Raw genomic sequence first — 56,562 nt, 5'->3', positions numbered from 1 at the left:
CGAAGAAGTCATCCACGGCCCTTGCTTTGGCCCCATGATCAGACACCAACACCCCATCAACCAAAAGTTGGTTGACGAAGTTCTTACGACGACGATGGCTAGCATGGAGGTGAAAAAACTTGGTGCAAGCATCACCCTCCTTAAGCCACAGCATCCGCGATCTTTGTCTAGCCATCGACCGCTCCAAGGAGGCGAGGCCCAGAAGCTTCCGCTTGAGGACCTTGTGCAAGGCCCTCTCCTCCGGAGATAAAGCCCGCATCTCCATGGCCACATCAAGATGGAGAATGACCTCCGCCGCCACCAAGATTTGCAATTTCGTGTTCCCCATGAAGTGGTCGCTCCAACTTTGGAGCCTCTTCGCCACCCGCCGAAGACCAGCGTCAAAACGCACAAAGGGGTTCCCATGCGTCGGCCCATCAAGCCATGCCGCCCGAACCACCTCCTGAAAACCATCCACTTTGGGCCATAAGCACTGGAAGATAAAACGACGTCCATGAAGGAGTTGGGCCTCCATTGCCAAGAGCAAGGGGCAATGATCGGAAGTAGCCGTGCTTAGCGCCGACAGGAATGAATCGGGGTAGCCCGTCTCCCAATCCACCGAGGCAAAAACACGGTCAAGCTTCTCAAGCGTCACGTTCTCCCGCTCGTTAGACCATGTGAACCTCCTCCCGTTCAAATAAAGCTCCTTGAGATCAAGATCCCGGAGCACCCGTCTAAACCGGCCCATCATCCTCCGATTGATGTTGGCATTGTTTTTGTCACTAGGATCCACAATCAAGTTAAAATCCCCTGCCGAGACCCACGGGCTCGCATGTAGATCTCGAACATCACGGAGCTCTTGGAGGAAGAGCACCTTGTCCACATCAAGTTGCGGTCCGTAGACCACCATGAGCCACCAACCCAAGCGCGTACCATCCTGGACGAACGCCGTGATCGTGTTGTGAGAGAGGTGAGGGTTAGAAAGAACAACCTCGCCACTCTTCCAAGCAATCACAATTCCGCCATGAGTGCCATCCGCCGGGAGAAAGAAAAAAGAGTCAAACCCCGGCCATAAGCACTCCTCCACGGTGTAACGGGTAACCACACTCAATTTAGATTCTTGAAGGCCTACAATGTTCGCCCCCGAAGAGACCACCACTTGTCTAACCGCCGTACGCTTCGCTCTCGAGTTTAAGCCGCGTACATTCCACACTAGCAAATTCAAAACATGTGAAGCCATAACAAAGCCCACCCGACAACGGCCTTGGGCCCAAAACCGGCCACGCAACTAGCTCACGGCCACCACATCGCCCTCCTCAAGGGGCAGCGCCTGAAACTCCCAGCCAAACAGAGCAAGAATGGCCCCCAAGTGGTCCGAGCTGAGAGGCTGGTCGAAGAGACGCAGGTGCGCCTGCAGCGCCTCCTCCCCAGTACGCTCCCCTTCACGCGCCAAGCCCAACCGCAGGATGAGAACACGCTGCTGCTGTTTGATCCCGGCCGACGGCGCGCGCTTCCCGGCAAGGCGTCGGCTGCGACACGGCGAAGACGGGGTCGCTAGCCTGCATCGAAGTCTCCTGGGTGGCGGGCGGGCGAGGATCTGAGACGTGGGGCGCCGTACCGAGTCACGGAAATTGGCAATCCCCCGCCCCTCATCCAACCGCAGCTCCTCCTCATGAGACGGAACCACCACCGGCTCCGCCCTGGCAGCAGTCGGAGTCGCCTGGTCCTCCTCTTGATCCAACGACAAGCAAATCTCAAAGGTGCTCAAAGCAGGCTGCTCATGACCTGGCGGATCATGAGCAGACAGCTCGTCGGCCAACTCGCGCACGCGACGCGAAGAGTTCGCCATAGAGACGTGCGAGGACATCTCCAGGTCCTGAAGCCGGAGATCCTCGGTCGGGCGTGGGGATGCGCCAACTCCCACTGGGCAGAAGGCCACCACCGGGGAGCTCGGGGACAGGGAAGCCTACAAACGCATCGGATCCCACTCCCCGGCAGAAACAACCTCCCGGCGCCCGGAAGGAAAGGCAAGAGGATCCTCGCCAGCCGCCCTCCTTCGGAGCACCAGGGTAAATGCCGGTGCCGCCGTCGAGAGACAGGACCAGCTCACCACCTTGTTTGCCCCCGCGTGGACTCGGCCGCCCACTTCGCTCCCAAAGCGGTCACCGTAGTCGTCGTAGTCGACCCTCCCGCGAGAGCAGGAGAACGAGTTCCTCCTCGGCCCACGCTCAGGTCGACCCGTGCCAGGGTAGTACCCCGGGTCGCCCCCCTCCCTGTCGTCGCCCGACAACCCACCAAGAGATGAGCGGTCGGTCGACTCGCCCACCTCCTCAACCTGGAGCAGGTGAACGAGCACCATGTACTCCAGGAGATCCACCTCCGTCAGAAGGAGCTGCTCCTGCGGCACCAACAGATCGTCCTCCTCGTCAACAGGGCTAGGAGGCTCGACAATCTGGAGGATCTTCTCCCGGGGAATGAGATTGGGGTTCGCTGTCCACGCAAAGACCCGGAAGCGGCCCATGTCCTCCCGATTCTCCGTACAAGACCCCAGCCGCTCGATTGAGCAAGCTAAGCCCAAGACTGCCACAGCAGTAACCACACTCCAGGCATGCGCCGGAATTCCTTCAAGCTCCAGGTGGACACGAAAGAGATGCGACCTCCCGACGGCCTACCGGAAGCGGTTCCACGGGGTGAAGCCGAGGTTAAACCCCGTGCCCCCAAAGACCTCTGCTGCCAACACCGCGTCCCTTCCCTCCCGAGAGCGAAAGACAACCAGAAAGTCATCCGGCCAGTAACGGTGGATGGAGAAGGAGCCTTCCAAAGCAGGGAAGCGAGAGCAGATTGCTGTGTTGATAGAAGAGAGCAAGATGCGGGGGCGATTCCCAATCACCCGCACCACCAAGCTCCATTGAAGGGCAGTCTCCTCCTCCTCAATGGCCCGCGAACGTGGGAAAATGCACGTCTCCACGCGAGGGCGCGACGAGGCCGTGCCCCATGGCAGGACCATCGACTCCGGCGCCGTCGCCACGGGCGGGGGCAGGCGCCGCAGCCGCGGTCGTCGCCACAGCCGGTATGGCAGCCTTTGGCGCCACCTTTGCACCAAAAGTCACCGGCCGAGGGGCCGCCACCACCGGACCAGGCCGAGGAGCCGCCACCACCGGAACAGGCGCGCGTAGCGCCGTCGCCCGCGCCGCACCTGTCGTGGGGGCAGGCCCCAGCCGCGCCAGGAGAGCGGCACCCGGCTTACGGCCACCCGGGATCTACGCCCGTTCACCAACGAGTGCAGGCCGGCGGCGCGCCAGACGAGCCCCGCTTCACCGGGCAGAGCCGCGCCATGTGCCCCGTTCCCTTGCACCGGAGGCACACAGTCGAATTGGGACACAAGGCAGCGACATGGTCCTCCTGAAGACAATTGAAGCAGCGGTCGGCGAGCTCCAAGGGAAGCTCCTCATGCACCACCGCCGCCGGCAACGGGCCGGCCAGCTCCTTTTCTTCTTCCGCATCCCCGCACGGTGCCACGCCCCACCAGCATCTTCCGAAACCATGCCCTCAGGCTCTACTTCCGGCTGCACAACCACCGACGCAATACGTCGAGCAGGTGGCGCGCGCTCCACCACAGAAGCCCCCATCGCCACGGAGGTCGCCACAGGGGGGCTCCCGCTTCTGAGAACCTCGCAGTATGACTGAGGAGAACCATCTTCATCCGACGTCGGGCTTGAGTCCGACCACCGCCGCTCCATGGTGGAGGGGCGCGGAGGGGACTCGGGGGAGGCCGCCATCCGGTTGGGGAAGACGACGAGAGAGGGGAAAGAGGGGAAGAGGGGATGGGGAGGAGAGAGGACCGAGGGAGGGAGGAGGTGGCCGGCGGCGGGAGGTGGACGCCGGCGCTGGAGTGGCGGCGGCGGAAAACCCTAGTCGCCCCTCGTTTACTGTAGAAATTAGAGGATGGGCAGATCAATGCTAATAATGGCTCTTTCAATCTTGATGATGTGTGTTTTCGGATTCGCCGCTCGGCTTCTGAGTTTGAGCTGTTTTTTCTAAGAACAGAGAAGCATGCTAACTCCCAGGAAATTGCTTGGACACCAGCAGATGAGAGCACGCTCAAGATCAACATAGATGGCAGTTTTGATGCTGCAACCAAAACGGTCGGTTGGGGCTTTATTGTTCGTGATCATTTGGGTGATACAATGGGATCTGGAGCTGGAAGAATGGACCATGTTATGGATTCGTTGCAAGCTGAAGCAATTGCATGCATCAATGCACTTGAAGCTGCCCAACTATGGGGAATGATGCACATTGTGATAGAAACTGATGCCCCGTTGCTTGTCCAGGCGCTCACCGGTTCGGACCATGATCTTGGCCCCAATGGAACACTGTTTCGGGAGATCCGAGCAAATGCTATTTTAAACTTTGTATCATGTCGGTTTACACATTGCAATCGTCGATGTAACCATGTGGCTGATGCCCTAGCGGTTTCAGGTGCGAAGATGGAGCATGTGCCCCAAGCCGTATGGCCGGGCCTTGTTCCTACCTTCGTGCAGTCTCACGTCGCCAACGGTTTGGTTGGCACGTCTAAGTAATGAAATATATTTTTTTCTCAAAAAAAAATAGTGGAGCTGGTCTCTCAACTCCAATGCCAATCTCTCATATACTCACATTCCCTCTAACCAAACAGATGATTTAACATCACATACCCCTTCAATTTCCTTTCCCTTTCCCTAATTCCCCCCAACCAAACAAGCTATGGAGGTACTTTCCGTGTGAGCTTCGCTATTTTCTGCTTGGATTGGATGACCAAATTGTCAAACCCGTAAGTGTGCATGTCCAGCCCATGGACTTTGGAAAATGTTTACGATAAGCATGGTTCTGAAGAAAGAGATCTCCTGAAGAAAAGGTTCTCCTTTTGGCACGATCGAAGCATTGACATGTCGTTCTGTAGGCTAGCAAGAAAAAAAAAAAGTGAGCTCGTGAGCGCCATAGCTAACTTGAACGCGAATCAAGCCTTGTTTGCTGCGCACATAGGACATTAGATCTAGATTTGTGTGCTGCACTGTTGCTTAGAATGAACAAAAACCATAGCAGATGGTGCTGGCCGTACCTTTGTGCAAAATTGGGGAAACCTTCTTCCTACTCTACAGTCTACACCCTCCCCGCACATACACGCAAACACCCGCAACCACTCCTCAGGGCCTCAAATTTATCGAAGTCAAGTATGATCCGGTCTCAATTGTGAAATCCCCTGGATCACAAATTCACAACCTCAACCATCAAACCTAGATCAAAGTTACCTTGTTGGGTTTCTCGGAAAAAGTAAGATCATCTATGGGGAGAGACCTTCAGACCTTTGCTAGAAGGTCATTGACCAACTAATCTTTCTGTACGGGAATATTTGAGCATCATATAGTTTCTTGTCTTATGTGGCCATTACGGACAGATAAAAGGGGCCAAATTGTGGTACTACTAACAAATTCCTTTAAAAGGGCACAGATTGTCTCAAGTGTCCTCTAACCCTTCTTGCTTTCTCTTGCCACTTATCAACATCAAACTTGCAAAGTTAGGACAATTTAGGAATAACAATTTCTCATGGGAGGTTATGGCAAATCTGGATTCCAGCAAGGTAGGTGACACACTTTGCTGGCCCAGCAAAAAAAATGATGTCATCTAGTGAAAGGGAACAACAAAGCTAAGTGTTTAAATTCTTGTCTATAACAGGGTGACAGAAATAGCACCCCAAGAATAAGAACATGAAGTGACTTGCAAGGAATGAAAAATTTATGAGTGACTGTGCAGAATCATCGGGGATACAAAATTCATGCCCAAATTACAAGTAAGATTACAGACATAGTATATGTAACCACAATCTAAAGGTTGAAAAATATCGATTTCTTTCATCTGAATGCCTTGCTTATGGAAACTCAGCTAGCACTATTAGAATGAGGAAATACCTGATGCTTGTCGCAGTTTTTCATAGGAAACCCAGAACACAAATTGCCATGGACCAAGCCTCGCCCATGTAGGTAAGAAACCCTTCCACAGTGCTGTCGCACCCTCATGTTTGACAGTCTTGACCAAACAATCATATGAATTCCTGTATAGAGCTTTCGCCTCCTGGCCCTGGTTCATCATCCTAGTTTTGATCACATCTGCTGGGCAGCTCAATGTAGTTGCAGACAGGCCAGAGGCAACAGAGGCCAATGTATGAGCATACAAATTATCATCACAAATCTGCTCGCGAATGATGAAATGCTTTGCCTGGTCATAGCAGGTCAATTCACCCATGTTGACAAGAAATGCTCGCTGGGCATTAGGAGCAACCCCCTTCCAAAGTCCTAAAAAGCCTTCGGCGCGTATGATTTTCGTGAAGGCATCTAAGACTCCTGTATAACGTGGCTGAATGCCTTGGCTCAACAATCTGCTATCGGCCTGCATCCTTATCTTTATGAGATCAGCAGGGCTTGCCAGCACCTGCACTGCAAAGCAACAGGAACATTAACTATTGTGTTAGCTTAGATAGCAATATATTGGGTAAGGAAATAGTTGCGACTATTAAGATATCATAATTCTACTGCTAGCAGTAATCATGCCATGCTGATCACTGGATCTCTTTTTTCCTTCTATAATTTTTTTCCCCGGGATATAATCATACAAGTACCATTTTATCGAAGTGATTTTACCACACATCGGAATGTGCTGAACTCCAACCATCAAAAGCACCTCATCCCAGGACCTATTCTGCGTTCGATTGTGATTCTGGATGCAAGTGATAGTCTGCCCAATTTTTGTCTATAGTTATAAAAGAATGACAATGCTTAGCAGTGTTTGCAACCAACAGCCTGCCAGGGGCTCAGGATATCCAAGCAATCCTATGGTAACAGCCATGCAAGGTTCAAATCAACATTTGTGAATATCCAAACAATCCTATGGACTAATTTTCACATCGCCTCTTGCACGCATCAGCAGTTCAGCACAAAGCACTTCAATTCTGATGTAACGAGACGGATCTGGTCATCACAGAGACACGTTACCTGCGCGGCAACGCCGGAGACTCCCCCGGCGATCGCCTTCTCGAGAAGGCCCACCTCCCGGCCGCCGCTGGCGAGCGAGGACCGGAGGTGCTCGTAGCCAACGATGCGGAGCGGGGTATAAAAGAGGTGCCGGAGGATAGCGGGGGAGAGACCCCGGTAGTGCCCCCCGTCGCGGACGAGCTCGCCGGCAACGCGTAAGACGCCGCCGCCAGCGGGGCCGCGGTGGAGCTGGAGGCGCGTCTTGAGGGCGTCGATGGGGAAGGTCGCGACCTCCGCCGTGGCGGCGGAGACTGACGAAAGGGATACCTTGGCTAGGGCCTCGCGGCGGCCGCCTTCGCCGGCGGCCGCGGCGCGGGGGGACATGGCTCACAAGGGCGGGCGGAGACCTTGCTAGCGGCGTATCGGTTGAGTATACACCCTACCCTGTGTAAATGTGGGCCGACCAAGGATGATCCAACGGCTGCAGAATTCGATTGTGCGTACCGGGTGGTTCCGCCGCCAAATCGCGCAACCTCCACGGCGATCACCGCGGCGGTGGAGCTTCACGGTTAGCTCAGTGGACGGCTCCCGGCGGGTGTTTCACGGCCACGGCGGAGACCATCGCGCGATTGCCATTTACTGTCATGACCCGAATGTACAATAGCTGACAATTATCTGTCTCTGTCTAAATTGCTTTCTCAGTTCAACATTTTCTCAAGCGCGGTTCCTCGCTCTTCCGAAGAATTCATTGCGCTGTTTTGTTCATGTTGTAACTGCATTCTACCTTGATGAAATATATTAACTTGTGTTAATAGCACAGCAATGTACTGTATTACAGCGGCAACAGCTAAAAATGCCTATTCCTATTGTACACCTCAGTTCTTTTTCGTAGAACTGCAAAAGTAGTTCTGTCAGAAGCTATACAAAATCCTGTTCGTGACATATGGACGAATGCAAGAATCACTTCTCTTTACTTCCTTTCACGGAGACTATCTCTCCTTTCTGTGATGCAATGTCGGCTGTTTACTGAATGCTGTACAGTAGCTGATGACAGGAATCATGGTTGAAGTCTCCACTCATGCTGCCTGTAGGACTTGGCCTCCGCTTCTTGCCGATTCGTATGGAAGCGTATTCAGCACCTTCACCCGGAACATGGCCTGTAAAGTTTGATGCTAACCAATCAGAGTTCTGAGTTCAGAAGTCAGCACTTTGCGACAATTCGCATTCAGTTGGACCATCAGACAGATATGAAGTACTTCGGGAGAAAAGGGGAGGAGGCAGTGACAACAGTAGAGATGGCTACCTTCTTATCTGAACCAAACTCAATGGCATCAGATGGGTGGAAACGAACTGGGAAGTTTGGAGGCAAGCGGAAGCGTCTACCTTCGTTGCTGGAAAGTCCACATGCAAGTGAATGAATTAGCATGTAATATCAGCTGCAGCAAGAGAACAGAATCAGTCTGATTTCAGCACTTACTCGGTAAACCATGTACCGTGCTCACTTCCGAGATCTGTCAAATAGAAGGCCTTGTTCTTGCATGTGATGGTAGCATGGGTTTCTGATATCTGCAAGGAATTTCAACAGATCAAAGGAAAGCCAACATGTTAATCGACAGAACGAAAATTCCAATTATTGTAAGGCCGAACAGAAATAATTTTCAGTTGTTGAGTGCAGCCATGTAGACACATCATGTTGTACGGTCTCAAGTACGAAGAATGCACTAAAAATTGGTGACATTATTTTGATTACTAACCTGTGGCAAGGGCAACGCCAGGGAAGAATCAGAATTATTGGGATCCGGTCGGCTTCTGCCAAAAAGAAACATGCATTTATTTAATTCTGGAAAGCCTTGGAGAAGAAAGTGCTCTAGAAAGAAAATGTTTTTTCTATGTACGCATACCCAATAGAGAGTGTCCTCTGTTCATCCCTAATTAAACGAATGGGCTGCGAGGCAGAGTCATTTCCAGAGCTCACAGGGAAGAGGTACCACCTGTAAATAGTGTTACTCAAATAAATGTTTTTTCAAAGGTGCCGAAAGTAATATCCAGAACATCGACTTAAAAGACCAGATGGCAAGTAAGGAACATACTCTCCACCCATAGCTTGTTCCAATGCATCATCATCCTGAAACCACTGACCAAGCTGGTCGTTCGCCTTCAATGGGATGCTAAATGTCAGAAATGATAATTAGCATAGACTTATATTTACATGCCTGTTAGAAACATACCTTATCAGAAAGCCGGCAACTTAATGGTCTTCCTTCTAGCTTTGAGCTGTACAAGGAAATTTTCATTTCCATATTATTGAGCAACATATGGAGATTAATAAGAGACAGTTGGAAAGGTCTTTTGTGTGTTGTGAGGCATCTGATAGACTAACAATAATGAAGATGTAGCATGGTGTTTACAAATTCCATTACAAAATACAGTAATATTTACACATTAGCTCGAAATGAAAACAAAGTTATAGCTCAAAATAATCACCTGTTGCCACCTAAAACCCAGCTCAGCATCAAAGGCATTCCATACTTGATGAAGAATCTCCCGCCAACTCTTCCAGGATGTGGTATCCTCAACTTTGTCAAAAACTACACACGTAACAGATATCCACATAAAGATACAGTAATTTAGTCTGCATTTTTTATGATACTCTTATGACGCCACTAATCATTTTTTAAACACATATTTGATAGCCTAATAAATGATTGGCGGCACAGTCAACAAGCAGTTTTAATATAGCTGGCAGATGAAAACCAACCAAGTTTCATTTAGAATTGCAAAGCTGGATAAGTTATTGACGTACCGATAAAGGTCCCAGACCAACACCCAAATATGGTCTGTAAGTAGTAGCCATGATTGCTGCCATTCTTGCCAATCCATGAATAATAGCAACACGCAGCCTTCTCTCCTTCTCATAACTGAAGCCAAACATGAAAACAAATATCCCATCAGTCAACTTACTAAGGAGTAAGGACTACAACACAAAAATAGGACAGCTTTGAAATTGAATTGTTTCGAAGTATAATCTACTCCGGTATCCTAGTGGGTGCTAAAGCAATACCGTCTAATAAAACTAAGATGCTACAATGTAAAGGAAGATATAGTTACCTCCTCAAAGAGGAAACAATGTCAACAGGAGTTCTAGACTTGATACTCTCCTGCCAGGCCTTCTCAAGCTCTACAGCAAGTTGGTAACCATCCTATAAAGACAAGTGATAAAAGGTACAGCAGTACTGTAAGTACTATATCTCACAACACCAAGGCAAGAAATCCGTCAACCATGCTGAATTGCTGATAGCCGTGGCTAAGTAAGTAATGCTTTAAATGGTGTACCTCAATAGCCATGCAGCCACCTTGACCCAGATTTGGCTGCATAGCATGGACAGAGTCACCAAGCAAGGTGACGCGACCTTTCCCCCAGTCAATAGTAGGTGGACGGTCATATATATCCCGGCGAAGAATTGCTTCCTCATCAGTTGCATTTAACAGATCAATGACATTATCACACCAACCACTAAATATCTCGAGCAATCTTTTCTTTTTGCCTGTTAATATCAAGCGTTAGTGGACGATAAGCACACAGGCAAAGCATATCAAATATATATTTCTATCATTTGAACCATAACTTATAACGAGGAAGGCTTCATTTAGCAACACTATAGTCACTCACCATTTTCAGGATCAGTACCACCAGCAGGTTCCTTGTGAAATGCATACCACTGCATTTTACCGCCACCGACATCTGAAGAGACAAAATATTGTTTGTGACCAAGAAACACTCGGTACCTTCAACAGAGGAAGAAGTGGAGCACGTTAGTATTTACTAATAGAGGAAAGGACAGTACTAATTTTTGGATCTGACCTACATACCCAACCGTGTCAATATCAGGAGGCACAAAGTCTGCAATTCCGGTGTAGCAAGTGTATTCTGAATAAGATGGGTCTGTTTGCCCGAAAAGCGCCTTCCTTACCTATCCAATGAAGATTCAATTTAGGCCCCTCGCAAAAAACTCAATTCTGGTCAACTTCGCTCCTGATTTTAACAATACATGTAATTACATTACCTTTGACCACATGCCATCTGCACCAACCAAAAGATCACCTTCAAATTCCCGCCCATCCTCCAATATGGCAGTAACCTGCACTTCTCCGGTGAATGATACAAACACAAGAGTTCACCATAACATTATCAGCCAGTGTTCTACTGAGGTCACTAAAGTCAACTGTTTTATTATTCACCTTGTTGCCATCATCTTTAAAATCAACTACATGGCAATCATTCATTATAGCATCATCACCAACAGCACGAGCAAGAATCTGCTGCAGAGTCATGCGGCTAATGACCCTTGTGACTGGGAGCCCTCTGTCGGCTGCAGGAGTAAAGGTATCAAACTTGATGTACCTGAATACCAAGATGGCTCGGTCAAATGGATGCCTCCGGCAAATGAATTCTAATCTAGTTTAAAGATAATCAACAAGCAGACACTTGCACGTAAATTAAGAAACATAGTAGAATTAAGCACAAATAAGTAGTCCTACTTGTTCATTCATTAGAAGCAACAACTTACATTCCTATTATTCACTTGTGTTGCTATCGTTGTCACTGTAGGTCTATGACTAATGATTCTAACGTAAGCTGTGTTAATAGATATGCTATGATCAATTATGTCAGGTGAGCATAAAGTACTGCCGACCGGGTCGTACTAAGTGCCAATACGGTACGTTAAACAAAAATTTCATGCATCAAATTCCACAAGAACGAGCCAATAAAAAGAGCCCTTTGAATAAGCAGTCGCCTCTGTCACCGTAACGACTTGCCTCCACAATTACCAGGAGCCGGTGATGCCGTCGACGATCCCGTTGACGCGGTCGCCTGTGATGCAGCCGGCGTCCATGATCTCGTCGGCCGAGGCGGCGTCAACGGCTTCGAGCACGGCGAGCGCGTTGCTCTGCAGCTGGATCGGGCCCCTGTACTTTCCCTCCCCGCGGACGGCGGTCACGTCCTTCTCCAGCACAAGCACCTCGAAGCCCTTCCGCCTGGCCGCGAGCGCGAAGACGAGGCCGCCGATACCCCCGCCGGCCACCAGCACCCGCGGCTTGGGGTGCTCCGGCGAGAGCATTGCCGCGGCGACGATCTCCCCGGTGCGCCTCGTGGAGCCAGAAACAAGGCACATGCTGCTGCGGGCCTGTTGTCCGCGCGGGGAGTGGAGGGCGGGCAGGCGGATTACTGGTCGCCTGGAGGCAGGCTGCGCGCGGGAGATCGCCACGGGAGAGGCGCGCGTGCAGCTGGAGCTGAGCATGGCTGTGGGAGTGGAGCGGGAGCTTTTCTCGGCGAGAGAAGCAGCTAGCGAGGAACGGAAGCTAAGCTTGCGAGCAGAGCGTACTCGCAGCCGGGCGGGTCTGATTCTCTGCTGTCAAAAAAGAAGAAGGAGAAGATCTTCTCGGCAGGTTGATCGGAATGGGGTGGCTAGTAGCCAAGAGACACATGGGGGCGGGTAGGGGATCGGACGGGCTCCGGTACTCGCGAACGCGCCCAGAAATGGTTTCATTGGGCGCGAGGCGGGGGGGCCGACCATACCTGCGCGTAATCTCGCAATTGCGCGATAACGAATTTTAATGGACACGTACGGGGACCGGCTGGGCACGGAAACGGATGAATTTGTAGCGGAGATGAGCCAAGTCGGTGGTGTCGCTCTCGGCTCGTAGTGCCCTCGGTGCGTTTGGACGGACGGGGCAGGGGACGGGACGTGGCGCTGTAGCATGGCAGCAGGGCAACCCCATGGGAAAAGAATGGAAAGCGGACCCGCGTAGGTGGTCAACCAATTATATACAAGCAGCTCTGCTCTGACGGGTTTCCTTTCTTTTTCTCCTTCCTTTTGTTGCCCCGCGTGGTGGGGCGGCTCGTCGTGGGCGGCGGAGTGTCTGGTCTGGTCTGGCTACCGAGACGGGGCAGGATCTTGTACGTGCACCCCCCTCGTGTGGTTGGGCTCAGCACTCAGGCAGACTGCTAAGCGCGAGTCGGATGTATGTCAGGGCGGGGGCAATTCAACGAGAAGCTAATTCAATCGTTGAATCCCACTGAAGAAAGCGTGGAACACGACTAGTGCCGCCAGAGAGAATAGATTATGCGAATGCTTAGCTTAAGTGGCACACGTTAGTATACTGTATACTGCTCAACCAAGTGCAACAGTGCAAAGCTCCCAGCAGTTCACTTTGCACCGGCAGCAGAACATGGATTGACGGACGCAGGCAGAGCAGGTGAGAGCAAGGTGAAATACATAGAGGAGAGACTGGCGGGCGTACCAGGAGCCGGAGATGCCGTCGACGAGCCCGTTGATGCGGTCGCCGGTGACGCATCCCTCGCGCATGACCTCCTCGGCGACGGACATGTCGATGGCCTCCAGCGCCGCCAGCGCGTTGCTCTGGATCTGGATGGGCCCGCGGTACTGCCCTTCCCCGCGCACCGCGCTGATGTCCCGCTCGAACACCGTCACGTCGTACCCCTTCCGCCTCGCCGCCAGCGCGAACACAAGGCCCCCGATGCCGCCGCCGGCCACCAGCACGCGCGGCCTCTTCCCCCCTTTCCCAGCCACCGTCTCCGCCGCGACGACGGGCGCCGCGTCCGGCGGCCGCATTACCGCCGCGCACGGCCTGGCGCGCGCCCTCTTGAGCCTCTTGCCGCCGCAGCAGAGGAGCCCGCCGCTCTGGTGGTGGTGCTGCTGCAGCGCCGAGTAGTAGGAGGAGGAGGACTCCTCGTGGAGGAAGAGCGAGAGGCGGGACGTCTTGGCGGGGGAGGTAGCGGAGAGGAGCGCCATGGGAGCGCGTCAGAGCTTGCAGAGGAGATCGAAGGCGTTGGGCAAGTCAAGTAGGGGGTGGAGCGGTGGCCGCAGGGAGAGGTGTTAAGGTTGAGTTTCGTCGCTTCTAGAACCAACCTTGGGCTCGAGCTTGTGGAAGGGAGCAGAGGAGGAGAAGGGGCCGGTGGACTGGTGGTGGTCAGGGGACGATGAGCCGCAGCCAATCGCTGGATTCCATTGGGGCCGGGGAGGTCGGACGGATCATGCTGCTGGCTGGCTGGCTGGCCCAGGATTTTATCTTGCCATGTCCTCCACATCTTCTGTGCCGCGTAACACAGACTGGCAAAGCCTGTATTACCACGGTGTGGAACGCAAGAGATGCTCGTTGACTCGTTGTTAGTAGTATTTTACAGCGATATTTACTGCCTTTGTTCGAAAACATAGTTTCGGCGTATTACTTCCTGTGGAAAATATAGGACGTATGCTATTCCTGGATGCAAGAAATGCACTATTAGTCGTCAGATTTATGTTGCCCGTGTTGTTAACGTTGTAACGTGTAATCTCTCTCGGGACGTCCATGTTGTTTATGGTTTTGAAAACATACTTGTGTTTTCTTTTCTTTTCTGCATTCAGCTATGTTAAGCGTTGTATAATGTCTAATCTGCATTACCCTGTTACGTGTTTGCAGATGCAATTTCAGTCTAATTGCGCAACGTGTAGTAGCAGTGAGCTGCCACACGGGATCACACAAACAACTAGAGAAGCACGCGAGGAGACGTGGCAGATCGCTGTTTCATAGGAGTTTGGAGATCTTTTCCTGACTGGCGTATGGCTCCATCCGATCAGAGAACGACAGTTGAATATATCTGGAGTTCTACAACGTGGTTTTGGTCCGAAACAGCACGTCCTTGAACCCGCGGATACTCCCATGTCGACTCCTCGGGCAACATAAATTTGCTCCTGCGTATTTATTGCTGCGGAGTTACCCCGTAATTCGGTAAGTGCAGTTTGCATGTGGTAATCTCGGCAAATATGGTTTCTCGATGTGTACGGTATTAAAATACTCCGTAATTGGGTAAAGTTTGCCTTACGGTAAATACTTTATCCGTTTCATAATTCTTGTCTCAAATTTGCAAAAAAATGGATGTATCTATCTAAAAACGTCTAGATACATGTAATATTTTGACAAAAATTATGTAACGGAGTGAGTACAAGATCTTTTATACTCCCTATTAAAAATCAGGTGACTCTTTTTCTGTGTTTCTATATCTGAATATTCAAACTAAAGTTCGTGATCAGTTAAGTCCACCAAGATTACTTTCTAAGTTTCTATGAGATCACCATAATTGATATCCATTTTATATGTGGATGTGACAACACATAATTTTCTTTTTAGTGGGGACAACACGTAATTCTTTTTTGAGAAAAGCCCATCGTGCCTAGCTTTATTAAAAAATTAAACAAGTGTACCGAGAATGAGTAAAAGAAAATTCAGAGGATAGACCAACCAAACACGCTACTCTATCTTTTTTTTCGAAACGAAGGACTCAATCTATTGATTAAGCAGAAGAGAGTTGTCCGGTTAATTAACGGAAAACCGGACAAAAACCGTAAACAACGTCCACAGTGTCATGATCATGAGACATGACAACACCACGAACAACTCTGGCCAACCTGGCTACCCACACGCAACCCACACACGCTGCTGAACGAAGAACGATGCCGAGGGTGCAGCAGATGTCGTCGTCATCACACAAACACTCTTCCTGAGCTGACGACTCCGATTTCACCTGAAATGACCATCGACGGAGTTCCGAACTCAATAGGCGCGCGAGCTTGTGCCGGCCCATGCCAAACAGTCGACCCCTCACGTTGGCAACAATGCGGCACCAATTCGGATGGAGAGCTTCGTAGAGGCAATATGCAAGGCTCACGCCGAACAAGACTCCTCAGACCGGACCACCCATCACCAAGTCATTGTCATCACACATCACTCCTTTGATCCCCTCTGAGCTGGCTACTCTGACTTCTCACCGATGAAGCAAAACCAACCATGAAGAGTCAACGGACACGTCGGAGAACCGACTACCGAAACCGTTGCCGCAGCCCAGATTCTGCTCAACACCGCCGTCAATGCCACGAAAGACGCCAACGAACACCCCGCCTGCTGCCACTGGTCCCTGGCCGATGCCATCTCCAAAGCGATGCCACCAAGGAGGGAAGCAGCGCAGCATTGCGCTGCCATCACCCGATCCAAGCCACTAGATCTGAGATTTCTCCCGGAGCTCGGTCAACGAGAGAAGAGCAGTAAGGGCACAACAACAATGCCTCCAAGGAAGTCACCATCGTTGGCTCAAGCCGAAGCCGGAGCACGGCTTTCGTCGAGGCCTACTCCCCCGCTCCCACCGAGAAGGCGCCTGCCGCTCTCCATCATGCACCACCGTCTCTAGGCTGCAGCCAAACCCACGCCCAGGGCCAGATCCGGCCAAATCGAAGCCACCGGAGCAGGCCCCGCCGCAACCACCACGCTGCAGCTCGCCGCGGCCCCCGCGCACAGCCCTGCCCGCCGCCGACGCCAACAAGGCCCACGGGCCGCCCGATGCAGCGCTGCCCGCCGCCGACGCCGGCGCCTCCCGTCGAGCGCCCGCCTCCACACGCCGGAACTCTTCGTGGCGACCTCCTCGCGCCGCTGCACGCGTCCCCGCCGTGGAAGGGAACCTTGCCGCGCCGCCGGACCACCTCGCGCCGCGGAGCGCCCGCCTCCTCGCGCCGAACCTTCTCGCGGGCTCGTGGCGACCTACTCGCACCGCCTGCCTCCACGCGCCGGACCTCCTTGCGCCGCTGCACGCGTCCCCGTCGCGGAAGAGACCCCGCCACCACCGTCCGCCGTACGGGCTTAGCCCGACGGCCTCCTCCGGCGACGGCAAGGTGGAAGGTGGAGCAGGGGAGAACGGGGCGGCGGCGGCTAGGGTTCCGCCCGAGCCGCCCCCTGAAGCGACGCGGGCGTGGGGAGAGGCTCACTTACCACAACTCGTGTATGCGCTACCCTATCTAGCTCATGTGCGACATGATTTGCCTCTCGCAGACAGTATTTAACAACCTTTTGGAACTCCTTCAAAGCTTCGATGCAATCAAAATAAATGTGTTGCTGGCGACGCAGGCCAAGTCACTCTTATCATTTCGTGTACCACTTCAATACAATCGTAACTGGTCAAGAGGTCGCTGCAAACTATGATTTGGCCTTTGGGCAAACCGAATCCCATGCCATAAAGCGTGAGCATCAGCCATCGTTGCATCATACTCTACAAAATAGGAATTAAAATTGTTCGTTACACCCACAAAAGCACCTGAGGCATTTCGAATAACAGCCCAGGTAGTCCGTTCTTCCAGTACATCTAGAAACGAAGCATCGATATTAGTAAGTTTTTGCATACCTTACGGAGGTCGCTGCCAGCCATAATTCAGTTGATCATTCACATTTCTATTCAAGTGCCTGACAGCCTGAGTGATCTAGTGCTTGAGGCTCGAGCTGAGGACGGGAGGACATAAAATGCGTCCTGAAGCCAGTGCGTACTGCGTAGTGCTTTGGTTGGTGCAAAATAACTGGTTGTTACTCATTACCGCTCAAAAAAAAAAAACTGGTTGTTACTAATATACTAGAGCTTTGTCTTGACTCAAACTTATTAAAATTTGACAAATTTATAGAAAATCTATCAAAATCTACAAATCTAAATTAGTTTTATTAAATCTATGATGATACTCCATATATCTTCATAGTATATTTGATATTGTAAATATCAGTACAATTTAGTATTAATTTGATCAAACTTAAGAAGTTTGACTTAGGATAAAATTAGAACATTTTATAAAGGGGAAATGAGTAAGTTATTTGTTGGCTGGTCCTAACACCAGTCAATTGCACTGCTGTCAAAGTATAGAGCCGCAACCAAATAAATGTTCAATTTATGTGAGACGTACTTGTTAGATGGTCCGGACACCAGTCAATTGCACTGCTGCCAATTCGTCGAAGTATAGAGCCGCAACCAAATAAATGTTCAATTTATGTGAACACCTCAAGAACACTCTTCACAAGCCAAAGCACAACAACGCAACGAAGTATAACTTGACTTTATTGCAATTTTTACTGCCAGACCGGGGATATAAACCAAAAAGAAACAGGGAGGATGCTACCAAGGTTTCCAGGCGATCATCTACCGAAAATTGTTCCTAAACTGTCTCAACTTCTAATTAACACAGACTCAGGAGCTTCAGGCTCGTCTGAGATTGCTACCAGAGTTGCAATTAAGCATTCCTGAAGGTATTCAATAGCTTTTAGAAGGAAGAATAGGAGTTATTTCGCCATCGTCCAACTTGGCGCCAAAAAATGGTGTTAGATATATATAGTATATATATAATCAAGTCTCAGGCCTTCAGCTGCTCTCCAGCAGCAGCAGGTGGTGGAGCAGCTCCACCAGTAGTTGGCCTGAACAAGAAGAGCCAGGTTAAGTTGTCTAAGCCTCTAGAACCATCAATGTTGACAAGGGGCAATATCAACGTATAGGAATACTTACAGTCCAACCATGACTTTAAAAGCATCGTAGATACCCCACTGGGCTCCGGTGAGAGTACCAATCATCACGATACGCAAAGGGAGTCCACGTGTAAAGAGCCCCCACAAACCAAGCTTCTTCACTGCCTGCACAAGTATAATATAGTAAGATAAAAAAAAATCTGAGAAAACGATAAAAGGTAGTTAAAATACTGAAATGAGATAATTAGAAAGCTCACATCTCCGACGGTTCCGCCCTGAGCATTGTTGAGAAATGAAACAAGGTTGTCAGCTGGGTGCGAAACTATTGCGCAGAACACTCCAGCAACGTAACCTCCTGCAAAGCTCACTCCAAGCTGGAGAGACTTGCTACATTCACTCTTGGGGGCAGGAATGGCATACTTGTAGATCATCTCAACAATAGTCTCAAAGGAGGCAAACTTCATCATAGTGTCTGCATTGCATAAAATAATTAGATGGTGCTTAAAAATTCAAAAAGCCGGTAGTTTGGTCTCGAGAGTGTAAGTTATGTTCACAAAAAGCACTCTACCAGAAAAGAAAAACTTAATGATATTTCTATTACCACTAGCTGACCATGGCTATGCCAGAACAACGAGCTGTAAATCTAAAATAACAAGACAAAAACAAGGAGCTTGCTAATTTCCATTTCTTCATGATTTAGTCATTATTGAACTGTCATCATGCATGCTTTAGGGTACAAGCAGTAATTTTTTAATGTACGCCACTTCACTGGAGTCTAGCTTCATACTAACAGAGTGTACTCAAACAGTGTGGAATATTCATATATGCACAAATAAAATCTGGAAAATCATAGTGTGATCTCAAGAGGAACTTTGTGCATGAAAATACATGTTCTAGCATGCATTTTTGTCATTAGATACAGCTTGCAGGTTGCGCAAATTTACAGGTGTAAACATCATAAAGCTCAATTGGCGACAATGGAAGATCAATTTGTTTTACTTACTACTAGTAGTATACAGGAAGCATTTTAAAAATAAATAAATATACACCACTTAATTGGAGTTTCTCTCCAGTATAGCAGAGGGAACTCAAGCAGTGTGGGTAATCTATATATGCACATATAAACTCTTGAAAATCATTGTGCGATTTCAAGAAGAAGAATTACTATGCGCAACAAAGCGTTAATATTAAAAAAAATAGTGGAGTTGCCATGAAACACATGTTAACAACAGAGGATGCAGTATTTGTTGATACGCAGAAATAAAATATACGCCACTTAATTGGAGTTCCTCTCCGGTAAGGCCGAGAGAACTCAAGCAGTGTGGGTAATCTATATATGCACAGATAAATCTTGAAAATCATTGTGTGATTTCAAGAAGAACAATTACTATGTGCAACAAAGCGTTAATACTAAAAAATAAACTAGTGGAGTTGCCATGAAACACATGTTAACAGCAGAGGATACAGTATTTGTTGATACGCAGAAATAAAATATACGCCACTTAATTGGAGTTTCGCTCTAAAATGGCAGAGGGAACTCAAGCAGTGTGGGTAATCCATATATGCACAAATATAACCTTGAAAATCATAGTGTGATTTCAAGAATAACAAGAACAATGTGCAACAAAGAGTTAATATTCTAGCAAAATGATAATGGAATTGTCCTGAGACATACATAAGTGGAGCACCATCAGTTGCTACGCGTGCAGATATAACACTACTCCCTCCGTTCCAAAACACAACTCATATAGATTTTTCTCATTTGTTCCACAACACACCTCATTTTTCTCTTGAAACCCGCACCCAGCCAATAACTACTCACATCCATTTACTATTACTCCAATATGAGTGGTCAGGCACTAGAAACGAGAGCTGCCTTGGTCCAAGTGCAAAAATCTATATGAGTGTGCAAAAATCTATATGAGTTGTGTTTTGGAACGGAGGGAGTATATACTAAGTTTCTGTGTAAACCTATCATTTAATGCAACCTGAAAAAAAGATGAGGTTACATAAACGCAAGTCATCAGCAACAGATGGAATCATTATCGACAACTGGTTGTCCACATGATATACACCACGTCATTGGAGCCTATGCCCAGTTATAATGGAGATAGCTCAAGCAGAGTGGAAAAATCAATATATGCACACATAAAATCTTGGAAATCATATTGCGATCCCAAGAAGAACTATGTGCATGTAAATGCATGGCTTTGATGTTTGTAAACAGATGGCTGATGGTCACTATCCAAATGCAGGAATAAACCAAGACATCATTGCCACATGTGTGAGCAATCTAGAAGGTCTATCATTCAAAAACAGGGTAACTTAATTATCATATTATTACAATGATTTTAGTTCTCAATGTTATACAATCTGGATTTATGATGAGTTGATGAAAATATGGCAGAAAATGGATACTCACATGGGATTTGTCGACCCCAGAGCGGAACAATTCCCTTATACAATCTGCATAACCAACATTGTTTTTGCAAGTGAGTTACAGTTACAGAGAATAGTAGATTCCAGCATTTAGGAATTTTTCCTCAACTTACCCAGCATAGCCTTCAGCCTTCACAAACTTAGGGAGCCCATCAGATAAACCTCTGGCAAAGCCAGGCTGTGTCTGCACACGGACCTTCACAGCCTCCATAGGGCAGAGGGCAATATCTGCAATTACTTCAGCCGAAGCAGAACCGGCAAGATAGATCAAAGTCTTGTACTTGGCTGCATACTCAGGTCCAGCAATATCCGAGTAGTACTTCTTGAAGAACTCATAGAAACCGAATTTGCACGCGCCTTGACCACTGTAACCAATCAAGGTAGGCACCCAGCCTCTAAAGAATCCTCTTGCTCCTTGCTCTTTCAAGAGAACACCAAAACCAGAAGAGATGCTCTTATACTTGGCTGGATCAATCTGCAAAAGAAGCAAAGTAATATTCCATTACTAATTTAAATTGGTCCACAGCAATACTAGCAGAAAATGAGCATAAACAGATACATTAAATGTTCCGTTCAGTCCAGGTAAGATAAGGAGGGGGGGCTCAAGTATAGCATATTCACATCAAACAATTTGTTTGATTATAATTTCAAAAAAATAGAGTGATGTAGTTGAGTGCAACATGCAACATATAAACAGATCACACGAACTAGAAATACTAATCATGGATTGGAAATGACTAGCCAGTCTTACAAGCAATAGAACTGGACAAACACACAGATACATAAACATAAACAGACCACTCAAATGCGCAACATAGCGGACTGATCAAGTACAATTACAATTTACAAACCACGCAAAAAAAATTATCAAATGATGCCATATTTCATTTACCACTTGGTTCGCTTCATGCCAAACATGCAGCCCCAAGGATCACGCAGAAACAATTGACTAAGTACATAAATATTATGCAGCAGTATACTGATACAATGTCAGGCGCAATTACCCAGATCCATCACAAATAAATCATGAGATGGCTCACCGAACAAAATCTGATGTGAAACTAGCAAGTCGCACCAAGTACTTGGCCACCCCCAACATAAAACTATACTCCCTCCGTCCCATATTAAATGACGAAATATTACATGTATCTAGACATCTTTTAATATATAGATACGTCCATATTCAAACAAATTCGAGTCACTTAATATGAGACTGAGGCAGTATTATTATGAATTCCTGCCTCCGCCACTGTCACCGGCATGCTCAATTATATGGGCCCATTTGACAAACTACATGCGATTATGATACATATGGAAAATGCTTGCACTGATACATTGGGCACAAACGCACGCAGTCAGAATCAAACCAGAAACAGCTACTATCTGGTAAATCAGGATAAATGACGCACAACCACGAAGATAATCATAAAAGAAGCTCCGAGGGAACCTCACCTGCATGTTGCACTTCACGAGGTCGAGCGGCGTGACAGTCATGTGCGTGAGGCCACAGCTGGCGATGCCTCCGGCCGTGCACGCCGCGTAGAACGCCGGCGAGTACATCTCGATCTTGCCGGACGGTTCGCTCGGCGCCCGCGCCCAGACCGCCGGCCTCGTCGCCACCGCCGCTGAAGACGGCACGACGAGCCCGCTCCCTGCCACGCCAGCGGCGGAGGAGAAAGGGGAGGTGGCTGCGGCGGGGACCGCGTAAAGGAAGCTGGGTAGCAGCGCGTTGCGCGAGCTCTCGGAGACGGCCATGGCTGCTGTGGGTTGGTTCGCGCTCGCCACGAGTGCTTCTCCTCTGGGAGAGGGCCGGGGGTGGCTCCTGCCTTGTGTGAGCGGGGCGAGCTGCGTCAGACGGTCCGAGCGTGAGGCTCGCCGCCACTTCCTCGCATGGAGGGAGATCGGTGGCTGCGCGATTTGTTAGGGCATCTCGCTACTCCACGGAAGGGCTCTTATAAGGAAATGCATAATTGGGCTCATTCCCTTGGTGTTAGATGGGCCGGCCCATTCGCACGGCTTCCCCTAGAAGTAAAGACCAGATAAAATGCAAGCCCATATCGAAATCACGAACCTCTGGAAGTCGTAGGCCGAAACGGGAAACGACAACGTGCAGTCGTGATCCCGTTGTGCCTTTCGCCTGCCCGAAACCGATAGAATTCCAACAGGCAACCGCATCGAGCCGTCGGAAGGGACACGCGTCGCATATCGGTCTCTTCGATCCACGACGTGGGTGCAGGGGGAGTTCCATGGCTACAAGAAGTAGCTCAGCTCTAGTGAGGGGGATGCCTTTCTCCATTCCTCCCCAAACCCCAGTCCGTTCTTTCCGAAAAGGGTGAACCAAAGGGGACAAGGCGAATTCGCCGAGGCAATCGCCGGCGATGAGTCGTCCGATACCCAAATCCGGTGGACGATTTCCCGGAGGAGGAGGGCAGCAGTGGAAGGGGAAGAGGGCGAGACCGGACGGCGGTTGGAGAGAGAGAGCGCCCGTGGTGAAATGGTCGCACGCGGAGGCGATGAAGAAGAAGCCTAAAGTTGGTGGCGAAGCGGCCGTCGCTGGAGATGGAGGAGGGTGGTCGAGGGAGGTGGAGGAGGCGGAAAAGGAGGGTCTTGATGGGCGAAGCTGCGGAATAGGAGGGTTTGGAATGAGCTGGTCGGAGGTGTCGATGAAGAAGGCGCATACGGCCACCGGCGTGGGAGAGAACGAGTGGTGTTTGCCGGAGGAGGAGAGGACGAAAGCGAGTCCTTGCGATGGAGTGAAAGGGGGCGGAGGAGGAGAGGTGGGAGTCGACGCGGACGAGGAGGAGATGTACGGGTGGAGGTGGTCGGAGGCGGTCAGCCCGGAGATACTGGCGCTGGTGCTGCGGGGAAGGCTCGCCGCAGATGACATTGCGCGCGGCGCGGTGGCGGTGTGCAGGGCGTGGAGGGACGCTACTGCGGCGCCGGACATGTGGGGGGACGTGGACATCGAGGCATGGTGCCGCCGCGTCAACTGCCGCGTCAGGGCCGACGCCGCTGTGCGCCGCCTTGTCGCCCGAGCGCAAGGCACGCTTCGACGGCTCTCCGCCTACCGCGTCGGGGACGCCTCGCTTGCCTACGTCGCCACCTCGTAAGTCGCGATACCCTTGTTGTTTCCCTTTGCCTGGGCCAAATGTTGGTTTTTGGCTTCGTAAAATGATAGGAAAAGACAGCTGTCGCCACCGTGATTACGTCGTTGTGGTATTGTTTCGTCTAGCTCCAAGCTTCACAGGACAATGACTTAGAATGCACTGCTTTAACTACTGAAATTTCGTGTCTGATTATCTTGTTTTGTGCCAAATTCAGTTTTCATCAGTGGCTCTTATCTGTGAGAACTATTTGGGGGTAGAAGTTAACTGTTTTCAAGTTGCAGAGTTTTACTGCAGCTTTAGTCCATTAGTGCTGCTACTATAGGTTTTTAGTTTTATGCATCACTGTAAAATCATCCTTAGGTTGCAGCTAACGTCTGTAGATTTTTGCACACCTCATAGCTCATACGCCTTGTAGTCCTATCGACTGTGAATCAGAGTCCAAATCTACATGTATGGAGTATTATTTATTACAATAAAGACTCGCATGTGCACACCCAAGGAAACCGCACAATGACGATGCATTGCTTGACAGAGATCGTGAATGGGAATGAATCTATGATTCTCAATAATTTGCTAACAGAGGTCGCATTTTTGTGTAAATGTGAGCGCATGGATTGTGATTCGGAGCCCAGAGCTATGGATAGGCAGCTCCTGACCTCATGACATGATTTGCCTGTTCTCACTTTGTTGTTAGTTGTTATCATTTTTTCTTTAAGTGGGGATTAATTGCTATCATATTTGATGGAATGATGATCTGCCATTGTGGTTTCATGATGTGTGAATGTTGTTGCATTGGGAGATGTAAACCCATTTTTCTTCTAAAATTAAACGCGAGCACTATTTTAAGAGGCTACTGAGAAACAAAGTAGATCGGAGTTTTTGGGTAGGAAGCAGCGCAGCGCTCCAGGGCCGGCTCGGGTCCTTTCGGGTTCTCCACCCATACGGGGATGGAGCGACAGAAGTATGGAAATAGGATAAGGTAGCGGCGAGACGAGCCGTTATATATGAACGAGATCAATCTCGTGTGATTGTTACAGATTACAACAAACAGGATCTTGGTTTAAACCACCGAATAGAGATAGAGTCAGAGTGAGATTCTAACTACTCTAATGCATATCACACGTGAGATATCTACAACAAACTCAGCTATTCTGACACCCTCCCTCAATCGAAACTGCGGGAAGCAAATTGAGATTGCGACAACAGCCTAGGAATAGCTGAGTTGACAGTGGCTTGGTGAAGATATCAGCAACCTGTTCCTTCGAAGATATGAACCTGATTTGCAGGAGCTTCTGAGCAACTCTCTCTCGAACAAAATGAAAATCAACCTCAATATGTTTAGTTAGAGCATGAAAAACTGGGTTGGCTGATAAGTAATTTGCTCCCAAATTATCACACCAAAGGATGGGTGGTCTCTCTGATGTTAGACCAAGTTCAGCCATGAGAGATTCAACCCATACAATTACGACAGTAGCATTGGCAAGAGATTTGTATTCTGACTCTGTACTCGATCTTGACACTGTGGCTTGCTTTCGTGCACTCCAGGCAATTAGATTACTTCCATAGAAGATTGCATAGCCACCCATTGATCTTCGGTCATCAATATCTCCTGCCCAATCAGCATCTGAAAACGCTGACACAAGTGTTGAAGATGATCTGGACAACACCAGCCCAAGTGAAGCAGTTTCTCGAATGTATCTCAATATTCGTTTCACTGCAGCCCAATGACTTGATCTGGGCTCATGTAGGAACTGACAAACTTTATTCACAGCAAAAGATATGTCAGGCCTTGTGATCGTAAGATATTGTAGCCCTCCCACAATGCTACGATACTGAGTCGCTTCGTCAACAGTTAGGAGCATGCCATCCTGTCGTTGAGCTGATCAGTGGACGACATTGGAGTGGCAACAGGCTTGCTCTTGTCCATTTTGGACCGCACAAGTAGTTCATGGGGAATGGAAAGAGCCAGGTCAACAGAAGTTGGCTCTTGTTGAGGATCTACTGTTGCGAGGTACGTGATGGTGCCATCCGTTCGCACATACGGCTTTCGGATGTTATTCTGAAGCCGTGTATGAGCACGAGGTGCAGGAGGTGGCGGTGGCGACGGTGATGCTGGTGGAGATGCCGTGGAGGAGGCTGCGTCATCTGCAGCAGCAGAGTCTGCCGCGGTAGAATCGCCTGCCGCGGCAGAAATGTCTGCCGCGGCAGAAGTGTCTGCTGTAGCTGAATCTGCAGCAGGCTGTTCAGCGGTGAGATCTTGTAGTCGAGCTCCACGGACTGATCCTGCACCATGGTTAGGCAAAAGTAACGGAGAGTTTGCGACATCTGCAAGTTGGTCATGTGATGCAACGTAGGGTGTATTATGAGGAGGTGATGCATTATGAGGAAGATTGGAAAAAGGGAACACTTTCTCATCGAATATGACATCACGAGATATATACACTCTATTGGAGGGAACATGAAGGCACTTATAACCTTTATGAAGTGGACTGTATCCAAGAAAGACACATTTGTGGGACCGAAAGGCTAACTTGTGAGTGTTATATGGTCTGAGATTTGGCCAACACGCACAGCCAAAGACTTTGAGAAAGCTGTAGTCAGGGGACTGCCCAAGAAGACGCTCTAGGAGTCTGCATGTTGATGACACGGCTTGGTGTTCTATTAATAAGAAAACATGCAGTAGTAAAAGCATCACTCCAAAAACGAAGTGGAACATGAGCATGGGCAAGCAAAGTGAGTCCTGTATCCACCACATGCCTATGTTTTCTCTCAGCGGCACCGTTTTGCTGGTGTGTGTGTGTGGACAGGAAACTCTATGGATGACACCTAACTTGTTAAAGAAAGGATGAAGTTTTTGATATTCGCCTCCCCAATCAGTGTGGACATGTTTGATTTTATGGCCAAGCAAGCGTTCTACATGTTGAAATTGGACAAACACAGAGAACACATCAGACTTGTACTTAAGAAGATATAGCCAAGTGAATCTACTATAGGCATCAATGAAACTCACATAAAAGCGATGGCCACTAACTGAGGTTTGGGCAGGGCCCCATACATCTGAAAAAATTAACTCCAGTGGAGCTTTTATTACATGATCTGAGTTTGAAAAGGGGAGTTGATGACTCTTCCCTTGTTGACACGCATCACACACCGTACTAGAGTTCTTGACTGACTCAACAGGAAGCTGTTTATGACTCAACACATGTTGAACTACTGGCGAAGCTGGGTGGCCTAAGCGACAATGCCACTGATCTGGAGACGTCCGGACACCACTGAAGACTGACTTGTACTTGGATGAAGGAGTGTTGAAGTAATAGAGGCCGCGATGACATCGACCACTAAGGAGTGTGTTCCTGGTGTCCAGATCCTTAAAAAAGACATGGCGAGGTTGAAATTCCATGAGAACATTGTTATCAGTTGTAAATTGACTGACAGAGAGGAGATTACGAGTGACGGCAGGAACATGTAGAACATTTTTGAGACGAAACAATTTAGATGACGAAGGAGATGCAAGAGACGACTGACCAACATGCATGATGCGCATAACTAAACCGTTGGCCGTGTTGACTTGATCTTTGCCGTTGTAGCGCTCCTTGGTGGTGAGCTTGTCTAGCTCACCCATGAGGTGATCCGTGGCACCCGTATCCGCATACCACGTGGTGTCGATGGAGTAGGAGGGAGTATTCCCTTGGTAGCCCTTCTGTGCCACGGATGCCACCCGACCGTCGTTGCCGCGCCCATCGTTACCGATGCCAGCAAACTCGCGTTTGAAGCGCTTGAAGCACTTGGACGCCAGGTGGCCGATCTTGCCACAGAGCTGACACAGGTCGCTCCCTCTGATCAGGGCCACCTGTGCTGCTGCCGACACCAGGTGTGAACATCTGGCCGCCCCCAGAGTTGTTGTAGACGGGGCGGGCCGGCTGCTGCTGGTAGGGCTTGAAGTTGAAGCGCCCAGCAACGTTCGCCGAGTGATCAACAGGTACTTCTCCTTCCCTGTCCTCGAGACGTTGCTCATGATTGAGCAAGTGAGCGAACAAGTCGCGCTCGGTGATGGCTGCATGCCCACCGATGCTGATGGTGGATACGACGGAGTCGTAGTCGGAGTCAAGGCCGGCGAGTACGTAGGCGGTGAAGTCGACCACGGACAGCGGCTGGCCAATGGAGGTCAGCTTGTCCGACAGTGCCTTCATCTTGTTGAAGTACGCCGTGATCGACGCATCCCGCTTCTTGGTTTGACCTAGTTGCCTCCGGATCTGCATAGTACGAGCCAGACTCTGCGAAGAAAAAGATGCAACAATGGCCGACCAAATCTCACGAGATGTGTTGAGAAAGAGGAACTGCCCTAGCACTCCCTCTGTCATGGACGAGAGGAGTGCCGACAGAATTGCTTGATCTTGTTTAACCCAAGCTGATGCTCAGGATTGGGAAGCGTCATTGCGCCAGTAGCAGTGGTGCTGGAGATGGTCTCCGCAGGGCATATGAGCGTGCCGTCGACGAAGCCATAGAGGCCGAGGCTCTTGAGGAGAGGGACAACTTGCGCCCTCCACAGGAGATAGTTCTCCTGTGCAAGCTTGATGGTGATGAGGTGCCCAAACAACACCGGAGTTCCACCGGCGGACAGGATCGAGCCGACGGATTGTGAGGCGCTGGAGAGGCTTGTAGCCACAGTGGAGGCGGTAGATGGAAGAGTGGAGGCTGTGGTAGAGGCGGAAGTCATAATGATCAACGAAGCTCTGATACGATGAGAAACAAAGTAGATCGGAGTTTTTGGGTAGGAAGCAGCGCAGCGCTCCAGGGCCGGCTCGGGTCCTTTATATATGAACGAGATCAATCTCGTGTGATTGTTACAGATTACAACAAACAGGATCTTGGTTTAAACCACCGAATAGAGATAGAGTCAGAGTTAGATTCTAACTACTCTAATGCATATCACACGTGAGATATCTACAACAAACTCAGCTATTCTGACAGCTACCACTAGTCTTCCTTAGGCCTCATACCATGTGAAGAAAAGTATCGCTGAGTAGTCTGCTTCTCAATACCTATACAACCTATTTCTCAATTTGTACTCTTCACTTCAGAACTTCCAAGTTTTCGCAAAAAAAAAAAGGTTCAGAACTTCCAAGTTGCAATGGGAAATTAGTATTCATATGTCCATATATTAGCAATCGCCTCCATTACACGGTCTGAGAGCGTTGCTTTCTTATGTGCATTACAGCCTTAAAAGTCACAGCATCTTTTTATTTTCTGTCGTGTGCTGTAAATACACACCTAATTTAGCATTGCCTGCAAATACTGACGTTTTGGTTGTAATGGTTATTTCATTGGACAGTGGGAAGTTGCTTAATGTTCTCCAAGTCCCAATGAGCGAGATTTCTGATCAAGCTGTGGAGAAGTATGCGGAATGCCTTCCTGCGCTAAGAGGTTTGGACATTAGTAACTGCCTGAAAATCACGTCGAAAGGCATGGAAGCTTTAGGTCGAAACTGCAAGTCACTTGTTCAGCTGAAGAGGAACATGCCTCCTCAAGGCAACAATGCAGCACCTGGCGTGGTTGAAGACGAGGCTTTGGCAGTCGCAAATACCATGCCTATGCTCAAACAACTTGAGCTTGCATATGGTTTATTCAGTGATGTTGGCCTTGGTGCTATCCTCACCAAATGTCCCCTGCTGCAGACACTCAACATACTTGGGAGCTTGAATGTCAGGCTTGAAGGTGACATTGAGGAGAACTTCTGCGCCCTCGAGTCATTCAGGGATCCATGGGAGCCGGAGTACATTGAATGCTTGAGCAGTGGAGGTGATGGCAATTATGATGACAGTGAAAGCGATGATTGACTTTACGCGGTACAAAATTTTAGGGTTGCATCAGTTGACGTTTTGGGTTCTTTCGGAACATTTGAGATAGTTTTGGTGTTGTAGGCGCGTCTGCAATCTTATTTGAATGATTCAAGATAATTGCAAGCTCCTTTCTGGTAACATTGGAACATCAATTGAATTGCTCATTTGTTGTCTGGCCGATGAAAAAAACTGAGCTTGGTGTCTATCTCCTAAAGTTGTTGTTTGGCATGTGCATGCTTCTCTATTTTAGATTTTTGGTTTGGCATGTGCATTCTTCTCTATTTTGGATTTTTGGTTTGGCATGTGCATTCTTGATTGTGCAAGTGATTCATGCAATGTTATTGAGGGGAAGAATGAGCTTTATGTCTTCGTCTTCTGTTGCTTGGCATGTGCAAGCTTGACTGTGCAGGCTTTTAATGCAATTTTACATAATTCGTTTTAATTGTTGGTAGGAAGGGAAATGTTTTGGCCTCGTCTTGACGTGTTTGTCAATTAAGACAGATTTGGGAATGCACCGTGAGTGCTCTCGATGACATTCATTCCTTTATATAGGTTAAGTACATGCAGTTATAGGGGACGTGCACTAGTGGGAGGTGAGGAGCAGTTGGTAGAATGGCTACCGAGCTATACATACAAAGTACAAGCTACTCACTAACATCCCGCCGCAGCTGCTGCGTCCGGACGCCGGATGCACAAGCTGGAACGAAAATCCTCAAACGCGGCCGTCGGCAGTCCTTTGGTCATGACGTCGGCGAACTGATGCGTCGTGGGGACATGGAGAACACGAAGTGCACCGAGTGCGACCTTCTCGCGAACAAAATGAATGTCAAGCTCGATGTGTTTCGTCCGGCGATGATGAACAGGGTTGGCCGCCATGTACACCGCCAAAATGTTGTCGCAGTAGACAACCGTGGCCTTGGGCACCGGGACATGAAGCTCGCCGAGCAGCTGCCGAATCCAGCATCATTCTGCCACAACATTGGCCACGGCATGGTACTCAGCCTCCGCACTGGAGCGAGAGACGGTCGGCTGTCGCTTGGACGACCAGGAGATCAAGGAGTCACCGAGGAAGACCGTGTAGCCGGAGGTGGACCGCCGTGTGTCGGGGCAGCCGGCCCAGTCGACATCCGAGTAGCCGACCAGGTCGAGCGATGGCGAGCGACGGAGATGAAGCCCGTGTGTCGTCGTGCCACGGAGGTACCGCATGATCCTCTTGACCAGCGCGAGATGCTGAGTGCGCGGGTCATGCATATGGAGGCAAGCTTGCTGAACTGCATAGCTGATGTCAGGACGAGTCGCCGTCAGGTACTGTAGGCCACCCACTAGACTGCGGTACTCTGATGCGTCTGCCACAGGGTCGCCGGAGGCTGCAGACAGCTTGGCGCGTGTGTCAACCGGCGTCGGCGACGGCTTGCAGTTGACCATGTTGGCGCGGTCCAGAAGCTCCTCGGCGTACTTGCGCTGCGAGAGGAAGAAGCCCGAGGCGGAGCGGGTGACGTTGATCCCCAGGAAGTAGTGCAGCGGGCCGAGGCTTTCATGGAGAACTCAGCAAGGAGGCGCGCCGTGATCTGTTGAAGAGCCGGAGTAGACGCCGTGAGGATGATGTCATCCACGTACAGCAGCAGGTACGCCATGCCATGGTGGTGTCGAAGCATGAAGAGGGACGTGTCCGACTTGCTCGTGATGAAGCCAATGGAGCAGAGGAACGTGGTGAAGCGCTCGAACCAGGTGCGCGGGGCTTGCTTCAGCCCATACAGGGACTTGTCCAGGAGGCAGACATGCTCGGGGTGGTCGGGGTCGACGAAGCCCACAGGCTGCTGGCAGTAGACTCGCTCGTGGAGGCGACCTTGCAAGAAGGCGTTGTTGACGTCCATTTGGTGCACCGGCCAATCGCGAGAAGAGGCGATGGTGAGCACAACACGCACGGTCGCCGACTTTATCACCGGGCTGAACGTCTCGTCGAAGTCCACGCCAGGACGCTGGGAGAATCCGCGGACAACCCAGCGAGCCTTGTACCGCTCCAGCGACCCGTCGGCGCGCAGTTTGTGGCGGAACAGCCACTTGCCAGTCACGATGTTTGCACCCGGCGGTCGAGGCACCAGAGTCCAAGTCCTGTTCGCCATGAGAGCCATGTACTCCTCCTGCATTGCGGTTAGCCAGCATGGGTCGCGTAATGCAGTTCGCACGGATTTAGGTATGGGCGATGGGGACGTGGATGTGGTGGTGAGGTGGGTGAAATCATCATAGCGGCGATTGGGCATGAAGATGCCACGTTGGGCGCGGGTGACGACGCCAGATGGTTTGGCAACCGATGGGTCAGGGGTGGGGGCGGCCGGCGAGACGGTGGTTGCCGACGAGGGCGAAGGCGTCGGGCGGGCTGCGGCAGCAGGAGTTACCGCGGCAGAAGGCCGGGCGGCTGACGCGGCAGGAGTTGCCGTGGCAGGAGATGGGGTGGCAGCCGCGGCAGGGAGCGAGGTGGCAGCCGCGGGGGTTGGTGGCTCGTGTGGATCACCTCGGGGTCGGTAGGGGTGGCGGCAGCTGGATCTGTTTTGCAGAAGGGAAACTGGGTTTCGTCAAATAAGACGTGCCTAGAGAGAAGGACACGCCCTGTGGATCGATTGAGGCACCGGTAACCTTTGTGTTCGGGTGAGTAGCCAACGAAGACGCATGGGAGAGAACGTGGGGCCAGCTTATGTAGTGAGGTGGCTGTGGTATTTGGGTAGCAAAGGCATCCGAACACGCGTATACCGGAGAGATCAGGGGGAGCACAGTACAGCAACTCGAAGGGCGTCAGGTATCCACGGGCACGACAAGGGCGCCGGTTCACAAGGAAGGTAGCTGTGGCTAGAGCTTCGGCCCAAAAACGTGCAGGCATAGAGGCATGAAATAGCAGGGCACGTGTGGTGTCGTTTAGTGTCCGTAAGATGCGTTCGGCTCGACCATTTTGGGCAGAGGTATATGGGCATGACATGCGGAGTGCAATGCCATGGTCGAGAAAGAAAGCACGGGCCTGATTGTTGTCAAACTCGTGCCCGTTGTCTGCTTGCAGAGAAAGGACAGGGAGGTTGAAGTGGGTACGGGCAAGCATGTGAAAGTGACGAATGGCAGTGAAAGCTTCTGACTTATGGCGCAGAGGAAAAGTCCATGAGAAATGGCTATAATCATCAAGTAACACAAGGTAGTATTGAAATCCAGACACACTAGATACAAGTGACGTCCAAATGTCGCAATGCACAAGCTGAAAAGGGAAATATGAAACATGCTGGGAATCTGAAAACGGAAGCCTAACGTTTTTTCCTATTTGACAAGCATGACAAGTATGCGACTGAACTAGATAAGCTAGGAGCAACATGACGAAGAGCTTGAGCTAGAGTGGTGTGCCCTGGATGTCCGAGACGTTGGTGCCAGAGATCAGCAGAAGCAGTGCTTGCGTGAAGGCTGAGGTGCGTCGTCGGCAGGGTGACTGGGTACAGGTCGTCGCTGTCATTACAGCGGAGGACGTCCTTCCGGGTGGCCCGATCCTTGACAGAAAAGCCAATATCATCAAATTCAACATTAAGAGGGTTGTCACGTGTTAGAGCTTTAACAGAGATGAGGTTTTTGATGAGAGATGGGGAGACTAGCACGTTACGAAAGTGAATGGGAGTGGACGCAGTGGGAATGGAGAGGTGGCCAGAGTGCAAGACAGGCAAAAGCGACCCATTACCAACTACAATGCGAGAAGAAGAAGGGGCAAGATCATGGAGCATACCAGACGAGGAGGACATGTGCGATGTGGCGTCGGTGTCGAGGTACCACTCGCTGGTCGGCGCCGCTGGAGCCTGCTGCTGCTGCACGGACATGTTGTTGAGGGCGGCGATCAGGTTGGACTCGTCCCATGCGGGGCCATTGTACGACGCCGGTAAAGGAGGTGCAGATGGTGCAGCAGCTTGAGATGCGTAGCCAGCAAAGGGTGGCGGAGCACCTGGGCGCGGGCCGAGCACGCCAGCACCTGGGGCGTGCGGACGCCACGGCATGGGCCATGCATGAACCATGCCCGTCCACGGGTTCGCGGGAGGCGCAGGCGCCGGCGCCTGCTGGATGCGGCCACCGGTGGAGGACGAGCCAAACGACGAGCCGCTGGAGGAACCACCGGAGTGCTCATTGTTGACGGAAGCCTGGCCCTTGCCTCTGCCACGCCGGTTGTTGTTGTTGCGCGAGTTGCCGCTGCCTGTGTTGCCATGTGCATTCCCGTTGTTGGTGCCGCGGGTGTTGCCGCCGCCAGTGTTGCCACTGGGAACGCGCCCGGCATGGAGCGCCGTGTCGCTGGGTGTGGACGTCGCCATGTTCAGCCGCGATTCCTCAAGGATGAGAAAAGCACGGCAGCGCAGGAACGACGGGAAGGGGACCTGCATGGTGAGTATAGGAATGGCGTAGAAGTACCGCGGGTTGAGGCCGCGAAACATGTTCATCACTTGCGCCTTGTCGTCGACGGGGAAGCCGAGATCGGCGAGCTGATCGGCGTAGTCCTTGAGTCGGGCGAAGTAGCGCAGCATGGGCATGTCGCCTTGCTCCAGACGACGAAGGTCGGTGCCGATGAAGACAGCTTGCGTCTCCGCGTTGTCGAGGAAGAGCGTCGCGATGGAGCGCCAGACGCCGGCCGTCGTGGGAGCGCGCTGATGGACCAGACCGAGAATCTCAAGCGAGACTCGGTTGTACAGCCAGGAGGTGATGTGGGCATCATCCTGCACCCATTGAGGATCGAGAGGGCGCGGCTCGCCGAAGACGTGGTCGGCGACGCCGTACTTGCTGAACGTGAGCTCGAACATCGTGCGCCATGGCGAGTAGTTCGGAGGGTTCAGCGAGAGAACGATTGGCGCGTGTTGGTTGATGTAGACAGTGCCGAGGGGAGGTGGTGCAGCAACGGCAGCGGGCGGTGCAACCGCGCCGAGTGCGCCGGCGACAGCCGGGGCCTGGGGAACGACGAGCGCCACAGTCACAGGCGGTGTAACCAGGCCTGCAGAGGCGCCACGGCTGACGCTGGGGAGGGTGGCGGCGAGGTTGAAGGCGTCGGCGAGGCCGCGCCCGCCGCCAGAAGGAGGAGGAGGTGGTGGAGGCGGAGTCGCCATCACGACGGGAAGTGGGAGGTTGCAGACGGGAAGTGGGAGGTTGTAGCGGAGGTGGGCTACAGGCTACAGGAGGCTGCAGCAACTGATACCATGAAGACAGATTTGGGAATGCACCGTGGATGCTCTCGATGGCATTCATTCCTTTATATAGGTTACAAGTACATGCAGTTACAGGGGACGTGCACTAGTGGGAGGTGAGGAACAGTTGTTAGAATGGCTACCGAGCTATACATACAAAGTACAAGCTACTCGCTAACAGTCAATGCTGCTCGATCTAGTGTCAGAACCCTTCTCCAGACATTTTTTGGTTTACTTTTTTTTTCTTTTCTGGACTGCAATTGTCCTTTTTTGTGCTCAGCGTCCGGACTACAAATGTTTAACGCACAATTTCTATCCTGCAATGACATTATCCATGCTTTCCAGATTAGCAAGGAGGGACCGGCGTTCAATGAGGTACCGTCTAAATAGGGTACTAAATTTTTAAAATTTAGAGTTACTGATACCAAAAATTTCAAATTTAAAGATTTGGCAGGGGCAATTATGATGTCCATTCTCCCACTTGGGGAGATGGTAAGCAAGTGCATCCACCAAGTGCAATGTGGACCACTTGCCTAGGCCATGACCCTTCTTGATCTGCCATAGACCCCATCCAGGTAAGTATGTTCAATGGTGGCACCATGCCTTCGATTTATAGCGATCGTCTCCGCTGCAATCTCCTCAAGCAAGCGATGTGGTACTAAACCAAAACAAAAGAAAAAACGCACCTACTGTACCACCGGGCCGCCATGTCCGGTCCGAAACCTGGGCCTTACGGAGATCCAGCCAGTTGTACTGTTCAGCCGTCGTCGAAAGATGCGCTAAAAAAAAAAGAAGCCGTCATCGAAAGACGACTCGACGAGTTTAGCAACAGAAGCCATACACTGGTCGATTCCACGCCGGAGCAAGTGAGGGAGAAGGGGAGGAGGAGGAGGCATGGTGATGTGGGTGTTCGGCTACGGGTCCCTGGTGTGGAACCCGGGGTTCGCCTACGACGCCCGCCTCGTCGGTTTCGTCAGGGACTACCGGCGCGTCTTCTACCAGGGTAATTCGCCTGGCCGCATCTCGCATCAAAGAAATTCTCAGAAACCTCGGTTTTTTCCTCATTGGGTTTTGTCGCCTGGATCGGCAGGTAGCACGGATCACAGGGGCACGCCGGAGTTCCCCGGGAGGACCGTCACACTCGAGCACCAGCCCGGAGCGACATGCGTATGGCGCCCCACACGCTCCCCATTTCCCCTGTCCCTCTCTCTGCTCTGCTCTCCCCCGCCCCAGCTCTCTCTTCGTGTCATGGCACTTGAAAGAACAACCTAATTTAGGATGAACCTGTTCTTTGCTTGGATTGGTTAAGATAACAGTTTATTTTGTTCCTTCTAGCCAGTGAGTTACTGTTGGTCAATCATAATATGATGTCGAGCTGTAGTATTGCCTGGTCAGATAATTATTGTCTGTGCCCATGGTCTATGGAAAACATAACCATATATATTGAACATGAACCGGTGTATAGAGGCTGCTCGTCTTCAGACTAACACTGGACAATTTATGATTGACAAGACGACAACTATGTTGAAAGTTGTCAAACAAGATTTGTGTGGAGCACATTAGGAATAATAATTGGTAAATATTAGCTGCTCTGAGTCATCTCAGAGAAATTATGAGAACGTAGGTAGTTCATTGCAACTCATTACGGTAAAAAGAATCATTATTCTCTTCCGTGCTTTTATGTTAGTATTCGCTCCATTTTTGTCGCGATTGGATAACTTGTCAACAGTACGTGAATTGATCTTATAAGTACAATTGCAGTGGGGAGTTGCTTATAAAATTTCAAGGGAGGAAGACAAGCAGACAGCCCTGGAGGTAAAACGAGTTATATAGAACATAGATACACGTTTTGTTCACCAATATATTGTACTCCATGGTTGGAATAACTGTTGATTTTGAAATAGATTGGTAAATGTCCCATATCCTCTATTCCATAGTTCACTGAGATGTTGATGATTCAATCATTTCCTGTGAAAAACAGCGTTTTCATTACAAAATGTATCTTCATTGGAAGTTTGGAACTCAGATACCTTTGTCTAATGCTATTTTCGGCAGCCCGATTGAATATTGAAGTAATGATGCTGATCAGTGTTTTCATAAACTGACTTTGAATTGATCTAAAAAAGTAAGCTACTTTGAATTGCATACCTTTCTTCTAGTGGCAATAACCTTCAGGTTTGATTTGCAGTATCTAGAAGTAAGAGAGAAGCAATATGATGAGAAGGTTTACCTTGACTTGTATACGGTAAGATACAGTTTAACAGAGTACTTGAATGATTTATCTTGCTCTAGAATGTTCGATGTATAATTAATTACTCATATATTTTGATATGTTTCAGGATTCTTCCCCCAAAACACCTGCAGTCCAAAATATGATGGTGTAAGTGGTTTTGTAGTCATAAAATGAGCTCTTGGTACAAATGATTTTTTAGAAAAAAAAACTGATGGAATGAAACTCTACCAACAGGTACTTAGCCACGACAAATAAGGAGGCCAACGTAAACTATCTGGGTCCTGCTTCGTTGGAAGAAATGGCCAAGTAGTGCACCTGTTCAACTTAAAATATTTATTGTGCTTGAACTGAAACTGTGGTTAATTTCCATGAATATGTGCTATGTTCAGGCAAATCTACCTTGCTGTAGGACCAACTGGACCAAACAAAGAGTATCTGTTCAAACTCGAGGATGCGTTAAACAAAATAGGTATGGTACCATTTATGTTTCCTCATTATTAAAAAAGTGTAAATGTGTGCATCAGTTTTATGTTCATGGCAGGGGTTGTGGATGAACATGTTCAGGACTTGGCGAATGCTGTGCGCGAGTATTCAAGCACCATGTTATCTTAATAAAAGATCCCATTCCCTCCTTCTCGTTCGGTGGTGAAAAATTATGAAGTTAGAATTGATTGTTGTGGAAACATCTTTATTCTGTAAGATTTGAACAGCTTGTGAGTTCTGCATATATTCATGTCCATCTGTAGATGGCAATATAAGATTCACACTGGAGACATACATAATCGAAATGGGAATGAGGGATGTTATTTTTCAGGTCCATTTAACTTTCACCGAGGACCAATACAAGGGTTACCCTTTCCTATTTGTATCAAGTCTCCCCTGTGTCTTTTGTTCACTCATTTTGGCCCTTAAAATCAGATTTCAGAATGTTGAGGAGCACCGTTATATATCTATCCTCTGCAATGTCCAAATTTGTTATGGGTCAATCAATAATGATAGAATGGCGGTCACGATACCTAACCAAGTACAGCATGGTCAATTCTAATTATTCTACCGCACGGATTCGCAAGCGGTCTTGATGAAGGTGATCCTGCCGCGGCGGAGGTTGTACATGACCTGCATGTTCTGCTGCTGGTAGTTGCCGAGGATGGAGACCCCGTCCGTCTTGCCCACCATGAGGCACATCATCCCACTGGCCCTGTCCTCCACGAACATCTGCTCCTTGTCCAGCCTGAGCCACACCCCCTCGAACGCCAGCGACACGGGCGGCGCGTAGACGCGGCTCATGGGCACCCCTTCCGGCAGGATGAAGCAGAGGTCCAGCCCCAGGTCGGACCCGGACCCTCGCGGCAGCCTGATCTCCTCCTCCAGGTCGTCCACCATCTCCTCATACAGCGACTCCTCCAGGAACGTGATGGTGGACGCAATGTCGATGATCATCCCGTACGCGTCCGGCCCCGTGCCACTCCCGTCGCCGTCCCCGGACCCGGACACGGGCGACGCCGGCGCCCCGGCTGCTGTACCGGGCGTCGTCGCGTTCATCCTGTTCCTGCTCCTGAATGACATGGCCCTGTCGCCGATGGAGATCCCGTCGAGGTTGAGGTAGTAGTAGGATGGGTAGCGGGAGCCGGTGGACATGGGCACCACGACCCGCTCCGACGCGTTGCGGACTGTGGCCGCGGCGTCCGCGCCCAGGACGAGCCTCCCGGCGCTCCTGGACACGGGCGGGGGCAGGCAGTACATGAACCTCCGAACCGAGAGCTGGGACACCAGCGAGAGCGCCCCGCGGCCGAGGCCCACGACCCCGGACACCTGCGGCGGGGGCCCGCCGACGCTGGAGCTGCTGCACCCGAAGACGACGCCCCGGAACACGTCGTCCCCGATGGCGAGCCTGTCGACGGCCAGGATGCCCCTGGTCGTGGCGTTCCCGCCGTAGCTGTAGGTGTACTGGCACGCGTCCTCGTCGTCGCTGTCGCCGTCGCGCGCGCACCGGTGCGTGTCCAGCTCGTCGCAGGTGTCGCTGTTGCAGGGCACCACGGCGTAGGAGGTGGACGCCACGGGGTTGAACACCGGGTCCAGCTGCTTGTAGCACTTGACGCACGGCTGGCACTGCGTCCAGATGAGGTCGCTGGCCGTGTCGATGGCCGCCGTGAAGCAGTGCTGCGGCGTCCCGAGGCCCAGCTTCACCAGGTACTCGCCGCCGGCCGACAGCACGGGGGCCTCCGCCACAACCACCTTGTTCCGGGACGACGTGGGCAGCAGCCGTGGCGCGATGCTGGCGAGCCGGTCGCGGCTGCGCTGGATGGCACGCCGGAGGAGCTCGTGGTCGGTCAGGTTCAGGCTCTCGGTGTCCGAGGCGTCGACGCGGGCGATGTCCAGGTGGTAGGACTGCCGCGGCACCGGCAGGCAGTAGTGCGCCGGGAGGACGAGGAGGAAGAGGAACAGAAGCGGCATGGCTTCCATGGCGACGTACGCTCTATGGAATGGAACGCACTACGACGACAATTGCTTGGGAGCGTGTTTGGTCAGTAGTTAAATGGGTTAAGTAGTCCATCGGCCGTGATTATTTGTTCCCGCCTTGTTTGAGAGCACAGAAAGACAGTTGAGCAAAGGTGGACTGGTTGAGGGTCGCATAGCATCCTTGTGTTCTTTGCACGTGTGCTTTTATTAGTTTCCCGGTTTCCCCTGTTCTGATTTCTGGAGGAGTTTCGTTGAGTAGCATAGATGCTGCAGTTAAGTTTTGAAGAGATGATGGATTATATAGGAGCTGCAGGTTACATATCGAGACAGATCAAAACTTTGAAAGACCGTCATCACTTCACCGAGGCAGTCGGCACTGCCCCTGCGTATGGCCACATCGACAACTCCCCCTTTTTTTTCTCAGGAATTATTTCTGTTATTGTGGGGAATTTTTCATCATTCAACTTGTTTTGAACGGAATCATTCGACATTTTGAAAGACCAAATGATTTCCTAAAAGTACAAGAATTCTCTTGAAGTTATCAAAAATTTCATTCGAAGTTTAAAAAAATTACCGATATTTTCGGTAATTTGTTGAAAGCTCTCTGAATTTTGTCAGCAAATTGAAATCTCTAAGAAATTTAAGGAAAGTTTCAAAATTATTTTAAGTTCAAGATTGTTTTTTTGAAAGTTCTCATAACTTTATTCAAAAGTTACAGAAACTTTACTGGAAGTTCTCTGAAATTTAATTAAAAGTTCAAAGATTTTGTTGAGAGCCTCTTGTTAATTTATTGGAAGTTCACGAGTTCTTAGAATGTACTCCCTCCGATCCATATTAATTGTCTTAAATTTGTCCAAATATAGATGTATCTATGCTTAAAAAGTGTCTAGATACATGTAATATTTCGACAATTAATATGGATCGAAAAGAGTTATTGAAAATTCAAAAGTTATTCTTGAAAACTATTTGATTTTTCTTGAAATTTGTTGTTACAATTTATGAAAATCAAATAAAACCATTTTCAAAAAGTCTGGAAACAACATAAGTTGCTATCATGATGTTTAAAGTTGGAAGTCGTCTACTTATTGAAAGTAAGATTTTGTTTTCAAGAAAATAAAGGTGAAGGGAAAAGTTGTCTGTCTTATATGAGAAACTCAGTCATGTGGGTTTTCTCAAAAAAACTCAGTCTTGTGGGTGTCCCGCAAACTAGCGTTGCCCACTGTCGAAGGGTGAATTTGGCATTGAGGTGGATTATGATAACTAGTGGAAATGCTCGTGCGCTGCCACGGCCCAAATACAAAATGGTCGTCACTTCTATACACTATCTAAGGATTCTAATATTCCCGGCCCAAAGCATATAAATAAATCTAACACACTAAAAATTTGAAGGACGTGAGTACATGTATATAAATATACACAAGGTGCGGCCTCATACAACAGATGGAAAAGATACTTATTGATTGGGAAATCGAATCAGGTTGGGCTGACTCAGATTGACCAAATCTCTTCATGCTATTCCTCCTCTTATGGTTTTATTATATTCTAATTATAATCTCCCTTTCCTCTTTGTCTTTCCTGACCATGAACTAAATGAAACAAGATCAGAAACATGAACATTTGGAAGAAAGATCTGAACCATGAACGGAAAGTAACAAGATCTGTCATAGAAAAATGCAAGAATAAATATCTGAGAAGAACGAACAACCAAAACAGAATCTCAGAAAAAAGGAAAAAAATCTCCATCGCCCTATGTCCTAATAGAGGCTAAGTTCATTAATTCGTTGAATCAAGGAATGAATCTGAATGAGGAGCTCACGAGAGGTGAAGCACAAGGCAGTGGATCGTTCTGTCCTCACTGACCCCACATCTCCTTGTCTCTGCCTGGATCTCGCCGGCCTGTGCCTCGTTAGCTGCGGTGCTTCACCTCTAGAGACAGGGCAGCTGGGGCACGCCGTGGTCGGGGAAGAGGGAATGGGGCATGGTCATGGAAGAGGGGCGACGCTCTGATTCTGCCGATCTCGCCACGATGCATGCAGCCAACGCAAAGAAGGCCAAGGCCATGTGCGGCTGCAGCAAGCTCGCGAGGGCCGCCGTCGCTTCATGCGGCGCCTCTTCTGCTGTTGCTGCCTCGGCGGCTATGGTTGACTTTCGCGTGCGTGAGCAACTTCAGAGACACGTCACCTCTCTCTCATCTCCACGGCTTGTCCACCTCATCTTCCTCGATAGACTGGCTCATTGACTCTCTCTCAGACCGTTTATTATCCATGACGGCGGCGGCGGATCCAGTCTCCATGACGGCGTGCGGCGGCGATGGGCCGTCCATAGATCTTTGCCGGCGGAGACGGCGCTCGCAGAGGAGGAGGGCGGCTGTGGCGTGCAGAACAAGACGCGAGGCTTGCGGCGGAGGGAGGAGAAGCAGCGGTTGGAGGAGGCGGCGAGCGCTGGTCAGGAAGACAAGAGAGAGGTTTTTTTTACACGAAGGGAGGGGGGTTCGCATCGGGACGTACAGGAGGGGGCGCGGTGGCATACTCATGTAAATTTAATGAAATTAACGTACGGCGCCCGCGGCAATCACCACCAACTCCAATTTAATATATAATAATAGATTTAGCTTTACCCATGGCTTTTGTCTATTTTTGTGTTTGGCTAACCAACTTATCCCTGCTTTCATGTGTATTTCCAGATCAGATTATAAAATAAGTTCAGCAATTTCAAACCGATCTGAATTTGTAAAGGACAAAATCTGATCAGTTTGCCTAAATTTTTGTTAAAAAAGACTGCACAAAAAAAATAGCATGACAGTTTTTTTTGTCATGCTATTTTGACAAGGAGAAGATAGACCCCACAAGTCCTTCCACACGCTTTCTTCAACTTTTGTTTTGAAGAAACCAACCAAATTAACAGTTGAAACGCAAGCAAAAGGATAAAAACAAATGCGCCACAGATAGCACGAACAAGTACTGGAGACTGTCCTTCAAAAAAAGTACTGGAGACTGGACCAATAACAAACCAGCGGTCATAAACAAATATCCATCTCATCCATCCCATTGCCCGTCCCATCAGTCATCAGAATACTCCATCAGATACGCGTACGCGTACGATCGAGTACTCCACGTCCAGGAGCGAGCGTGCGAGACGAGCTAAATGCAACGGTGCACGTACGTACGTACACAGCTGATCGACCCGATCGGAAACCAAATATTAACACGCTGCACATCGATCCATCCACAGATATATATACCCGGTTCGGCCTACGGCTAAGAATGTTACGGCACACCGCACATCATCACGTACGTACATACAACATACGGGTGCGCCCCGCGCGCGGTGACAAGTCACAACTTGGCGCACTGCACGGGCGCAAAGGACAGCGTGTCCTTGTCAACATCGTACACGAACTGGATGTTCTGCTGCTGGAAGTTGCCGATGATGGACAGGCCCCGGGACCCCATGACCGTGAGGCAGAGCGCGCCGGAGGCCGAGTCGAGCACCATGTAGTTCTCCGCCGGCAGGTCCAGGTCGGCGCCGCCGTCGAAGTGCAGCACGAGCTTCGGCACCTCCACGTCGTCCACCCCGGACGCGGGCGCCTTGAAGCAGAGGTCGAGCCCGACGGCCGACCCGTCGGCCACGGGGAGCTTCATCTGCGCCGCGAACGCCTTCTTCAGCGGCCTGTACCCCTGCAGCTCCAGGTACGTGATGGACGTCCCCGAGTCCACGATCACGCCACCCGTGCCGTCGTCCTGCACCGCGAACGCCGACCCCGGGAGCGGGATCCGCGTGCTGCCCACCGTGAGCGCCTTGAGCGTCACGTAGTAGAAGGACGGCTGGCTCGGGTTCTTGATCAGCGGGGTCGTCTGGATCGCTGCCGCTGACGCCGTGTCGGTGGAGATGGCGGCGAGGGAGCCCAGGAGGAGCGGGCTCTTGCTGGTGTCGTCGAGGGAGGTGAGGCAGTAGGAGAACTTGCCGAGGCCGAGCTGGGAGACGAGGGACAGCGGGCCGCGGCCCAGGCCCACGAGCCCGGCCCCCTGCGTGAACCCGTCGCCCTCGTTCGTGTCGCCGCACCCGAAGGCGACCCCCGGGAGCTTCGTCTTGGCCAGCGTGAAGGTCTCGGCCGCCAGCACGCCCTGCGTCGACGAGGCGTCGCCGTAGGTGTACGTGTAGCCGCAGTCTTTGGCCGCCGACGTGCACGTCGAGGTGGGCAGGTCGCTGCATAACGAGCTGGAGCACGGGAGCGTGGAGTAGGTGGAGGACGAGGAAGGGTCGAACACGGGCGTGCTCTGGTTGAAGCACTCCACGCAGGGCTTGCACTGCGTCCACACCAGGTCGCTGCCCGTGTCCACGATGGCCGCGTACGCCAGCGCCGGCGTGCCGATGGACATGTCCATCAGGAACTCGCCGTTCCCCGCGTGCACGGGCACCTGCAGGTCGGGCGCGGCTGCTGCCTTGACCGAGCCGGTGGCCGTCCGCGCGACGAGCCGGGACATGCGGTGGTGGCTCCGCCTCGCCGCCCGCCGCAGCAGCTGCAGCTTCGTGTAGTTTCCGTGCGCGTCCACGTGCGTCAGGGGCACGCGCAGGCCGTCGAGGAGCCCTGCTGCAGGGTGGGATGATGCCGCGGCGAGGACGATCGCCATGGACACCAGTAGAAGCAATCGGCGCGGCTCCATGCTTCCGTTTTCGCTTTCGACAAGTGCGCGCAAGGAAGAGAGAAAAGCTAATGCTTAATGATCGGTCCTTCGTATCGCTCAAAGGCTGGATTTATATTCGCCACCATATAAAACTATGATTTGGTATTTTGGTGGTTACAGTTAGGTTTGCTCTAGCTATGACCCGTATCCAAAACTCGAAACGATTCCTTGCAGTTTTATCTTCAAGCAAGACAGAGAAGGCCGGCAGGAAGACTGAGAAGAGGTGGAAGCTAGTGCCGGTCAGCGAGCTGATCAAAGCGAGCCGTGTAGGAGACTGATACAATGATTATTTATTTTGACAGGTATGCAATTATTTTGAGGTGACAACTTTTGCTAACTGCTAGCTTCTCCATGGCGCTTGGCGCCACGATGATGGAAACTTTGCTTTGCTGTGTGTAACCGGGTGCATTCCCTTTTAGGTTCAAATGGTTGAGATTTTGATCACAGGGCTTCACTTTGGAACCTTCCTAGAAGTTGTAATTAGTTGCATACTTTCTAGAAAGAAATAGATTCATATGGATTAATGCACATGTCTACTATAAAGTCTGGTGTTATTTGACTCGTGGAAAAAATGAATGTGGATTGTGCTATTACTTTCTTGAAAAGATAGGGGTTGTGCTAGGTAGCCAACATATTACATCTATTATATAGATGATGCCCAAGTTGGTGAGCAACCGGCGTCCGGTCCATTTAGACTTAGATTGTTTGGCTCCTGTCCATGTTCTTCAGACGGCATGAGTGGCCTAGCTTAGCTTGTTTCCTTTGCAAGTATAATTCTGACAAGGATTTCTCCTGGTTGTGTGCAGTTAGGTGCAACTAGGTGACCACTGATCATATACAGTTTAATTCTTCGCATCCTCTTCAACTGTATAGCACCCTGGTCAAGCCAGCTTTTTTGGGTGTAAAGCACATCTGTTCCAGTTACATATACGCGCCAAACGTGGCTAAAAAATGTTAATGTTATTGAAAATTCGTAAATCTGGTCATCTAAAATTAGACATTACCAAGTCTAAGCCGAAGTATTGAAAAAGTACTGGAGTACAATTTAGGCCCACGTTAGTGGAATTCGAGAAGACTCATTCGAGAAAATCTAGACAACTTAGAGATAGAGGATCTCCAGGAAAACAATAATCTATGTCATGTCTTTAATTTCTGTAAAGGTTCGAAGGAAAATGGTCTACGAAAGTTTGTCCCGTGAACAAGCGGGTCTGCTAGACTTCACAAGTCGTCAATATGGTTGTAGGTGAGAAAGCTACATTTTACCAACGAAGCCACGCCGCCTTGATTATATCTCCGTGATGAAGGGGCCAAGGGATATATATTCAACAGATCACCACCGTCCGTTTTTCTGGGTCCAGCCATTGTGGCAGGTGTCCAGCCAACAATGACGTCGTCAGATCCGAGTCATCGTAGTAGAAACTTACGACATGCTACTGGATAACGTTTTCTTTGAGAAGACACGATAAATTCTGTGCTTTTGCTAAGAAACGGGTACTCTCCCTGAGTGGATACAAATTATAATTCATTTTCACCTTTGGCTTTTTGGCTTACAATTTTCTTGCTCCGTGTAGGTTTTGTTGAAATTGAGATCTTTTGTTTTGTGAAGGCTTAGGGTGAGGAATCTAGCTATAAGAGCATTTTCGGGTGTGAGTCGGAGTCATTACCAATTCGTTATCTAGGGACCCCGTTCATTACCGTAAACTGTTTAATAAGGAATGGAAGTTGATGGAGGATCGTTTTGAGAAAAAGCTGGGGTGTTGGAAGGGTAAGTTTCTTTCCTACGGCGATCGACTTACTCTCATTAATTCTGTTCTTACTAGCATGCCCATGTTTATGTTATCTTTTCTTCAAATACCCGTCGGGGTTCGCAAGAGATTGGATTTCTACAGATCTCGTTTCTTCTGGTAGTCTGACGAGCATCGGCGGAAGTATAGGCTGACCAAATGGAATATCATCTGTCGTCCTAAGGACCAAGGTGGTTTGGACATTGAGTTGTCGGAAATTAAAAATAGATGCTTGCTAAGCAAATGGCTTTTCAAGCTCCTTAATGAGGAAGGGATGTGGCAAGAACTGCTACAGAACAAGTACCTTCGTGGTAACACCCTTTCCCATATGTCTATTAGACCTACTGATTCTCCATTTTGGAAAGGGCTCATGAAAGTTAAAGAAGACTTTTTTAGTCGTGGTATGTTTATCCTGGGGGATGGTACCGAAGTTCGTTTCTGGGAGGACACCTGGCTGGGAAATTCACCTCTTGCTCATCAATATCCTTCGCTCTTTCGGATTGTGCGGCACAAAAATGTTTCTGTTGCTACGGTCTTTGCGTCGGTTCCTCTGAATATAAGTTTTAGACGGAACCTCGATGGACACAAATGGGCGCGTTGGCTGCATTTGGTTCGGCGTTTGATGTTGGTGCAATTTTCTGGTGAGCCGGATAAGTTTGTTTGGAGTCTTTCTTCCTCGGGCATTTTTACTGTAAAGTCTGTACGCAGACTTTATGGAAGGACAAACGGTTTTTCATCGGAAATACCTGTGGAAGTTAAAATTTTCCTTCAAAAATGAAGATATTTATGTGGTTTCTCGACCGCAAAGTTCTTTTAACTAAAGAGAATCTTGCGAAACGGAACTGGGAGGGGAGTTTAAAGTGTTGCTTTTTGTGACTCCGATGAAACTGTACATCACCTCTTTATTTCGTGTCCTTTAGCTCGCATTGTGTGGCATCATTTATATTACTTTTAATCTGCCTCTACCGACTTCGATTACTAATTTATTTGGCAACTGGCTTAATGGGTTAGACAACAAAATTAAGGCTCATATTCGAATGGGAGTTTCGGCTTTCTGTTGGGCTATTTGGAACTGCAGAAATGATGTTGTTTTTAATAGAACCAGAGTTTCACATTTTTTGCAGGTTGTTTTCAGAGCTACCCATTGGATCCGACTGTGGGCTTTCATGCTTCCTGCGCGTCTGTGGGAACCTTTGAATACTGGATGCAACCGACTGGAGATATCTTCAGCCAGGCTGGCTGGCGGTGTACTAGACGCCTAGATGCATAATTTCATCTTGTTAGAGCTATTTCGTTGGCTTATCTTTGTATCGACTATCGCTGATCAGTGAATTGTATGATTTTTGATCATATTGCAATAAAAATGGCTGTGTGCATCAATTGATGCAGAGGCCGGGGATCGCTTGCCCTTTTCGGAAAAAAAATTCTTATTCTTGACTGACGTCTCATCATTATTTTGCTTTGTGTTTTTGTCCCGCATTGTGTCTTGTAGTTATCTTGCATTTTTTTCCCCTATAATTGTCATGCCTAATGTCCCATTGTGTCTTTAACATATTACAATTGCATTGTCTTGTATATTTGTCATGTCTAATTTCTTGTAGTTTCTTTTTGTGCGTCTCGTAATTGTTCTGCTTTGTGTCCGGTTTCTTATCACGCAACTCAAGGATTGTCCTGTCGTGTATTTTTATCATGCATTGTGTCATATACTCCCTCCGTCTCATATTAACTGACTCAAATTTGCCTAAGTATGAATGTATCTATGCCTAAAAAACGTCTAAATACATGTAATAAAAAGTCAATTAATATTAGTAGTTGCCATGTCTTGACTAACAAAGAGGGACAACAATAGCAATCAAGCCAGAAAAAAGGGACAACACATGCAATTACTACTAGGCTATGGGCTTCCCGTCCCCGAGAGCAAAGCATAAGAACTCGTTTAGTAATAAAAAAATGCATAAGAACTCGTCAGGAGGTGAAGGAATGAAATCAACCTAAAAGCATTACGATGTCGAACCAAGTTGATACTGAACTACCTCTTCCAAAATTTTCTGGGTTAAGATAGCTTTAACCATAGTAACATAGTACAAATTATGTGTTGTCGAGGCCCAACACCAGAATTAGGCGGTGTCCAGGACTACGCCGTAAATTGTTAGTTGGGCGTCTATGTAGTCCTTGAAGTTCGTCGTACACTTGTGAGAATGGCATGTCTATGTTTCTTGAATAGGTTCAGTTATCTCATGGAATGCAACCTACTCCCGTGTTAGACTAGTTGCTTGTACCGATAAATCTTCCTCAGTCAACCTCGAAGCTACACAGACAATTCATGTCTCTGGGACGACACTCCTTCCTTCCTTGATTCGACACGTGCTTTACTTGGCTCAACCAGCGGAACTGCGCCTCTTGTTGCGAGGGAAGTTAACATTGGTGTCTTCACTATTCTCTGCTTGGCCGGAGGACCTTAATTCGACTCCCCTAGGGCTGCACAACTTGTGGGTCGGCCGGTAACATAGTAAGTAAAACAAAAGTAAAGAAAAAATAAAGCAAAATTTGAGATCAATATCTATGCATTTTCTCTTTTCTTTTCTCTTTCTTTCTGAAACAAGGACAATCCATGAGAACTGGGAAAAAACAGAAGACGTCCTATTCTTTCGGAGCAACGCACACCTATGTGCCTCTGGCAGCAGGCAGACTTTCGTTTGAGATTTCCTTCTGCCAAAACGAGGAAGAAAACCCTAAACTCCTCTTCAGCAATCAGCAGGGAGCAATGTCAGTTATACCGATGAAACCTCCCCCATAAGGCTGAAGCATTAACGGGACGGAAAAAAATATGTCGGCTTTTGTTGGCTACTTTTGAAAAAAGTAGCCGCTGAAAGCTGAGGTAGTAACCATAACCAGTCATGATTGATGAATCATGACACGGCTTCACTCCCCATGTTCCCTGCCTAGTGACGATTCCATTAATGTTGCTCGGTTAATTGGATGATTAGCCCCTACATTCCTGAAACTTCTGCTGCAGCCTCTCGTTGCGCCTTAACTGCGAAATAATGGGACTTTTTGTCAAAACAAAATGGTGGACAAACATTGTAAAAGTTTACCTTAGTGCATTCTTGTAGCAGATTGCCAGAACAGTAGAATGATGTGTACTACCAGGTATGATGATATCATAGGATGCAAGTAAATTTCAACACAGGTCCCCGAACTCCAATTTTGTTCCCTATTCTTACAATCTGTAACAGACCCGGTTTTCCATTATATTCTTTTTGTTAAATAACATAAATAATTTGGTAATCTAGCATGCATTGTCAGCACTGCAATGATGACGGATTTTGCTGATGGCAATTGGTCATGGAAGAAAACAAATTGAAGCTGAAATTGAAGTTTTAGAACCTATTTGACGAAACTGAAAGGATGTAAATTGTGACTAGTTGAAGTTATAAGCAATGACAGGAGACTAGTAAAATGCATAAGACAATTGGATCCCAATACATGTGCAAAAAGAATCGACTAGAATAATAAATATGTCAGAAGAAACTTACACAATCAGCAATCTCTTCCTGTTGCAGAGGTGGAACAACCTCATGCTCATTCCAACCAAGAGATAACAGGAAAGCCATTTCTTCAGGACTAGGTTTGTCATGAGCAGGATAAGATTCTGCTTCACCTGCTCTACTAGGGTCAAACAACAGATTGGCATCATCATTGTCAGAGTTGGATCTTGGGGAATCGTCATTTATATCTGCGGGTACCGTAGATAAAGTGGCTGCACCATTGTCTGTCTGGGGCTTCTTAGATGCTACAGCTTCTGTCTCAGCATGTTCTGATGAAGAGTTGGCATCCCTGTTGTCAGCCAGAATACCCTGTTCGGGTGAACCCTCTTCAGAAACATCAGGACGTTCCGAAGGTGGCATGGTTTCCTCACCATCAGTGAGATGTCGCTGAGATCCCCCACAAGAATGTGTATCCTCACAGAAACTATCGCCATTTTTGGTAGACTTCATTCCAGAACTAAACAAGGACAAACTAAGACAAGAGTTCTGCTGCTCATCAATCAAGGTAGATGTGCCTGAACCATTTAGAGACTTGCTCCGCAGCAACTGAAAGAATTTAAGCCTTTCTTTTTTAATCATTTTTTTCTCACCCGATGGGCCTTGTAGCAGATGCAAAGGGAGACCATTCGTGACACCCTTAAGCTTTTGGTTCACAATAGGCTTTTTCAGTGGTTCCACAGAAGAAGATCGACCTAAAACAGGGCTCACAGGGTTAGTTCTGCAGTCTTTGGTGGTGTTTACAGCACCATTCTGTTCACGGGTCAGGACTTGAAAGCTTCCGGATTGAGATGGCTTCATCAGCTCAGTTTTGACTGGAGTACGAACAGAGCTGCTAGAAGAATGTATTGACAGTTGTGGTGCAGCCTTGATCAGACCATTAGAATCTCCGGCTCTTGTACCTTTGGCTTTTAATTTATCCGAAGAACTTAGTACCTATACAGTTTTCTGAATGCATTAGTCCAAACCAAAATATCAAGAATTCAGCACCAAGAACTTCATTAAAAATGCAAAGTCGCAAAGAAAAATACAGCTACGAGTAGCACATTCCCTCAAAGGTCAAAAGGATCTTCATCTGAGTGAAGAGAGGGATTATATTTATGGTAGATAAGCTCATCAGCATGAGTCTAATTATCCAATGATGATCAAGTATGAAGTAGAGAAACCAAGTTTGCTGTTATGGTGCTGTGATGTTTTCAACTACTATTTAACTGGTTTCCTTAGAGTAGAAATTGTTGTAATGTTACACTGGCAAAAAGTGAAGTCATAATATGCGGTGGTGGCGTGTTCAAGAAAAAATATATGCGGCGGCGGTGGTGGTGGTGGTGACTGAACACAGCTTTACTAGTTTCGTTTCTTGTATTTGTTGCCGTGTGAACTAGCGCTAAGGATTTCAACAAGACCTACCTTTTCTCCAGAATTTCACTGATTGGTTCAGTCAACAACACTACCACTGTTCTAATTTCCAAATGTTCACTGTATGGTTCCATCTAAAATACTACAGCCAAAAGGTAGGATCTTATTAGCATTAAACACAAAACAGGATCAGATAAAGGGTGATTACAGCAACAGACATTATTTCTGTAGATACATGATAAATGGCATGGCCATGTTCAAAGATAAAAAGGTATTTAACTGCAATATTTGATACACAAGCCAGTGGTGGAGCCAGTATTTTCCAAAACTTAGGACTAAAATTAAGCAGGTGCAAATAGCGCCAAATACTACGCAAAAAAGTTCCACACAACAAAATCAAAATGTTAGTTGACTCCATTCTTAATGATGCATAAAAGTGGTATAACTTTGAGTCCTTGACACTTCAATGCTTGCAAATACATCCTGCTCACTATATCATACCATTCTAGCATTCATCTATTCATCACCCATCCTACTTTTATGAACACCATAGAACATACTGAGCCAAATCAATTAAATCCCCGCTGGCTGGACTATAAGTCTATAACAAAAAATATGATACAAGCGTGTTGATCCTCTTCATCTTGTATTTATACTAATATCGGAATCAATTAAGTCCCAGTGACAAGGGCGCAGTATAGCAGGGAAGGGAGTCGGCGCCTGGGGCTGCCGAGATGGAGAGAGCGGCCGCTGAAGTCTGCGACGTGCTGGCCCTGAGTGAGCTGGAGGTGGCACCAAGGGTTGAGGCGCAAGGCGTCGAACGTTTAGGGTCCCTCCACCACTGTATGTTTCATCACTTTGCTGGACCCGCTGACTGCTATTGGGTTCTGACACAGTTATCTCTCTCTATTCATTAATGGGCTAGACTGAGTAAGATGGGAGAAGAGACAGACTGCTAGGCACATGAGGCCCAAGCTCAGCCACTATAGGCTGCAAGTATGGACAAATCTATGCTTCGGTACCAGACTACCAGTATTACATGGGCCACACCCAGGCCCAATTCCAAGATGCTAAATAAATCACACTTCTAATATTTCTACTGTTTCTGAAGGCCCCACAAATTGTCAGCCAACAAGATGGATGAGAATTTCTAAATATGTCCATCATATTCATGCAAACAAGAAAAGCGAAATCTATTGCACAAAGGTGATATATAAATACTTACAGAATTTTTATTTGATGAAGGTGTCAAAGGTCTCAGAATACACTGCCTCATAGACCGTTCTTCGATCTTCTGAGCATCAACAGATAACTGGGTACGAAATAAAATGGTACATAAAACACTAATTAGTTCAAGCGAGTGGAAGGAAATACGACTGAGTGCATGCAACGATTAGATCAAAGACAAAACAATATAATGTTTATTACACTACCTGGGGTGTAGTGGAAATTTTCAATGGCGCTTGTATCACTGTTTCAGCCATGCTTAATGTAGTCAGACAAGAACCATCGGATGATAAAGAGGAGGAAACATGGTTATTGCTTGGTTCAGTAAGTATAGGAGCCTCAGCTAGCACTGAATTCCAGCCATCAGGCGCACAAACCAATGGTATGCTCTGCATGGGAGTGCTAATTCCAGGAGATGGAACTCTGCTGATATCTTGCTTTCCATTCTTGTCTTCATAACCAAGCTGTGGGAATTTTTGCTCAAACCCAGCATCCTTTCTAGACAGATTATCACTGTCTAAACTTACTCCTACCGCCGGATTCAATGTGTCCAATTTCGAATGAGTTCGATTAAGCCTATCTCTTTCAGGTCTGCATGAGCTAAATGACTTGAAGCCATCACGTAAGGGGTCATCTGGCGTACCCAATTTACTCTCCCTATCACGGATATCAGAGACCTTTTCTCGACTTCTGTCTGAGTTACTCCTTCCAAAACTGGCATAGCCTTTTGACTTTGCTGCGCCATCTCCATCATGCCGTTTGGACCCATGTGAGCCAGAATTCCTACGTGACGAGGATTGTTGTGAACTCTGTTCACGGTCACGGCCGGATGATCGGTTTCTTGATGAAGCACCCCTGACTTGATCATCTAAACCATTGAAACAATAGCTTCTTAGTACGATGTACAGTGTTTGCAAGCAAGAAAGGAAAGTAGCTAACTGTCCATGCATGCATATGCACATGAGTGATGAGCTAAACCATGCGAGAATAATGCGTAAATATAATATACTATCTTGGACATCTAACATTCGCGCAAATGGAAACATCCAATAAAATGATTTTACTGAACACAAACACATCAATAGAAAAGGAGATCGAAGAAGAAATTCTGTCTCCAGCAAGCTATTTGTGAACAATTTCAGTAAATTTACTGATCTGTTTTTTGCTGATCTGTTTAAGAGAGAATAAAGGTGATTTCAATGTTGACTCAAGATGACATGGACAGGTACAGAAGTCAGTGGTTAAGTCTAGTTGACATGGAGGGGTACAAGAGTCAGCAGTTAACTCTACCTTTGAGCATGTCCTTAATATTTAATCATTTTCATTTGCTGACCATTTACTTAATTTATACTCCCCCCGTCCACAAATAAGTGTACGTTTGGGTTTAAAATTTGTCCACAAAAGGGTGTACTTCTCTCTTTCCAAAGCACTTTACACTAAGAAAAATTGCTTCTCTCTCATTACACGGAAATCAAACCCAATAACATTTCTTCATGCACTTAGCTCATTGGAGGTGGGAGAATTAAAGAGAGAGATGGTGGTTGACACATTCCCAATGCATTTTCTACCCCACTTGCTAATTTTCTTGAAATTCCCGCACGTACACTTATTTGCGGACGGAGGGAGTATATGCTGTTTTTTAAAAGAACATGCTTATGTGTGTTGGTCTACAAGTTAAAATTTGGGACTACAGTTAGCAAGCAAGATTATGTTTTCCTTCTACCCCCACATACTCATGCTTCAAGCCTTCAACAACTCTACCCGACCAATGTATTGGTCAAACATGTCCGAAGAATGCACATTCCTTTGTATCGAAGATAGTAATATCTATTGCCAAATATGTTTTGCATGTACCCCTTAGAACCTAAAGGTGTCACTTAAGTGTCTAAACTAAATAGAAAGGGGCATTACTGCATTACATACTACTCCGTACTTTGTATTCAAGAAAATGTCGAGTTATCTTTGTCATATTTTGCAAAATAACCTAATTTTAGGACACATGCTCTCTCTCTCTCTCTCTCTCCGTCAAACCTGTCAGCACTCAGAAAATAAGAATGACAACTTGAAAAATCTTTAATCTTGGAAACGTTTTTTCTGTTGTTGCAGCAACATACTTTGTAGTTAACAAATTGAACCTTTTAATCAACAAAACTTATTGACTAGTTTCATCATATGAGCTGTGCATCATGCCTCTCCAAGAAGGTTATAATTGGAGATTCCTTCAAATCACTGTGTACTCACAGGCACATTTAGGCATCTGCGCTACATGGACCAGGAAAGCAATACAGATAACAGGGCTAACCGAAAAGAAGAAATAGTGGTCTCCATCCAAAAATTCATAGTCTGAATCAGTTTCAGCACAGACCACAATAATTCCAAGAAATTATTTCCATTAGAAGTCTCTAATAGCATCATAAAAATTACTGTCATAGCATTATTGTAAGAAACCTAGGTTTAACAAGCACCAATGCAAGGCTGATATCTAAAGTACTGTCTTCCTAACGGAACTCCATAACGGTTACCACAATTTCACTAAATTATAATTCAACGTACTGCAACTGCTAGAAGTTTCATTGGACTATTTAAATACTAAAGCGCATCGGACAACTGGTCTATCAACAGCTCTAGCAGTTAGATGCCATAAAGTTTGGCAAAGAAAGCAAGCTCACCAACACGGGGCGAAGTTGTAGGCCGGAGGTTCGTGGCGGCCACTGTCCCAGGCCCCCGCAACAGCCATTCTGGCTTCAACGAGGGTTCACCTTGGTCCATGCCAGGTGGCGCCCCTCACCATCTACCCACCTGCAGAGCAGCCCGTGGCGGCGACTGCAGCAGCCAGGGGCGGATCTAGGTGGTGTGCCGGGTGTGCACCGGCACCCCCAGAAATGTCAGTGTGAACGAGAACGGCGACGGCGGCTGCGGCGCGCGTGAGAGGAGCGACCGCAGGAGGCGAGGGTGTTTGTAGGGGTGAGGTGGGCTGGGGCGGGATCCTGGCGTCGGCGGTGAAGTTACGGCACGGCGGCAGCTGTACGGCACGGTGGTAGACTGTAGGGGAGATTCAGAGCCGCGTTGGTAGGTTTAGGATTCAGGAGGAAGAGGAACGAAAGGTACGGGAAAACGGATAATTTTCTTTTTCCACTAATTTTCGGTGGGATTCTGTATGTATTTCTGGGAATTTTTGTGTCTCCGTGGGTTTGCGGAGTTCCGCGGGTTTGGGTGGTGCCGCTTGTCTAGGGGAGGAACAGAAACCCTATGTCTATGCGACACAGATGACAGACCTCGCTGCCTCCCTGTCTATGCTTGTTGATCCTCCTTTTTTTTCCTCCTGGCGAGTTATACAAGTTTAATTTCTCTATTTTAAGTGCAAAATTATTTAGACCGATGGGTAAGTTAAATTTTGTTACTACCGTGTTCCTCAAATTAAGGCCTATATTGTTTCTTTTGACCTAGCGTTTTGAACCTACAACACAAGACAATAACACAATTAAGATGGACAAACACACCAAAAAGAAGAACGTGAAGAGCACGCTATGTATCCGCTCCTCGACCACCACGATGACACGCGTCTAACCCGAGCAGTGCAGCCCAAAACATCCCATCAACCATAATTATATGTGTATGGAAATGGCATATGGGTATGGAAATGATCGATGATTTTACCAAGTATGTGTGTGCATTGTTGCACCAATGGATGCTTCGTTATGGCTCATGGTTCAAATTGTTCTCCGAATCGACTATGAAACTGGCAAAGTGATAGCCACATCGATCTGCCCGCCACCATAGAGGATCGATTTGGAGGTCAGGGCACTCCTAGTGGTAATTTAAAATCCATCTTGCGGCGTATATATGTTTTTGTGAAGCAGAGTTGTGTATCCGCGGCCAGGCAAGAAGGTGAGGTTTTTCTCAGCCGTTTGGTTTGGCCACATCTTGTGGGCAAAATTTGTTCTCTTTTCATTTTACCTTTCGGTACCATCGGGTTTTTAGTTTTCATTCTTTTTCTGTACTTTACACAGATGGTATTTTGGGGATTTAGTGAAACTTTGATATGTGAATTGGGTTTAATGGAAGTCCTTAGGTATGTACTTGAAGCTTAATTCAGCCGACTAGTTGGTACTCCACCAATTTGGTTGGCTGGGTTGTTTAAAAGGCCAGATCTATAGTAGTGCGGGATGCTTATTGTATCGTATTTCATTCTATGGTTTCTCTACCTTTCTTTTGCGTAATTTCCTTTTGGTATTGTCTTCTCAAACATGGAAATAATAAATGAACGATTAAAATGAGATCCTAATAGTACTTCTAAGTTACAATGTTGTCTTCTCAACACCTCCACGTTTTTCTCATTTCTCAACCAGATGGTTTCCATGGGCACCACCGGGGGATCCAAGATGATACGGA

The 56,562-nt window shown here is 48.6% G+C and overlaps 8 protein-coding genes and 1 pseudogene across 13 annotated transcripts; 2 read left to right on the top strand and 7 right to left on the bottom strand.

Annotated features, from left to right (window-relative positions):
* Positions 1-4,552: 4,552 nt before the first annotated feature.
* Positions 4,553-7,608, bottom strand: LOC100837651 (mitochondrial uncoupling protein 3). Of its 5 annotated transcripts, none has more exons than XR_001404772.2 (4): positions 7,005-7,608; positions 5,925-6,444; positions 5,078-5,218; positions 4,553-4,919 (listed from the first exon to the last, which is right to left on the bottom strand). XR_001404772.2 is itself a non-coding variant. In XM_014895866.2 (3 exons), exons 1-3 carry the CDS (start codon positions 7,365-7,367, stop codon positions 4,750-4,752), a joined length of 1,053 nt encoding a protein of 350 aa, XP_014751352.1. In that variant the 5' UTR covers positions 7,368-7,608; the 3' UTR covers positions 4,553-4,749. The 5 variants fall into 5 exon arrangements, 3 of the variants coding, with proteins under 3 accessions (XP_014751352.1, XP_024311639.1, XP_003581289.1); XR_001404773.2 differs by having other exon boundaries at positions 4,553-4,912; XM_014895866.2 differs by lacking the exon at positions 5,078-5,218.
* Positions 7,609-7,748: 140 nt separating this feature from the next.
* On the bottom strand, positions 7,749-13,923 carry LOC100835175 (zeaxanthin epoxidase, chloroplastic). Its single transcript, XM_003579813.4, has 16 exons — positions 13,287-13,923; positions 11,223-11,385; positions 11,048-11,122; positions 10,854-10,954; positions 10,654-10,769; positions 10,317-10,528; positions 10,092-10,183; positions 9,787-9,901; positions 9,468-9,571; positions 9,212-9,257; positions 9,074-9,138; positions 8,885-8,974; positions 8,738-8,792; positions 8,461-8,549; positions 8,287-8,374; positions 7,749-8,140 (listed from the first exon to the last, which is right to left on the bottom strand). Exons 1-16 carry the CDS (start codon positions 13,796-13,798, stop codon positions 8,060-8,062), a joined length of 2,004 nt encoding a protein of 667 aa, XP_003579861.1. The 5' UTR covers positions 13,799-13,923; the 3' UTR covers positions 7,749-8,059.
* Positions 13,924-17,868: 3,945 nt separating this feature from the next.
* On the bottom strand, positions 17,869-22,668 carry LOC100834867 (mitochondrial phosphate carrier protein 3, mitochondrial). Its single transcript, XM_003579812.3, has 6 exons — positions 22,200-22,668; positions 20,861-21,222; positions 20,731-20,774; positions 18,566-18,780; positions 18,349-18,473; positions 17,869-18,260 (listed from the first exon to the last, which is right to left on the bottom strand). Exons 1-6 carry the CDS (start codon positions 22,500-22,502, stop codon positions 18,200-18,202), a joined length of 1,110 nt encoding a protein of 369 aa, XP_003579860.1. The 5' UTR covers positions 22,503-22,668; the 3' UTR covers positions 17,869-18,199.
* Positions 22,669-23,050: 382 nt separating this feature from the next.
* LOC100837351 (F-box protein FBW2) lies at positions 23,051-29,833 on the top strand. Its single transcript, XM_010228852.3, has 2 exons — positions 23,051-23,853; positions 29,187-29,833. Exons 1-2 carry the CDS (start codon positions 23,126-23,128, stop codon positions 29,689-29,691), a joined length of 1,233 nt encoding a protein of 410 aa, XP_010227154.3. The 5' UTR covers positions 23,051-23,125; the 3' UTR covers positions 29,692-29,833.
* A 5,503-nt stretch (positions 29,834-35,336) lies between these two features.
* Positions 35,337-35,463, bottom strand: LOC112269621 (annotated as a pseudogene).
* A 188-nt stretch (positions 35,464-35,651) lies between these two features.
* LOC100833954 (gamma-glutamylcyclotransferase 2-3) lies at positions 35,652-37,932 on the top strand. Of its 2 annotated transcripts, none has more exons than XM_024456429.1 (8): positions 35,652-35,883; positions 35,971-36,047; positions 36,642-36,695; positions 37,069-37,125; positions 37,220-37,260; positions 37,348-37,419; positions 37,503-37,582; positions 37,638-37,932. In XM_024456429.1, the coding sequence occupies exons 1-8, from the start codon at positions 35,775-35,777 to the stop codon at positions 37,760-37,762; spliced, it is 615 nt and encodes a 204-aa protein (XP_024312197.1). In that variant the 5' UTR covers positions 35,652-35,774; the 3' UTR covers positions 37,763-37,932. The 2 variants fall into 2 exon arrangements, with proteins under 2 accessions (XP_024312197.1, XP_003579857.1); XM_003579809.4 differs by having other exon boundaries at positions 35,699-35,883; positions 37,655-37,921.
* Positions 37,933-38,118: 186 nt separating this feature from the next.
* On the bottom strand, positions 38,119-39,654 carry LOC100833642 (aspartyl protease 37). Its single transcript, XM_003579808.4, has one exon. The coding sequence runs from the start codon at positions 39,574-39,576 to the stop codon at positions 38,164-38,166; it is 1,413 nt and encodes a 470-aa protein (XP_003579856.2). The 5' UTR covers positions 39,577-39,654; the 3' UTR covers positions 38,119-38,163.
* Positions 39,655-42,518: 2,864 nt separating this feature from the next.
* Positions 42,519-44,710, bottom strand: LOC100836733 (aspartic proteinase nepenthesin-1). The gene has a single exon (XM_010241663.3). The coding sequence runs from the start codon at positions 44,235-44,237 to the stop codon at positions 42,909-42,911; it is 1,329 nt and encodes a 442-aa protein (XP_010239965.1). The 5' UTR covers positions 44,238-44,710; the 3' UTR covers positions 42,519-42,908.
* Positions 44,711-48,567: 3,857 nt separating this feature from the next.
* LOC100833337 lies at positions 48,568-55,416 on the bottom strand. Its single transcript, XM_003579807.4, has 5 exons — positions 54,840-55,416; positions 52,377-53,038; positions 52,169-52,255; positions 49,579-50,523; positions 48,568-49,076 (listed from the first exon to the last, which is right to left on the bottom strand). The coding sequence occupies exons 1-5, from the start codon at positions 54,937-54,939 to the stop codon at positions 49,026-49,028; spliced, it is 1,845 nt and encodes a 614-aa protein (XP_003579855.1). The 5' UTR covers positions 54,940-55,416; the 3' UTR covers positions 48,568-49,025.
* Positions 55,417-56,562: the final 1,146 nt, after the last annotated feature.

The sequence above is a fragment of the Brachypodium distachyon genome, chromosome 5, assembly GCF_000005505.3.
Source record: "Brachypodium distachyon strain Bd21 chromosome 5, Brachypodium_distachyon_v3.0, whole genome shotgun sequence".
Taxonomy (NCBI): Eukaryota; Viridiplantae; Streptophyta; class Magnoliopsida; order Poales; family Poaceae; genus Brachypodium; species Brachypodium distachyon.
The sequence above is the reverse complement of the archived record's forward strand: the minus strand, read 5'-3'. Positions and strand labels throughout refer to the sequence as shown.

Excerpts from the sequence above, each read along its gene's own strand:
- LOC100834867 (XM_003579812.3), bottom strand. The coding sequence starts at position 22,502 with ATGGCCGTCTCCGAGAGCTCGCGCAACGCGCTGCTACCCAGCTTCCTT. Across the intron at positions 20,775-20,860 it reads AAGGCTGAAGGCTATGCTGG|ATTGTATAAGGGAATTGTTC; the intron begins GTAAGTTGAGGA and ends TTGGTTATGCAG. Across the intron at positions 18,261-18,348 it reads TTTAAAGTCATGGTTGGACT|GCCAACTACTGGTGGAGCTG; the intron begins GTAAGTATTCCT and ends CTTCTTGTTCAG.
- LOC100833337 (XM_003579807.4), bottom strand. The coding sequence starts at position 54,939 with ATGGACCAAGGTGAACCCTCGTTGAAGCCAGAATGGCTGTTGCGGGGG. Across the intron at positions 52,256-52,376 it reads AAATTTCCACTACACCCCAG|TTATCTGTTGATGCTCAGAA; the intron begins GTAGTGTAATAA and ends TTTCGTACCCAG. Across the intron at positions 49,077-49,578 it reads AGGAAGAGATTGCTGATTGT|TTAAGGCGCAACGAGAGGCT; the intron begins GTAAGTTTCTTC and ends ATTATTTCGCAG.
- LOC100835175 (XM_003579813.4), bottom strand. The coding sequence starts at position 13,798 with ATGGCGCTCCTCTCCGCTACCTCCCCCGCCAAGACGTCCCGCCTCTCG. Across the intron at positions 10,770-10,853 it reads CCTGATATTGACACGGTTGG|GTACCGAGTGTTTCTTGGTC; the intron begins GTATGTAGGTCA and ends CCTCTGTTGAAG. Across the intron at positions 8,141-8,286 it reads AGTTTGGTTCAGATAAGAAG|GCCATGTTCCGGGTGAAGGT; the intron begins GTAGCCATCTCT and ends CAAACTTTACAG.
- LOC100837651 (XM_014895866.2), bottom strand. The coding sequence starts at position 7,367 with ATGTCCCCCCGCGCCGCGGCCGCCGGCGAAGGCGGCCGCCGCGAGGCC. Across the intron at positions 6,445-7,004 it reads TCTCCGGCGTTGCCGCGCAG|GTGCTGGCAAGCCCTGCTGA; the intron begins GTAACGTGTCTC and ends TTTGCAGTGCAG. Across the intron at positions 4,920-5,924 it reads AAAACTGCGACAAGCATCAG|CCTACAGAACGACATGTCAA; the intron begins GTATTTCCTCAT and ends TTTTCTTGCTAG.
- LOC100833954 (XM_024456429.1), top strand. The coding sequence starts at position 35,775 with ATGGTGATGTGGGTGTTCGGCTACGGGTCCCTGGTGTGGAACCCGGGG. Across the intron at positions 37,261-37,347 it reads GCAGTCCAAAATATGATGGT|GTACTTAGCCACGACAAATA; the intron begins GTAAGTGGTTTT and ends CTCTACCAACAG. Across the intron at positions 37,583-37,637 it reads GGATGCGTTAAACAAAATAG|TTTTATGTTCATGGCAGGGG; the intron begins GTATGGTACCAT and ends TGTGTGCATCAG.
- LOC100837351 (XM_010228852.3), top strand. The coding sequence starts at position 23,126 with ATGAGTCGTCCGATACCCAAATCCGGTGGACGATTTCCCGGAGGAGGA. Across the intron at positions 23,854-29,186 it reads CTTGCCTACGTCGCCACCTC|TGGGAAGTTGCTTAATGTTC; the intron begins GTAAGTCGCGAT and ends TTCATTGGACAG.
- LOC100836733 (XM_010241663.3), bottom strand. The coding sequence starts at position 44,237 with ATGGAGCCGCGCCGATTGCTTCTACTGGTGTCCATGGCGATCGTCCTC.
- LOC100833642 (XM_003579808.4), bottom strand. The coding sequence starts at position 39,576 with ATGGAAGCCATGCCGCTTCTGTTCCTCTTCCTCCTCGTCCTCCCGGCG.